General features: G+C 24.6%; 1 protein-coding gene across 2 annotated transcripts; it reads left to right on the forward strand.

Annotated features, from left to right (window-relative positions):
- The first annotated feature begins 17,693 nt into the window (after positions 1–17,693).
- Positions 17,694–24,796, forward strand: LOC145846196 (uncharacterized). Of its 2 annotated transcripts, XR_014370656.1 has the most exons (4): positions 17,694–19,080; positions 19,379–19,504; positions 20,083–21,729; positions 24,720–24,796. XR_014370656.1 is itself a non-coding variant. In XM_082953110.1 (3 exons), the coding sequence occupies exons 1-3, from the start codon at positions 17,744–17,746 to the stop codon at positions 21,614–21,616; spliced, it is 2,997 nt and encodes a 998-aa protein (XP_082809236.1). In that variant the 5' UTR covers positions 17,694–17,743; the 3' UTR covers positions 21,617–22,293. The 2 variants fall into 2 exon arrangements, 1 of the variants encoding a protein (XP_082809236.1); XM_082953110.1 differs by lacking the exon at positions 24,720–24,796 and having other exon boundaries at positions 20,083–22,293.
- The last annotated feature ends 47,293 nt before the right edge of the window (positions 24,797–72,089 follow it).

The raw sequence follows: 72,089 nt of genomic DNA on the forward strand, positions 1-72,089 counted from the left end.
CGGTCAATCGACGTAACATACTATTGCGGTTTGTTATATGATATGACTATTTCAATAGGTTATATCTAAAAATCATGCTTTTCCACAAAATATAACAAAAGTATTTAATTTACCCTAATGTTTGTTTGAATTCCATTATCTTAATAGGCCTATGCAAGTTGTAGAACAATTTATATAAGTTATTAAGATGAAACTTAAAACTAACCTACTATAAAACATTAATACATTAGTCAGCATTAATACAACATTTACGTCAGATTTACACTGTAGTTTTTAAACCGTAATATAAAGTTTTTTTTGCTTCTGAATATTAAAACTGTAAAGGTTTACTTTTTAAAATTTGCTTATAGTAAAATTACTATAGTCACGTGAATTACAACAAGATCCAACTTAAATATATTTATAACTGCTTACTTTAATATCCTGAAAAGAAGAGTTCAAAATATTTTAAAGTAAACGACTTAGTAAATTGTATATGATTAACGAAAAACGTCTGTTAAAGTAGATTAAAAAAACAAAAAGTATGGAATAATGTAAAAAACTTGAAATTATGTGTAGGAAGGAAATAAAAAATGAGGTATTAAAAATAAATTATAATTATGTTAAGTTAAGGCTAAAATTAGAATTTATTCTAAATATTTTTTACGTAACACATTCAAACCATTATGTTTAAAAGTAACTAAAATTTTTATTTATTTTTTATTTTAATAACTTTATTAAGACTAGTTTGTTTTTGCATGAAATCCAGGTTAAAAACTAAAAATAAAATAAACAAATAAAATGGTTCAGAAACGATCTAGCTAGAAGTGATCGGCTTAGAAGTGATCGAGTTAGAAATGATCGGGTTAGAAATGATCGTAAATTTAAAATTGCAAAAATGATGTTAAAAAGCTTTCAATTGTTTTAAATATGTCCAAATTTAAACTTTCCGCACAACTTTGATTATTCACTAAGTGTTTAGAAACTGCCAGTCTTATTACAACATTCGAAACTTTCACAGATTTCTTTTTTTTTTCTTTCACAAATGACCTCAGACTTATCAACACAAGCAACAATATGTTCCTTGACCCTTCACTTAAGCTGTCTTATGCTTAGATCGATATAATTATTAACATAATAGTAATTAAGTTGGTATGTAACCATGCTTTTGTTACACTTGGATACCTGGTTTTTGTCTTTTGGTGTCAACAAAGGACTAAAGGTAAAAATTACTCTTTGTTTGGTAGTAGAAAATGTAGTACCTATTAGCTGCTTAATATTTTTCTCCAAACAAACAGATCTTTTATTTATATATAGTATTTAAAAGGTATTTACAAACTTTTGGTCCAATTTGCTTATCTCTTTTTTAACCATTAAAGTAAGATTTATTGGTTCTACTTACTAGCTCTAGAGGAAAACCACTTTTATACAACAATGTATTAATCTTGTCAATATCCTCTTAAAAGAATTCAGGCGAACAGATGACACAAAGTTCTGATTAGGTTGATTTTCCGTTTCAGACCACAATGCAAGTGGAAATTGAGATAAATCCCAGTAAAAGTTTGTTTTCTAAAAACAATAACAACAAACTCAGTTTTACGTCTTTTTAATAGTACATCATGAAAGGATAAGTCATGCTTCTTTACAATAGTTAAATTAATTGAATGATGCTGTAAATTTAATAACTTAAAGAAATTATCTAGCTTTCGTCACTTTATGTATAACTAAACAGTTATCCACATACATAAAGTAATGGATTTTATTTTGAACCTTAGATATGATTTTGACCATAAAAGTATTAGCTAAGGTAGGACCCAAAGGTGAACACCCATAGTGACACCATCATGTTGTGTACATAAAATTGGTGAAAAAAAAATACATTACAATATTTGTTTTTAATTTATTTCTACTTATCCACTGATAAGTACAGTTATATATACAGTAAATAATTTTAAATAATAATAAAAATAAATAACTGAAAATTAAAAATACATAATACAGTTTTATTTAAAACTCTAAATCATGAATATTTTGTATATAAATACTTTTAGTGAAATAAGCTAAAACTATGAAATACTTTTTACTTAAAATAATATAAAATAAATGCCAGACTGCTAACAAGCACAAATTTAACTACCTCGTTTTGGCCACAGTGGGGAAATAGATTTCTGCATTTTTGTGTTTATTTTTGACCCAAATTTAAGCACATCTTATCATCTGATAAAGACTAGCCATATCTTTTGAAAGAATCCAGGTCAACCTTTGCATAAACTAGCAGGGTGTATTTGTAGGGGAAGGGTCAAATATGCACGAAGATACTTTTGCACGAGAGTTGAAAAAAAATGCCGATCAAGGGTTAGGCTTAGGGGTAACAATAAACAAAAAAAAACAGTAAAAAAGAAACAGACCAAGGGTTAAGGGTCAGATTTAGTAAAAGGGAGTGTTAAAATAAAAAAAAAACTGGCAGTAGGATTCAAGTTATTATTAATTTATATCCTACTGTCAGGTATATTTTTAAACTTTTTACACTGTCTTTTACCAAGTCTGGTAGGGGTGTAACGGTAATAGTAAGGAGGCGAAAGGGGTTGACAATTTAAAAATTTTTTTGATTATAAATATTTTATTGAGTTTTAATTTTTTTAGATTTTAGCTAACTTGTTTTTACATGCTTAAAATCGGTAAAAATAATAAAGTTTAATTTTTTTGAACTGCATTACACTAATTTAATATTAAGTTTACTAAAAGTTACTAGGTCATCTTTCAAAAATAAATTTGTTTTTATCTTTACTGTAAAAAGTATAATAAAATTTATAAGACTTAGAAATATCTTTCAAAACTATTTCATATTTACAATATATTTTAAGTATTGTTTTAACTACATGATATTTATTCTTTTGATATGCTTTTTGTCTTAGCATATATGCTCTTTTAAACCACGTGTGCAAATAAGGTTTTTCAAGATATAAAAAATTATCTAATTTTAAGTTAAAATTTGAAATGATATTCAAATAGTAGGTTTGTTCATATAAGTTTACTTTTCATAAAGTTTTGTATATTACTATTAGATAAAACCTTATACTATTTTTAAAAACTTGAGTTTTATTGCATAGAATACCTTGTATCTGTAATGTCGGTATATAAATCTTAAACAAATATCACTATTAGTAACTTATAACAGTTTTCAAACAAGACATAAAACATTTAAATTATAAAAATATATTTTTTAGTGATATTTAAGTTGTTTTTAAAAGTAAAGACTTTTAAATGTTAATGTCTTTGTATAAATCTTGTAATCAAAGTTACGTTAATTAACTAAATAAAACTAAAACTAAGTCACGAAAAATAGTTTACGAATGTATGTAAGAATTAAAAATAGGTATTAACTGGTTAATGAGTTTCAAAAAATTTTGTTAATTTTTGGATGTATAAGAAACTACTTTTTAATATAAGTTAAACAAACAACGTTTAATGTTACATTGAAACTAATAACAAATGTAAAACTTTTATTTTTTTGTCTTAGAAAGTTTTTTTTTTGTGTTGACAAAGTTATTTTAAATAATCAAAAGAAATATAAGAATACTTGTTTTCAATAAAAATGTCTCTGAAAGTATGTAATATAAGTTTAAAGCTTTGAGTCCTTTTTAAATAATATCTCCTACTTTTTTTAAGAACCAGGTAAAATTTATTATTTTAAAAGTCAGTTCTAAGTGTTTTTGATTGTGACATTTTCGCTTGCCTTAAATTGCTTTGAAAATAATTTTTTATCTTAGCTAAAAGTCGTGTTAAAATTATATTGTTATCCTTTAAATACCGTCACGTTTTGAAAAAAAAAAATTAATGATAAAATTAATTGATAATTATTAAAAACTTATGTTTGTTTTGATTGTGCAAAACAGTAAATAATTTTTTTAGATCGTTCCGTTTTTTTCAGACTTGAAAGTGAATAGATAAACAAAAACTTAAGTATAAGCAGACTAAGTTAACTAAAAATTATAAATAACAAATATTTTACAGCTAGTCTGCTAAGCTTTTGATTTTACGAAATACTATGTCTAAACTAATTTGAAAACCTGTTTGTTATTAAAGGTTCTTATTATAAATAAACTTTATTTGATGACAATTATTAATTTTAAATAAATAAAAAATATAATTGCTTTTTATAACTGAGAATTTAAAATCTTGTTTAAGTTAATTATTTTTTTTGTATCTTTTAACAATCATAAGTAAATATAAATTTTAAAATGATGTTAACTGAGTATTATAAGTTAGCCATTATATGTTTTTTATATTATTTACTAATTACAGTCTACGTAAGTTCTTTGGGAAATTATATAGGTTTCACTTCCTGATTTTCTACTAGCTTGCTTTTACTTATAAACTTGTTTTAGTTAAAAACAACGTTAGGTAATATTTTAAATAAACTGCAATAAAATTAAATGCGTCAGATATATGTTTAAACTTTTTGTATTAATAGTCGGTATTAGTACTTATGAAACCATTTTAAAGTGATATTTTTATTTAAAAAATGACAACAAAAAAAAATTCTTAAAGTTATAACAGATAGTTAAAAAAATCGAATGGTAATTATATTTATTATTAGTTTGCTAAAATCTTGATAACTTTTGGTTCTTTGGCATGTTTTGAACCACTGCATATATTAAAACTTATTAATTAAATAAAAAATATAACATCTTTTTATCTTTTATTGAGAAAATGATCTTATTTGTTTAAAAAAAATCAAGAATTTATAGTCAACATTGTTTTGTATAAGTACTAAATTATTGAAGTAACTAGCTTTAAAAGATTTTATATAATAACAAAAAAGAAAATTATTATAAATTATAAGCTAAATAGTGCCACTTACACGTGTAGGTGGGGTCAAATAAAAAACAATGTACAAAATGACACAAGACATTTTAAGTGGATCCTTAAACAAAAGTTTAAACTCAAAACAAAAAAAAAGGAAATAATTCAAAACTTTACAAGTTTATATACCTTTTAAGAATATATTTAGGGATAAATAACTTCCAATGTTACTGTGATTTTAGTACAAACTAAATAAAAATTAAACATTAAAAAATAGAAATTTAAACTACAAGTAAGGTGAACTTTTTTCACTAAGAACTAATTTTTCGACACGTTTCAAAAAAGTTTCAAGTCAAGTTTAATAAGTTTAAAGTCTCCATTTTTGCACGCTCGACTTAGGTGGTTGCGTTCTAAATCCAATAATACGGGAAGCAATAACAACTTGAAAAAAAGAAACCTGCTCTAGCTCGAAACAAAGAGAAAAAAAAGGTACTAATGTGATACATAAAAGTAATTTGCCAACGCTTTCGGATTAGCGACTTATATGCGCTGATAAAACACGCTAATTCCGTAATACTTCACCGCAGCATTAAAAAAGAAAGAAAAAAGCATATAACCATTTGAACGAAATTTAGGAGCAAATTGCTTAACGTAAAGGTATGCTAAAATGCCATAATGTATTTTCAATGGCTAACTGTATTCAGCTTAGCAACTGGCTAATGACAGATTTGACTTGCGTTTGTCTAGTTTAGAATAAACACTGCTATCATTTTCTATCACTTAAACTGCTAGTTCAGCTGAAATAAACATTTTAGTAGTGATAAAAACACAGATAAGCGTAGAAAAACATCATCCAGTAGCAATTTCCGGTTAAAATGGAAATAATCTTACATGGAAAGTTTAAAAACTTACTTACAAAATTTGTCATGGTCAAAACAAAATGCATTTTACTAAGCACACTTTTTTGGCGTTTTATGTTTTCAAGTATTTCAAAACATTTTGTAGAAAATTATTTGTATTTAATGAAAAAATGTTAAAAAAAAGTTTTATTGTTCAGAGAAAAACATGGCTCGATTAACAAATTAACATGTAGTTGGAATTACAAACGTGCTATTAAAAAAAATAAAACAGATAAAGTAAAAACGGTTTTTTTTTGTTTAATCGTACTAGTTTATATCTATAGAAAAAAAAAAATTAATATTTAAATTTTTTTAGAACTATATATTATGTTATTGATATTGTTATTAACTCTGCATGTATAAACACTTTTTGCCGAGGTTTTATTCTTTTAATTAATTAAACTATTAATTTGAAATAAATAAACAGTACAACATAAAAATAGAAATTTAACTAATCAAAGTGTATACTTCAAAAAAATAGTAAAATATATATTAGACCTTGTGCTTAAACCTCTCCTGTTTGCAATAAACGGGACTGAATTTAATATATTGCGTTTTCTGGTTTTAGTACTAGGTTTGAATCATTTTATATCATTAGTTTGTTGGTTTAATTTGTAAGTAATTCCCTTTAATAATTTAAGTGAGAACTTTTGTTATGCATGATAAATTTTGCCCATGTAAGGGCTTTACTTTATAAATGGTATTGTCTACTTTGTCAGGTGCTGGTACAAATGATTTTAAACAAACAAAAACTATATTCAATCACAAGGCTTGGATAAAACTAAATGAGGTTAAAAAAATAATGAAATGATTATACATCAATATTCCGAATTAAAAAACTCTTTACTTTTTTGAATATTAATATACAAAATTTAGCTATCGTTAGGTTAATAAAGTCTTTATTTAAAACCAAGTATTTTCAAATAACATTACATTTATACGAAACTATTCGATTAATTTATAACTTTTAAAACTAAAGTTGACCAATTTAAAATACTTTAGTCTTAAAGATGAATATAGTATAAAAATAAGTTTAAACAACTTAAAATATAGTAGCACAAATATAATTACACCTATGGTACTTATTTAACAAGTTACTTAATCTTAGTGAAAAAGTTAAAACTGTGACATAATTTTGTAAAATATTTACAAAAAAGTTGCTTTAAACTAGCCTTTTATGTAAACAATAGTTAGCAAAACTTACTACTAATCTAATGATTTTTTGAAGAACATAGATTAACTTTATTAATAATAACAATTCAAATTAAATTTTTACAATCTAAGTTTATATGCGCGTAAAAAATTAAAAGAAAAGTTAGGTAGTGTTATACAGCCTTTTTTAGTTAATTTTTTGCAATAAAAATAGCATGATAAACTTCAAATAATATATTTCTATAAATAAGCATCATAAAATTTGTATACACTTTTCTAAATAATATAATCAAATACGCTTCTTAAGGTAGTTTTATGATTGTTACTTCCTTTCAAAGAATATAAGCAGTTTACTACATTTTAATTGAAACAGTATTAATTAAAATCATGTTAACCCTAAGTTGTACCTAAATTGTGAGTTAAACTTTTTTGTCGAATCTGTACTATAAATTTAGCAAATTTATTGCTACTATACTTAAACTTTTCCACTTTGTTTAATATTTATTTTCTACTCTGATGATTTAGTACTTTCTTTTGTTTAAATGTCAAAGTATAACCAATTGCTTAACATGCTTGTATTATTTATAATTATAATGAAATTGTTTTTTGATATGTTTAATAAATGTTTATGATTATAATAAAAACACAATATGAGAAAATAAAATGTTTGGAATAACTTTAAATTATACCTGAAATAACAACACTTTTAATTTCGTGTTAAACTGTGTAAAAGTGTTGCATATACATTATAAGTCATTTAAAACGTCGTATTAAACGGTTAAATTGTACAAAACAAAAAAACGTAAGCTAGTGATAAAACAAATGCATAAAAAGTTTAAAAATAGCCTAACTAATAAGTTACGTCTTTTGATTTGACACTACTGTTTTATATTTACATAAATACATATAAAAGCAAAAAAGCATAACAAGTTCATTACAAAGTATTTCACACTTGCTTGTGATAGTGACTGTTTTTTATTCATCTTCTTAGAATTTCAAACAACACTAAATTTTCGCATCACTGCCCAGATACGTCTCATTTAATAATAATTATAATTCTATTGTAATGGTGAACGTCCTTAAAAACAAGTTTAAATTACCTAACACTTAGTGACGCTCTGACAGCAATCAATGCTTTTTATAAGTTATGCCATGAAACAATGTGGCCACATCTTAAACTTTAAACAGTTGTTTTTTTATTGTTGAAAGACTTGTAAAATGACCGATTTATATTTAATAAATGTATGGTTTTATGTTAAAAAACATCTGCTACATAAATAACAAAAACTTGTCCTAATTTAGCAAAGCTGTAATAGAAGAGTCCAAAGTCGTTGACTTCTTATTAGTTATCAGTAAAAATAAGTTTTACATTTACTTATGTTAAATCAAACTTTTTAACTTATTATTTTTAAAGAACTGCATTTTTATAATACACGATTTAATCTGACAAAAACTTAGTATATCCTTACCTATCTTTCAAATTAAACAGTATTAAAAAAAAAAAAGCTGTTAAATTAAAAAAAATTAAATTGAAAAATAACGAAAATTAAGCAGATTTATTTTTTTAAAATATTAATATTTATTGATTTTTGATACAATATTAATATTAAAAGTTTAGAACAAACTCCTCTATAAACTTTAGTTTCTATTTGAAAAGTTCTAATATTTAAAACTAAATTGAAATTATCTAACTAAGTTATTTAATTTCTAAATTATCATGTTGTATAAAAAAAAAAAAACTCGGTATTTTGTTTATGGTTAGTTTACTAGCTTTATAATTGTTTATATTAAGAATTTTTAACCTGTAGCGCTTTTAATAGTAAATAAACAGTTAGTTATTAAAGGCCACTTAAAAATATCATAAGTCAGCAATTTAAAGTTGAGCAACTATAAAAAATTATTTTCTTAGTTTTTTATAATCTCTACAATCCTAAAAATAGAAATAAACTTATTTCTGTTTTTTGTTTTCTGTTGTAGTTATAACTAGGGCTAAACAATTTGAGCGATTTTTGTCGTTCAATAAACTAATAGTATATAGTTTTTATACTGAACTAAACAAGAGAAAACTGAGTAGCCAAAGTACATATTTATGTTGCTCGGTCAACTAAAAGTTTGGACAAGTATGGTTTATTATTTATTATAAAGCAGAACATACTTTCTCGAAAACGAAATATTAATGCGAACACTATTTGTGAAACTAAAAAATAATATTTTTAGTATTCAGTAGCTAAGATTAATGTACAATGTAGAACAAAGTATTGAAATAGTTTTGAAAATAACTATTTTTTAGTTAAGGTTAACTTTTGAGCTTTTAAATAGAGATATATTTTATACTAATCTATCAAACTTTTCTGTTTTAATAAATTTACTATTTAACACTTTTAATTTTTTTTAGTTTACCCAATTTGTCTTAATATTTATTTTATGTAAAAGATAAATGATGTTTTACAATAATAAAACTATCAAATTTTAGAATAAATCAATGTAACGATAATATCAAGTTATAAATATTTCAAACACTTAAAGTACTTTTTTTACATAAATATTTTTTTTTGTTATTACTTAAGTCTCTTTTTAAACAGCTAAAGGTTTAAACAACGTCTAAAAGCTTTAAGTTCTTAAAAGCATATAAAATACATATAAAATTCAAAAAATTGTGAATGAAAATTAAGTACTCAAAAACAACATAGTTTTTTTTATAGTGTTTTAAGGATTTGAGATTGACGGTTACAGCAAATAGTTTTTTTAGTAGTGTTTTATATGCGTCTTTTAGAAGTTTTTAGCTAAAATATAGCATAGAAATATATATTTTTTAATTTAAAAAAAATTACTAAAAATAAATATTTAAAATGTGAACTTATTCTAATAAAAACTGAATACTAATATGACATAATAAAATTCGTTTAATAATTTTTTATTTATCTCAGTAAAAGTTATAGAACATTTATAAAACAAACTAAGTTTTTAGAAATGGATACAAAGTAAAAGATTCGAAGTCCTGTTTACTTTTTGTTTAAATAAGAAGTAATTAAAGACTTTAGCCATATTAAAATTTATATATATTTTAAAAATTTGTTCCAAAATTCTATTATAAAGTAGTTTAATTTTTTTGAGATAATTTACCTTTTTGTCTTAATATAAAACAACTTGAAATATTTTTTTTAGCTACTCAGCAAGCTAATATGTAATAATAAGAAATAATAAAATAAAAAAAGTTATTTTCAATAAAATAACGCAAAAAAATAGTTACTTAATTCTGATTTAATGATTCTTTTATTCTATAATATATCAAACTGACAAAGTTTACTTTTAAGTTGTGTTTTAATAAACAATTTTGCCTTGAGTAAAGTTCATGACTATAAAAAAAATTCAAGTGTTAGCATGACAAAAACATCAAACAATACTATAATAAAACAAATAGTAGTTAGAAACACCAAATATTGTATTTATAACAGACTTTAAAATAGCTTTTGGATTATTTAACTTTTTAGTAAGTGTTTTAAATTAAAAAACAATTTTGTAAAAAATTTTGTTTTTCCTAAACTGAAGTTTAGTAAGTGATTGCTTGAGTAACTAGTTAAAGAACTTTTCAACATAAAATTTTGTAATAAAAATGTGTATAGAAATAATTTTTAATGGCTAAAAAGTTTAAAGTTTTGAATGTACAATTTTATCGATTTTAGTTGTGTATTTTAGAAATATACTGCTCTATCATTTATTTTCTTTATTTTTTTTTCGGAAATGTAATGCTGGTTTATTAAAAATACTTTTGTACGCTTTCTTTTTACTTTTCTTTTAGTTTCACTTAATATTAGATAAATTACATAAAAACTATTTCGTTAATTTTTAAACCTTACTAAAAGAGTTTTTTAAGTAAAACTTGAACAATATAAGTTTGCATTATCGACACTTGAACACAGTTTTTTGAGTAAAAAGTGGGTGCTTTACGGGAAAGACGCAGGGGCGTGTTTTGAATGGTTTTCTAGAGCATTTGAACCTCCTGAAAAAAGAAGAAGCAGAAAAAAAGCCTTAATTATTCGCCAAAAAAGTTTCTTAGTCAAAAAATTTACATATTTTAATAAATTTAATTGTGATTCTTAGCAAAATTATTAAATGTTAAGTGTTGAATTTATAAGTTTTGAAGGTGAAGATAGTTTCACCATTTGCTTGTGCACAAACTTTATTTCAAAAATATTCAATGCTAACTAATAAAGTTTAACTAATGTGAAGCAGAATTAAGCTATATAGCCATTGAATAAAACTTAAGTTGTATTAATAGTTACTTTTTCGATCTTGATGTGAGTAGTTTGTTTTTATTTTGTACTATACTTAACTTTTATTGTAATCTAGATTTAATAATTATTAATAGATTGTAGCTTTGTATCACTAATAATTTATATAGTTTTAAACACCTTAAAACGCAATATATGTATATAGGATTTTGTAGTCTTTAATTAAATTTGTAATTTCATTAACAAAATTTTTTTAAAACTTATAACAGTCGGATTCTATAACATATATTGTATCTTATATTAACTATTAATCTATAGTAATTATGCTCACCTTTAGTACATACAAATACTCACGTACTTTATCTTCTTTTATTTCCTCGTAGTATTTATATTGAAGTTTATTAACTCGTTTAAAACACAGAAACATATGTCAGTTAATTAAAGAAAAAGTACTGCATAAGTTGCTTTTACTAATTATTCCAGCAAACTTGCTTCGCTAGGATTTTTATTAACAAAAAATGAGCTTTGAATTTAAACATCTGAAATAAATATTTACTTTTAAGTATTTAATCTATAAAAAAGTACTAAAATTTGTACACACTTTTGTCTTAGTACTAGTTTTAGTTTAAAAAATCGAAGAGTTTGTCAGTATTTTTGTTCAGCTCTTTATCAGGTAGATATTGCTAAAAACTAACCTCAGTAAAGTAAAAAAAAATTAAACAAAAAATAAGATATAAATATTGCACAAGTAGGTGTTAAGATTACTTATTTTGAATTTAAATTTACCTACCGATTTTAAATTCTTTTTAAATTAGAAATTATAGAATAACAAATACTATATCTAAATAAAGATTAAAAAGTAAAAAGCTTTGAAAACACTGTACTTATCTAGTTTAAAGTTAGAAACATCTCGTTGTTTGAAGATTTTTGACTCGCGATTTCTCTAATGAATAGCGGTTCTATACTGATAGGTAAATTGTATTTCTTGCTTTATATGAAATTTTAAGTCTGCTACAAATATAATACTCTGCACAACTACGATTATTCAGGAGATTTTCTTAGATGGATGATTGTTCTCCTTTAGGCTTTAATTAAAAATGATCGTTTTCAGCTTTTTTGTTACATACTGTCTTTTTCCAAAACAAAACCATTGCAATGTACGACCTACGTAGTAAATTCCGCAATGAAAACTGAAAACATAAAATACGTTGCTTAATTTCATGTGAAGGTGTAAAATTTTAAACTTTTTTATTATGTGTACTATTGGTGTTCTACACAACACGTAACAAAACGCTATGTTATAGTTCGAACTACTAGCTAGTGAAGCTTGCCTAGCTAACCATGTTGAGTTTTTACCCATGTAAGGAAAACAGATGTAAACTGGGAAATGATGCGTTTTAGTAAAGATTTTAGCTTTCAAATCGGTTTCAAAGTAATTATAACTAAAACTTTATCATTCTATATTTTGTTTATAAACTCAACCTAAAGTAAGTAGATAAAGATTCTATTTAAAATTTAATATTTTTTTCATTATGACAAAACAATTTTCAACAAAACTTTAAACTCCTTTTACTACATTAAGGTTAACTTTTAGCAATGCTTATCTGATGAAGAGCTAGACTAAAATGATAACACAAGTATTTACCTTTTTTAAATGAGTGATATGTGCATAATTTTTTAAACTCAAAAATATTTCATTATAATACCCGTCCGTTTTGAAAAAAACTGTTATGTTATAACTTACATATTGTATGTTTATGATGATTACCAGAAATAGAATTCAGAAATAAAGTTTAGACTAGGTAATTTTATTCGTTTAACAAACAAAAAAATCAAACTTTCTAAGAAAGTAGCTTATAAAGATTGCATAAAAATTTACTTTATTTTAAATGTTAAATATAAAAACGATAAACTTAAGAATTTTAGTTTTTTAACAGTACTATTATACAAGGAAATCAAAACATGTTGGGAAAACTTTTAATGACGAAAAAATGATTTTTAAGCCGTTTATATTAGAGGATAAAACAAAAAAAGTTGTAACAGTTTTACATATCAATTTTTATTTATACAAAATTTAGGATATTTTCCTAAAATGGTTTTAATCTAGCTGCTTACTGGTGAATCGTTTATTCTCGCAAAAAACTTCGTTAATCAAAAAAAAAATCTTTATATTATTTGAAAATTGTTTTTATTTTTATCTAGTTTACTTTGTCTCAAAAATTTATTTAATGTTACTTTAGAGTAATTCATTATGAAAATTTTTATAAATAGTTAAAATAAAACAGTTTATACAAAACTGTTTTGAATTAAGTTTAATAATTACCTTTAATTGACTTTCTAGTGTACGATTGACAAAGTTATTTTTTACACGCTGTACTGCATCCACATTTAATCTAATTATTAAAACCCTAACTCTCTCAGTTTTTTCATCACTTCACTGATCGCATTTTTTTTATAATGCTGTGTCTCTCTTCTCATCAGGCCTGCGATATATCCAACGTGCTTAGTAGGCATTAACCATTTTGACTTAAACACTGAGATTTTTAAATAAAAACCTTTTTTTTTTAAACTTTGTTGTGAATTTTCAATTCAGAAAACTTTTTAAAAGTCGTATAGTTTATTTGAAATTGCTTTATATTAGTAAATAAACGCTTACGAAAGTTTTACAGGTTATAAATATACTTTTTTTTAGTGTACCGGAAAAGCTTTTATTTTTTATACATATAACTTCAGTTGCTTTTTGTAGACAATTAAAATAGTTTGGTTTCTGTTTATCCATTTGAAAATAAATAGTTTTTTTGTTCATATTAAAAAATGAGAGTTTTTATTAAATTGTTTAACTAAAGCAAATATTAATGAACTTTGTTTCTATAAATTTACTTAAGTTATTTGTTATGTTTAAATGAAAATTGATATAGAAAGCATTGTTGTAAGCTTATAAGAAGGGTTTTAAAATAACTTTAAAACTGTCAACAGATTATAGTTTTAAAAAACTTAGTGTTTCTCGAAAGTATTACGTCTGCATAAGGTTTATGTTTTTTTGTTACTATTTTAACAATAAAATTATTATTATACTTAAAAAAAATGTATAAAAGTGCAGAAAAAAAACTTAAATGTATTTGAAAGTAGTAATTCGAACAAATTTTACTTGGAAAACTTTAGAATTAGTTTTCAGTAGATAAATCAAAATAATCTGTTTTAATCATTCCAGAGTTATTTCAAAAATGTCTTGTTAGCATTAGCTAGTATGAAACTAAAGTTAAAATAAAAAAAATTAAACCATATCTTTAACGTAAATTCATACTCTTATATTTTCTAAATTACACTGTATAAGCTGAAATACGAGCCTAAAATTTTTATTGTAGACTTAGATCACGCTCTTTACCGTCAAGCTGAAAACTCAAATGAAATAAAGTTAAACATGAAACACTTATATTACTTTTTTTGTTTTATTAGAATTAAAAAGTATATATTTAAAAAACTTAATTAGTTTTAAAGACAAAATTTTTTAGAATTAACTTAAATTGATTTTATTTATTAATATATCAAAAAAATCAGTACTGTAATTATTTTCTCTACATAAAATAATACTGTTTTAAAATGATTAAAAGAAAATATTGTTTCTTTTTTTTTATAAAAACCAAAACTAGGTAAGTCAATAAAACCGAATAAAAAATAATAAACATATAATTTTTTTAGTGCCGATCCACAAATACAAAGCTTTAAATCATTAAATATAAGTTATAGTTTTTAATTATTTTTCGATATAAATAGTTATATATGTGTATATATAATTTTTAAATGTAAAAGTCTTTTGAAGGTAACATTAAAAAGATGTTAATAAACATTTTTTTAAAAACAAAAAGCGATTTCCTATGGGAGATAAACATTTATACTGTTAAAATCAGCTGTTTTAGCAAAAAAAAGTTAATACTTTACTGAAAATTTATTTGTTTAAAATTTTTGTTCAGATAGTTCAACTTCAAGATATTTATGAAATAGACTAGAGAGTATTTTATAATAATAATTTGACAGTGTAACTCGAGTTTAGAATAATGATTTGCAAGATATAAATTTTGTCAATTCTATAAACTAAAATAAACTTGATTAAATAATAAGTTGTTTTGTCTTGTAGGTGTTTTTAGTTTTTCAGATAATTTTAGTGCAAAAAAACCATAGCCTTTGAAAAGACGCTTGTACAAAAGTTTCTTCAGTTCAAATTTTTGTATACGGTTAAAATTTTTAGCAAAAATACTTATATTTTTCTTTACACGATTAAACTTTTAAGTTCTGGTACTTCTAAAAAGTTGTATTACAATTTTTACAGTCTAATAATGTTTTCTTTAATAAAAAAATATATTTTCAAGTATTTAAGTATGTTTGAATTCTTTAAATCATTGCTATGCTTATTGAGTGCTTTATGTCATTACTCCTAAAAGACTGAAAAGCTTAATAGGTATAGCAATATTTTGTTTATGATTTACTTTATATACTTTTTTTACACTATTTAGTTATTAGTATTATCAGTAATCCGTGTATAAAATGTTTAAAGAGGGTAGATATATTTTTATTTAGTTAAAGTATACAAATAAACAAATTTATATGTACAAATTAAAAAATAAGAACTAGATTTAGACCTTAGACAATTTTTTGTTTTCTTTACAATAACTGTGTGTGCATTTATATATATATAACACCAAAGTTTAGTTCACGGATAAAGGCATTAACCAGATGTAACAAGTTAAAACTTTTTCTCATTAAATATTAAGAGTTTAAAGTGTTTTTTTTGTGATTTGGGTGTGTCTTATAGTGTTGTGACAAGTACTTTTCCCGATAGTTTTACATTTCCAAATGAATAATTTAGAACTTAAATGACAGACAAATAATTGAGCTTTGTGTATATTAAAAATATTGCTATATATTTAAGAAGTTTTATTTATGTGTACTTAATAACTGTTACTCATGCTTAAAGCGTAATTTTTGCGACCTTAATAAGAATTTAAGCTCTTTTGGCCCTACGACTTAATATATAATAAAAAGCTTTATACTCTTAATGTTTTTAATATCATATATTAGCAATTAAAGTTTCTTAACAGAATACTTAAAAGCTCTACAAACTGAAGTTTAACTTTAACAGAAAGTAAAAAAAAGTTAACTTTATTAATTAAAAAAACTTTTTAAACAAGTTAAAACTTTAATTTTTTTAAGAATGCATCTACTAAAATATTTTTACGCAGTTTAAACATTTTTTAAAACGTTTTTTGTCCTTATGTAAGTATTATACAAACTATTCGATGTTTATTTTTTTTTTTACTTACTGTATTTTAAGTGATGCTTGTATTTTTTTACAAATTTATTGTACGACCATAGAACTTTATGTTTTTAGAATAAACAGTTAATAAATATCCTCCAAAAGCTGATGTTAACCTCTAAAACAAAATTTTCATAGTTTATAATTCATATATTTGATTAGATATTTTTTCGCTTAGAAGATCAATAATTTTTTATACCTTTTCTTTTGCTTATTTCAGTTCTAATGTTGTGAAAACATGGCTTATCAGTAGTAACGACCTCAAACACTGAGTCGTAGTTATGTTTATTTGTCAGAAGGAAAGGCTAGACCACAAGTAGAGATTTTTACCCGTAGGCGACAAGTGTAATTTGCCATCATGGTCACTAAAGCGAAATCGATTAGACATAATCTGAGAATTGTGCGGCTCGACAAGTTGTTTGAGAGACGCTTATTACAGTTACTATTGTTTTTTTTTTGTCCCTGCCGTTATACCAATTTCTTGGAAACTACTTTATTTAAAAATAAATATTTAAGTATATTTATAGTAAGAAATAATTTTTTGATATTTCTCTTTCGTAGACGTTTAAATAACAGATTGTATAGTTTTAAAGCTGTTTATACTATTTGAGTCTTAAAAAATTTTTGATAGTATTTTATATAAGTTTTTGTATCTAAATCAAAAAAAAAAACTTGGTATAGTTTTTATAGTATGAACCTGAGAAGGCCAAAAGCACAAATAAATTGATTAAATAAAACTTTATTTTTGTTTACATGTTTGTATTTTATTATTAATGATGTTTAAATAAAACTTATGTATAAATTTATAATAAAAACTTTGACTCTGAACTAAAAATTAGCTTTTAAGAATAGATTGTTAAAGAAGTTATAACCATAAAGTAAGTAAAACAAAAAGGATCAAATTTTAAATTTAAGAACCACTAGAGACTTTAAAACAGTACTATTTATAACAACAATAGCTAAATTGGACTAAATCTTAACACAAAGTTTAAATTGTTTTCCGACGGAAAGCGAATTACAAATAACCGCCATTTTACATTAAACGGCGGTATGGAGTTTTTTGTTTAATAAAACGGTACGTCTATATATTTGTTATAAAAATTACTAAAGTACCACTTTATAAAAAAGCTAATTAAAAATTGAACTTAATTTTAAAATGTTTAACAGAAAAATATTTTTAAGTTAGAGTTGCATAAAGTCTACTTACATTTGTATATTTATTAGTAGTTGATTTAACTTTAATAATTAAAATTAGTTTATTAAAAGTACTTATGAAATTAGTTTAAATAATCTTAATTTCTTAGAAATATTTATTATAAGTTTTTATATTACTTAAAACAAACTACTGTCAATTGTTCAATAGAATGAGTGAAGGATTTACTTCAAACGTTTCATGGCAATCGCAGTTTCAAAGTAAATACATGTCTATTGAACAAAAAAGAGCCGAAGAGGATTCGTCAGCGGGCTACTGCTCTTCAGCTACATCACCATCTACATCAGGTCATTGCTCAGATGTCAACCACAGTGATAAAGTAGATTTTGAACTAAATCAAAACCTGAATCAAAACTCTTGTAATTTATCAACTTATTTTGATACTAAAACACTCGACTCTAAAGAAAATGCAACTGAAAAATCAAAAACTTGTATTTCACCTAAAAATATGAACTTTATCAATGCCTCTACAACGTTTAATTCCAACAATGAACATTTATCTAAAACCGAAAATTCTAAAAGTTTTGATGAAGAAAAAGCTTGCGTTAAAAAACCAGCGAATAACGTAAATACACTTAGATCAGATACAGCCGAAGAAACTGTAACAAACTCTGTAGTGCATAAACTCTTCAACAATAAAGTACAAAAAACATTAGAGGATCAAGAAGTAGCAAAAAAAATGTTATCAAGTCTACTTTTAAAAATATCGAACACAAAAAAAAACTCAAGCTATTTTGAAGTGATATCGGAAATTTTTAAAAATAAAAATTTAAATAAAACTTTTGAAGATTTAAAATCGTTGGTTTCAAAAAAAGAAAAAGTAAATCACGATGAAAACATAAGTATTGATAATAAAAAATCAAATCTTTCAGTAAGTATTGAAGAAAAAAATTACGAAAAAAAACTTCTGGCTGAATCATCAAGTCTTCAATTAAAACAAGAAAACTTAAAAAAAAACTTAGAAGAAAACAATGGTAGTTCAGTTAGTTCTTCTTTAAGTTCTAGCAATTTACAAAACTGTATACAACATCACCAGAATAACGTAAATTTAAAAACAAAGTTTGATCGTGAAATAAGTTCTATTTTCAATACAAACTTGTATCAAAAAACAATTGAACCCATGGAAACTATGGATAGCTACTCTGATTTTTCTCAAAGCTCTGTATGTTACGACAAAACTTTTAACAGCTTTAAATCAAAACTACCTTCTAGTATTGTAACAACCTATCATCAAGAAAGTAAAAACAGCAAAAATGTCTCACAAAACTTATATACTTCTAATGAAAGTTCTCAACAAACAAACTTAAAAACTTTTCAAACAACTAGAGATTCAACAAATATTCTAGGACAAAGAAACAGTCCGCAGAACAAACGTCCGAGACTAAGAGCTTCTGCAAACGGAGCAGGTGAATTTATAAATGGGTTTTGGATTCCAACTCGCTCAAGGTCTTGTTATGTTTGTGGAAAATCATTTAAGAATATTTACAGGTAGAATTGTAGTAAACCGAAGTGTTTAAGCTTACGACTTAAGATTTGTTAATTCAAAAATAATAATTAACCTTATATATTATTAACATAAAAAATTAAAAAAGCAAATAAAATTTTTGACTCTAAGGTATTAACTTTTTACATATCTATGTTTTTATTTATAATACAAAATAACAACTAATTTTCGTATCGTTTACTAAGTTTCATCGTTAACACGTATCTTCAGAACAAAATAAAGTACATAGAAGAATTTTGAACCTATGTTTTTATATAATTTTTTATATGTAAATCTTTACAGCGTGAAACTTCACATAAAAAATGTTCATATGAAGATAAGCTGGGACTGCACAGTAGAAGGATGTAATTCAAAGTTTCCATCGAAAAGAAGTAGAGATAGACATTCAGCAAATGCAAAGCTTCACGTGTGAGTTTTTGCTGATATGATTTTAAGCAATAAAAATTTTTATTATTAATTTTTTTTTTTTTATAATTTCACAAAAAACTTGAGTACTTAACAACCACCAAATTTATTTCCAACAAAACAGTTTTAATACAACCTATATTTTAAAATGTTTTAAAGTATTCTCTAAAACTAGTAGATTAACATTTAAAATATTAATACAGAGTAAACTTAAAAAACAGCATTGTTTTCAACCAAGACACTTAAGTTGTGGCTTTAAATAAAAGAGAAACAAAACATACTTTTTTAAATTTTTCTGCACTATCTTATCATAAAAATTCTAGAAACCTTGTTACTGTGTGAAAATATTCGCAATTTCATTTATCTAACTACCTACTCTACATTTTTTTCTAATTAATTTGTTTTAATTCTAAATGAACTTTGATAATTTCAATATTACATTAATAACTTACAAGAAAAAAATGGTGTGTTTATTTTTCCATTTTATTAAAAAAGTTTATTACTGAAAACAAAGTGTAATTATACTTAAATTTTCATTTTTATGAATGAACTTTTTGTAATTAAAAACAAATATTTAACAGTAAGCAACGACTACGCGGACTTTATGGTGATCAAACAGTTAGTCGAAAGACTTCTGAGTTAGCTGGACAGATCGGGGTACCTTTCGGACAATTGACAGGTTTATACAACCCTTCAGTAACAGTTTCTACAAATAAGTTGTCAGATGACTCATCGTTTGCAATACAACCTAAAACAAAACCTATTCAGCTTAAAACTCCAATGCTTTCTAAAATCAACTTATCTATAAGCAACGACCAGGATCAGGAAAACTCTCTCTTCTTAGATAAAGAAGCAAGCAAAAACAAAAACATGAAAGAAGAAAGTGAAGATAGAAACATGGAAAACCTAAAAAAAATTCAAAATAAAGCCATGACAAAAATAAATAAGAAATTTTTTGAGAACGAAAAGTTATCAGTTACTAATGATATTTTAAAAAATGATTCGGTGACATCACAAACGCCAAACTTATTTACTTTTAGCAACGAAAAAAATAATAAAAATCTTTTTGAAGATAAAAATGATTTATTTACTAGAATACCTGAAAAAAGCAATTTTGATGTAACAGATAATATTCAAGACATGCATTCAAGTAATGTATTGACTAAAAATATGAATGTTCAGAAACCCAGAGATTCTCAAATATCAGATAAAGATACTTCCAAAAATAATTTAAAACCTTCGGAATTCAATAGTAAGTTTCTTACCCATCAAAATGTATCTTTTATGCAACAAGCAATGTTCTTGATTCAAAAGAAAATAATGATGAGCAATGCCATTGACCAAAACTTTGCTAAAAACGATAACTATTTTAATCAGAATAAATTTCTACCAAAGCTTTTTCCATCAGTGATAAATCGTAATGTTTCTAGCCTAGTTGATCAAAGAGGAATAGAAGCATATAGTCAAAATAAAAACAAAACTGAAGTTTCTTTTAATAACCCTTTTATAAACCATTTAGTGAATGGTAATGAAAAGGAGAGCAATCAAAATTATTTAAACTTTCATTTCGGAAATTTAGCAAAAAGTTCAAGCTTACAAAACCCTTATCCAGTAGAAAAGATTAACTGTTTAAGCACAAATTCTAACTTTCGTCTACCTTCTTCGTTTTTTAATAATTTTCAAAATTTAGCTGGTGTACCTTTTGGACCATGTTTAACAAATCAGATGTCTTCAGTTACAGATTCAGCTAATGTTTCTCTTATCGGTGGAAAAAGTCATGTAGGTAGAAAAATTTCGTCTAGAACTATTTTCTCTCATTCAACTCAACGTGAAAATAAAGCTTTTACTTGGAGAAATAATCCAGTAAGGTGCAATTATTGTGGACAGTATTATAGTAATAAAGGAACCTTAAGAGTTCATATTAAGTCGGTGCACTTGCGAGAGTCGCATATGTGCACGGTTCCTGGATGCAATCAGGTATTTACATCTGTAAGAAGTAGAAATAGACACTCACAAAACCCAAACCTTCATCGAGGACTAGCTGTAACACAGATTTCTAGCCCTGGAAAAGTCGTTGCTGTAGGTTTAAGTAAAGAGAAAAATGATAGTAGTTAGTTTTAACACAAAGTACGGGTATTGAAACTGTTTTTATCTTTCTTAGAAAAAGTTGGGAAAATTGGAGAAAAAATTGTCAAAAACATTCAAGAGCAGTTGTTTTATTTCAAATGGTGATTTATCTATATTCTTACTTCTTTTTATTAAGTATCTATGATGTATATATGTTTAAAAATAATTGTAGATGCCAGTATGAATACATTTATTTATAAATGTGTATATATTATATACCTAGTTATACACAGAAAGACGTTATGCCAACAAAAACTATTCCTACAAGAAACTGCAATCACGTTTTAAAGTATTTTATTATGTGTGTGTCTTTACATATTTAAACATTCGTTTTAAGTATATAAATAAAATATATTTTACAAGTGTTTAAAATAGATAAACAAAACAAAAAATAAGTTTACAGTCATTGTATTTTATTTAACAAAAAAATTACTATCATTTAATCTTTTTTTAGCTAAAATTTATTTTACAAGTGTAAAACTTTATTTCCGTTTTTTTTGTATTATCATTTGTAACAAAATGTATAATCCAATACTTTTTAGTACAAGCAGGAAAACTCAGTTCCAGTGTTTACAGTTTTTGTTATTATTTCATATCTCCTTTTTCTTCACGAATCACTTATACATTCTCAAATAGATTTTTTTACTAGTAAATGCTATATACAAACTTTAAAGACAGCTGTTTTTTTAACTAAACGCATGCTTATTAGTTGTTACGTTTTATATAATAAAACAATAATTGTGCTTAGTACTAATAAAATACTTTGTTAAATTATTTTTCTAAAAAAAAGTTGAATAAAACTAAAATATTTCAAAGTTAATAGACTACATTTTTAAATTAATTTTTGCTATAGTTTGTTTAGTTAGGTTATTGAATCTGAAGACGTTTTAGAATTAAATAAAATGGATTTGTTGGTTATAAATTTATTTATAAATCTATTTATCAACTTTAATTTATTTAAGCTCTAGTTTCTAAAAGTTTTCTTAAAATACTTTGAATTGATAAAACTGCTTTTATCTAAATTATACTTAAATCTATAGTTAAAAAAAATTATAACAAAGTTTATTTCTCGCTTAAATTTAATCATTAAAAAAAAACAAAGATTAAGTTCAGAAAGTTTACTTAAAACGCGTGTAAAGAATTAACTATACCTACAGTCCTTTGATAAAGAATACAAGTTGTCAAACGTATAGATTATACAGTTGTGCCAAAAATTTATATAATTAAACAACACAGCGTGATGAAGGTGCATAGCTTTTAATCGTGCACATTCAAAGTAAAAGTGAATTTGACCGGATAAGCCACGTTAATCCGAGCATGTCCGATAAGCTATGCAATTTCTTTGTGTAAAGAACAATAGCCAGCATGCCTTGCGTTGCTGGTTAGTTTAAGAAAATCATATCTCCGTCAACAGCAGCACATGAACTGTGACACGTTCGAGTATGATTGATCTTACTATAAAATTATTTGTTTGTCGTCAAAATGGCTTCCCTCTCTTATTTGTGTGTTTTAAAGCACATGCGACCACAGTTTGCTAAATATCCGGTGCTCACGAAACATTTAACTATTTCTTTTTTGGTTTTTCAATAAATCACGTTTAAACTTGGTTAAAAATGACACAAATACTTAAGTGTCTTACTTGCCTTAAAGATTAATAACTATATAGTACACGATGATTAATTAAATATTTTTTACGCTAAATTTACAAAAACGACTACTAAAGTAACAAAAATTAACATATAATTGCATACTTAGAATAAAACTTTATCTAGTAAAACTGTTTCAAAGATTAAATACAATCGTATCTTAATTTTGTATTAAAACTTAATAGTTTATTTTTTTTAACGTTACTTTATTTCAAGTATTTATTAAATACAAACTGATACATTTGTTGATTTAAAAAAATGATCGCAATAAAAAATTCCATTCCAACAAGAAGCTGTATAAAAGTTTAAAAAAAATATTTTGTATTATCATTAAAGTTTATTAAAAAAACATTATTTTTAAAATTATCTTTTATTTAAACCTTATAGAAACAAAGTTAAAGAAAAATTCTATATTATTAAAAAATAGTGTTTTATTCATAAAAAACTAAAGAAAAGTTAAAGTTTTGTTTCTAGACATATAAAGTAAATATGTAATCTAATAAAAATTAAAAAAATGTGTGTACCTAATTACTTTAATTAATTACTATCAGTTTAAAAAATTATTTATAGATATAAAATTTATTTTTTTTACAAAAAAAAATTTAGCCATTTTACCTAAGGATATTTTATTTGTTGAATTGTTTTTATCTAATAGGATATAAAGTTGCTTTGTGTAATAACTATATTATTAAAATAAAGTAATAATTAGTTCTGCTAAACTTAAAATAAAGAAGTAATTATAAAAAATAATTTAACTACACATATGAAATAAAATAAAACTTTTAAACGATATTTTTTTTATTGATAGTATTACGATAAATATAAAGTTTACGAAGTTGTCGTTTAACTAGCGTATAATTAATAAACTAATAAATACTAAACTGATATTCTTTATATTGTTGCAATTTTTGAAAACTTGAAAAAAAATGCTTGTTATGTGTTACTAAAATTAAGAACCCTATAGTTATTTTAGTTAAAGCTAAAAGATTAATCGTTTTAAAATAAAAGTTGCATACACTTATTTTAGAAAATTATGAGTTGTAGTAAAACATATAAAAACATTAAAAATTAATTAAAAATTTTAAGTTTCAATAAATACTTGATTCTGTGAAAACTTTAAACACGTTTAACTCACTAAAATAAAACTATTTGTATTAAACAATGAGCGATTTAGTGTTGAAAAGTATTGTGTCATTACCTTAAAGAAATAAGCTAAGATAAAAAACTTAAAAAATAAAATATTTTTTTGTTCATTAAAACTATTACGACAATTATTCATCAATTCAAAAGAAATATGTTAGGAATTTTTTGAAAGTATGTAATCTACATAAAAAAAAAGTAACATTTTTAAAAGGTGATTAAATAAGAAGTTATAAAAATAATTATTTTTAGCATCTGTTTATTACAATTTGTAAAAACTGTTAAACTGAGTTTGTTATCTGCAGTGAGGCGTTACGTTGCAATATAAAATGCACACCAAGCTTGCCACGTAATATGCAAGCTTTGAAGTGTTGTTGTTTCGTTGCAAGCTCCTTCAACAATGATCAGTTAACGTTTCTGATATTGATGCTAGGAGTGTGTGCCAAAAAAAAAGGTAAATGTCAACAAAGCGTGTAACTTGAGTCCTCAAGCCAGGTGGAGGGTAATCAATCGCATGTTAAACAATCAAACTCGTTGTGGTGTAGCAATAGGTTAGCCCGTTTAAAAACAAAACATAGAACAAAAAAAGTAAATCCTTCCAAAAACGACAAAAGGGTAAACATCAATCTATTAGGGGTTCAAGCATGCAAAAAGTTACAGCTCACTAATCATGGGAGTGTTGTGAGATAAGAAGCTAAATTAAAGCCGGTCACCGAGAAGTCAAAAACAGGGCCAATAGACGGCAATCTATCAAAGCTAATCAAGCAGCTTTTCTGAAGTCGGAGGAATGTAAAAAATAAAAGTTTTATATTCATTCTTTACTGTGAAAAACTACTTGGCAAAGCTGTAATGAGCCATTTTACATTTAAGTTTTTTTTTAAGTATTGAAGATAAAAAATAAACATTTAAATCTGAAAATATTCAACAATTTAAAAACTTTAGAACACCTTTTTTTTACTTAAAGTAGTAAAAATCAGTAAAAATTTTAAAAATTTGAGTTAGGATGTTTTATAAAGTTACTTACTATGTTTTTTAGAAATTAAACTATATGTTTTAGGTAAAGCTAGTAAAAACTAAACCGATTAAATTAAAGAAGATGCTATTAGGTTTTTTGATGCACAAAAGTTTATTATAAAAAATACAATTAACTTATCAAAATGAAAAGTAATTAAACTACTTTATTTTATTTTAACTTTGTCCTCAGCATTAATAAAGTTTAAATATGTGGTTTTAGAATGTACACAAAAAGTACGAGAACACTAATAATATTTAAATCAAAGTGGTAATTAATTAAATGATTTAATCCATGTCTATTGCGGTCGTTGCAGTGGCGTGTGCACTTCTAAGTAAAATTAATTAGTTATAAGAGACTGTGAATGTATATAATAACTACATGATTTGGCATCAATAGTTGTCACTTTTCAATTAACAAAAGTAAATATCTAACTTTTTAATAACAAGCATTTATCTATCTCAATAGACAAAAAAGTTGTAAGTTAAAAAGCACTACAGTTTAGTTCTGCTACTTAAAATAATTGGAATTTTTGATTATTTGAGTGTTTAGTAATTGAGATATATTTAATGGAAAGTATAATTAAAAAAAAAACTATCAATGTAGTTAAATAATAACTTTATAAAATGCCTCGTTAAAAAACAAATTTAAACGCAAAATATTTTCTCTTCTAATTTTTGTTAGCTATTTTGCTGTTTACCGTTTTCAATTATAATTAAACTGAAATGTTTCAAATTGTCTTCTATACATCCTTAAATTCTTTTTCAGTCTGTTATTTCCAATTTTTTTTCTAATCTTATAGATTATTTTTACTTATATTTTACTTTTATATAAATTTAAAAATAGTAGCAGGCTTAAAATAAAGAGTTTATTAATACTTAAAATATAAATAAGTTGTCATACCTAGATTGAATAGCAAATTAGAAAAATAAAACAAGTAGGTTGTAGGAATCGAATAATTTGACGAAAAGGTTGTAGGAATCTATTAAATTTTCTTTGCTTACAGATGATAAAAAAAAAACACAAAAAAAATCTAAGCAATTTATAAGATACAAGCTAACAAGTTTTTACAACGTGAAAAACATAGAAACATACAAAACTAGACTGTAAACATAAGTTTTTAAGCTAATTAAAACCTAAAACTGCTTTAAAAATTATTCAATAAACTCAACAACTTCAGTTTAAAGTAAAAAAGTTTAAGTTGACTAAACATATTTACTTACGGTTACTAATATTACCAATATTTATAGTTTAATATGTGAACAATGATAAGAATTTTCTAAAAACTTCAATTAAAAAACACGGCATTAAGTAAAATGTTCTGTAAATTTAAGTTTATCAGACGTTGCTCTTCAAGTTCAGTGTTAATCTACAAATAGTCAAAGTATAAACAATGAAAAGATTTGTCGCTGTCACGCTGTTTGTGACCAAAATACACGGTTGTCAAAACTGACGTGGGTTAGGCACACGACTAGCTTATTAATAAAACAAAATAACTGTTGTATGTATTTAATTCTTGCTTTAAAAAGAATATATTAATAATTTTAATAAAGTAAAAAATAGTATTAAAACTTTTTCATTTAGATTATATTTTAAATTTAAAATTAATTTTACTCTTTTTTAAATTCAAAATACTACCTTCTGTAAAGTCTTAATATAACTTCAAATAGAATAAAAGTAGATAATTACTACTTGAAGTTTATTTTAGAATGCCTGTTATTAATTTTTCTGATATCTTTTATAGTATGTTTTTATAATAATTGATTGCTATTGATAAAAAATTACTAGTAGTTGTATTTAGAAGTAAGGTTACAAAAGTAATTTTTGTTGATAGTTTGTACTTTCTAATTAGAAACTTATCGTATAACTTAATTTACAACTTAACCAAGAATTATGTTTTATAAATTTGTTTTTCTATTAACTCTGAAAATGTATAAAGAAGTAAAAATTAGATAGAATGATAATAATACTAAATAAAAAAATGTTACCAAAACTACTATTAATAGTATGAAAAAGTGTTTCTCAAAGTGTGTACCTATACAGTTGCTGAATAAAAATTGTTTTACTGTGCTTATGATGTATTTTATCATTTAATAGTATGAACTTTCTAGCATTAAGTAACAGAAATGTTGCATAATGTTTATCAAACAGCTTTGATCGTATAATACTGTATTTTCTCGTATACCAAATTCTGATTAAATAAACTAATAATCTTTGTTAAAGAATTAGACTACTAGTTTATAAATTATTTTTATAATCTTAGAGTTGTATGTTATAAATGAACTAAATTTACCATCAATAATAAAAAGTTTTCAGTTCTATACTAATTGTTTTTTCTAAACAAAGTAATTAATTTTGTAAAGGACATTGTTAATTTTTCATTCGATGCATTATTTTAATATAAAAACACTTTTGATATTAAGCTTAAAACGATTATTTATCTATTTTTTTACACTTTGAAACAAGTACTGTTTCAAAAAAATCCGCAACGGCTTTTCTAAGACAAAAACTACGAAATTCTATGAGTTCAAAAAAACATAAAAACTTAAAAATTTTTTTTTATACAAGTTTGACAATAATATAAGCATTGGAAACCGACAATTTTTTTAAACTATGGATAAATTACATAACTTAAAGAAATAAAAAAATTGTTGAGTAAGTCAAATAAAAAACATTGATTTAATCGGTAATTTAAACATATTTGAATACATTCGGTAATATTTTAGTCTAACGTCACTATTTACAAACTTGATAACTTTGTATTCCCCTTACGAGTAAAATAAGAATTTGGGTTAAATGCTTGCTAATGATTTAGCAAATCAGGTTTAAGTTATTTAGAAAAAAACGGTATTAACTGAAAAAATATTAAGTGTGCAAGATTTAACTACTATTAACAAACTTGAACGTAATAACGCTTTTCGAAAAGTTATAATTTTCTTTTCAACAGCTTGCTAGTGTTCAGCAAGGTTTTTACCTGCAAAATATTACTTATCCTATAACCATGTTTTGACTTTAAATATTATTTAATTTTTTTTTTAGAATTTGATTTAATATATATATCACCTAGAATTTTCCATGTATATTGTCGTAAAAATTTTAACACAAATAAATGAATAGCGATAATTTAAACTTGATTTGCTCAATCATTAGCAACTAAACTTAACTTTTTTTTTTTCACTCGTCAAAGGAGTACAAGATTATCAAGTTTGTAAATAGTGGCGTAAATTTAAAGTTTTACTTTAACTACACTAAAAACGACATATTAAATAGATGTTGTTTATATAACATACTTAAAAAAACTTTCGAATTATAGTTGGATATTTTATCATTTTTAAGTTTAAAATAGTTGTCCGTTACCAATTCTTCAGTTCTTATCAAACTTGTATAAGACAATTATTTTAAGCTTTTATACTTTAATACTTATAATTTGTACAAAAACTAACTAGCTGTTGAAAAAAGAAATATAACTTTTCGAAATGGGTATTAATGTTCTAGTTTTTTTATAGAAACTTGATCTTACACACATAATTTAAGTTTTTTTTAAATAGTTTGTTGTTCATCAAATACAGGTCGTTTAAAATGATATCTTAGCTTTTTGTCTTTTAAAGTGACTGAGTCTTTATATATTTAGATGGAAACGCATAAAGTTTTTACAGATGATAATCTAGTTTTATTTAGATATTACTAAAAATGCAACAAAAACTAAATTTAAAATCTTATTTAACATTAAAATTTTATAGAAATTGCTTAAATAAACAAAATAAACCGTAAAATGTTTAATCAGTTGTAGACGTTTTCTAAACGCTTTATGTTCAACTTTTACCAAACTGAATATTTTAATACAAAATAATCTTACTTTTAAGACCTTTAACTTTGTAAAACTTCAAAAGTAGTATAACTAGAAAAAAGCAAACAAAGACTACAGTGTAGTAGTAAATACATACAAAATAGTAAAAAAATAGAGTTTATAATGATAATTAAACTAGTTAAATACAACTTTACAAATCTTTTTTTAGTTATTGTTCAATAAAACAAAAATAAGTAAGAATTTTGATACACAATAGTCAGGTCTGTTATAACTTGTTTAGTTACAAACCAAACATAACAACCTCAACCGTCACACATTATATTAATACTGGAAGAGACTTCGCAAACGCAGTATTTATTGTGTTACAAGCTTTCGTTTTTAAAATATTTTTAATATTTGTTTGTGATTTAGTTTAACAAATTTTAAATATTTTGGTTAAATTACACTAAACAGTTATTAGTTATTACTTTTTAGACCACCCTGTAAAAGCATGTGATTTGAAAAAAAAATTTAAAATGCTATTATGAAAATAGTTTCTGCCTTTTAAATCCCTTGTTAATTAAAACACGTTGAAACTAACTCAATTGACCATAAAATTTTAATAAATTAGTTTAAAAATTAATTTTTTCTATAAAAAAAGTACTACTGGTATGTTATAATTTATATTTGTTGTAATAAAGGCAAAAAATTAAAATCATAAGGTCCTTTTAGTTTCAAATAGCTTCTTAGCTTTTATCAAAATGTTATATAGTCAGTTTTGTTTTATATGACTAGTTCAAAAACAAATATTCTTGCTCTACTTTTATACCAGAAATGCTTAAAATATTACAGATGGAAAATACAATTCATTTAAAAAAGCTGTTGAATCTACAACTATTAAAACAATATGTTACTTAAAATAAAGTTGCGCCGAAAGAAAAAAAAGTTCTTGTATTGTTAAGTTATTACTAATTTTAAATGTATGTTAAAAAAAACAGTTTAAAGTATTTAAAATAACTAAATGACGTTTACATCGCCAGGTCTTTTGACTATAGCTTTGCGCGTCGATTACTAAAATGTGTTTAAAAAGTTGTTTAACTATTAATGCTGCAGTATGAATATATACTAAAATGTTAAAGAATTTAAAGAAAAGCTAAACTCAGTTTGTAAATTTGTATTTTGAAATACAAAAAGTTAAACATTATATACAAGTGTATGTTTATTTAGTTGTCTTTTAACTCACTAGTTTTTTACAACTTAACTTTCAATTTAGTATTTTAAATTCAATCATTATTTTGTTTAAATTGAGCCGGGTAGTAAAGCACAACCATAAAGTCACAATTAAAGTTATTGAACTTAAAGCTTAAACAATTAATTCGCATATAAGTATAGGTTCTAACGGCAGTCGACAGTGTGTCGGGCCAAAATTATTTAGTCTTCATAAAAATTTCAAGTAGACCAGCCATATAGCCGTTATCAACTTTTAAAACGGTTGAAATATTTAAATAAGCTTTAGAATTAACTTTATACAAAGCTCAACGCCACCGGTGCTGACAAAAAATTTCGTTGTTTTATGTTGAGCAATATTTTCTTTTAAGCAATATGAAATTTTCAAAAAAAACTATCTTAAGTTTACACTTTAAAATTTTATTATAAATTGCTGCTGTGTTGATTAGGAAAGTTAGTTTTCTTATTGTTTTTTTTTGTATGTAATTCAGTTGTAACTTTGCTTAAAATTTAAAAACTAGTTAATAAAAAGAAATTATTATTAGATTATCTTAAATGTTTTTTAATTAAACCACGTTTAAGTTTAATACTACATAACCATAACAGTTTATTACCATATAATTTTGTTTATTTTTAACTGAAAAATTACAATTTTATTACGCAAAAGCTTAGATAAAGTTTTACATACTAACTGGTGTGATTTTATCCGAGAACATAAAAAAAAGTTTGTAAAGTTTATAACTAATAGAAGTATATTATATTAAACCTATTTATTTAATGTAAAACAATTAAAAAAGCTACTGAGTACTTACATATACATAAATATTTTTGTTAAGAAGATTGTTTTTTAGGCTTTTGCTACTTTCCAGACAAGTATAATTTTGTCTGAAGTAGTGATTTTGATTTAATTTTAATAGAGTAACATTTTGATTTTTTGATTTTCTGTGACGGCAAACGCATATTTAAAGATTTTTCCCAAAAAAAAATCTTTAAGAAGCTGATTTTATTTTTAGCAAACTAAAATTTAATAATAAATTCTCATAATTGTAACCTATATAGTTATGAGAGTGAATTTGTATAGTTTATTTAACATTCCCGCAGATTAAACTTTAACAAATTCTAGGTAAACTAAAAAAGCAATGATAAGATCATTCAAAATATCTACCTGAAACTCAAACTAAAAGCAAATATACAACTGCATGTAAGCTTAAAAGACAAACAATTATAAGTGAAAAGATCTAAATCTAATACGGAGAATTAAATTTTATTAAAACTAAACATATATACAAAAAACAGTAAAAATTCTAGGGAATATTGTTTAAGTAATTTAGTTGGAAATTAAATCTAAAACCAGTTTTGAAATTTTATAATAAAATATAAACTAAAAACTATAACTTCTCCAGTCAAAAAACAATTAAGACTTAATAATTTAGTAAAAATAAAATAAAGCTAGGATTTTAAAGAATAACTTAATTTTGTTCGGTGTCAAATTTATTCTAAACTTTGATAGTAATAAAAAATCTGATTTTCTTGTTTCTATTTATTTTTTTATATCGGAGTATAAACTAATATATTTTTAATAAAGCATTAAGTTCTTTCATGAGATTTCAGACACACATTTTCTTTAATAAATATATTTTTAATTTCTTCTAAAAATGCAAAAAGTGTTTTAATAAGTTTAGTTATGACTTTATAATTTACTTGAATACCAAATTTGCCAAAAAAATTTATAAATAAAGCTTTATAGTTGTTAAAAAACTCATAAAATGTATTTAAACTATTACGCACTTTTTGTAACACAATATAGTTTTTAAAACACTTAACATTCAAAACCCTGTATGTTTCTACACACTTTTAAATATTTTAGAATAGTAATGAAACACTTTTTAGTTAAAATGCAGAGTATTTCGGTCAGGGTTTCCAAAGGTAAGCAATATCGCTCCCTGGGGCTACTTGGGCCATCAGTGGGGAATAACTGATAAAAGGGAAAACAATTGGGTAAATAGTTAGTAAAGGGGCGATATCCATTAAAAGGAGTTTACTTATTTTTGAATTTTTTTTGCAAAAGGACAATTATAAAAAAATTTAAGAAGGGAAGTTTGGGATTCAGATATTGTAATGCAATTTATTTCTGATTCGTAAAATTTTTGATAAAAATACTACCCGGTTTATGTAGTTTGTATGTAAGCAAACTATCTTAAATTGCAAAAATTATTTATTTAAGTTTGTAGGAGTTTTAACTTTATATTTAAGCTGTAACTATAGTAAAAAATATGTTGTAGATAATTAATTGTTATAATAAAAAACTAAATTCAAATGAGTAGTTTAACTATTTTTAAATATGTGTTCTTAAAAAACTAAGAAAATTTAAAGTTCTAAAGGTAAATATATAATTTTTTTGCTAGCTATCTAAAATATTTGGTTATCTTATGAAGAAATAAATAAAAAATAATTAAGTTAACATCTTTGTATTGCAAAATTATATACAAAAACAGAAGCGTAATATTAAGGTTTAATGAAAACATTTTTTTAGTACTTTTTCAAAAACACTACACACTTTACATTTTTCATAAGTTTGTGAACAATTACGAAGATACATTAAAAAGATTTAATAAGATCAAAAGTAACCGATATTGTGAAATCAAACACAGATAACTAATGAATAAAAAAACTGAACCTCTGTATACATCACTCTTTTTATGTTTAATTGCAATTATACACAAACTGTATTAGTTTAAAAAATATAATCTGAATAGTATTAAAATAATGTATTTAAAGTCAATCAAAAAAGTTCGACATAAACTATTTGAATTTTAGTTCTAAATAATGTATAATGTGCAAAAAACTTTGTACTATAAATAATGAAAACTTTGATTGTACACTTTGAAAATTATTAAATGTAAAAGATTTACAATAAGTCTGAAATAATATATTTATAAAAAATTTAAAAGAAACTTTAGTAATAAAAATACATTTAGATGCATTTTACATATTTGAATTTTAATTATTAAATGTACAAACGTCCTGGACAAGACTTTAAACTTTATGCAAGATGTATGACTCGATAACTGAAAGGTGTTTTTGTACCCCATGTCCTTAGACCAAATTTTTTGAGCGCTTTTTGTTTTTCGTTCAATAAACTTACATGAATTGCTACAAACTGAAATTAATTAAAACATTTTAAAAAAGCTAAGCGTTTAAAACTTATATTCTTACTAGGCTCTTTCTAGCTTATATAATAATTATTTTTTAAAGTTATAAGTATGGTATAACAACGTATATACTTATAGTCTTTGTTATTATTTATTAGTTTAAGTGTTTAAATATTAAATAAACTTTACTTTTATATAAGAAAATTAATATTCTTATTAAATTTCTTATCAGCATAAAAGTGTTGTTTATTCAGCTTAATGACCTTATAAGTTATAAATTTTAAAATGATTTCTTCACTTAACGACTTAAACCTTTAAAATTCTTCAAATTTTGTGTTGTTGACATCATGAAACCAAATATACGCATTGTCGTCATAAAAAAAAACAAATTATTTTCCCTCTAATCTCAAAAAAAAAGAATTATAAAATGTGTTTGCGAAACGCTTTTAATCTTTTAATTCAAAATTTTTTTGACTAGTAGATATTTTGAAAGCAAATGACATACAAACACCTTTTACTTATTTCAATAAACTAACTTAAAGATGATATCTAATAAAACATACCCAGTATAAATATATATAGTACTGTTTACCATCTTTAAAGCAAGTAGTTGAAAACATTTATTATTTAACTAAATTAATTTGTAAAGCACTATTTTTTTAGTTTAATTTTAGTTCGATTAAATGAAAAACTTTATCTTTAAATTATCACATACAATGCTTCAACAAAAAAAGGTATCTTTATAAGTATCTTAGTTTATTAATATATAACACTTATATAATTAATCGCACAATCAATTTTATACTAAACTTAATTTTATATATGTTATTATAGTTGTGTATTTTTTTGATTTGGTTTGTTATTTTAAACTTTTTATTAAAGTGAATTATTTAATTACGTAAAGTAGTTGCTTAAGTTTATTAAATAACATTTTGTAAATATAAAAAGGGCTTTGAGTCAAAATCATTTTTACACCATAAACTGTGTATAAAACTTCTTTAAATTTATTTTGTACAGAATTGTTATTTGCACACGCTGAAACTATCTGAAGTTAAACAATTTTGCCATCGTCGACGTATTAGCGACTTATACGCGTTGATAAAACATGATAGTTTGGTAACACTTTACCGCAAAGCCTTAAAAAAAGAGTAAATGAGTTTTATTTGTATAAAAAATAGATTATTTTAATAAAGATATTGCGTTGTTTATTTAATAAGTAAAACTAGTTTTGAGTTAACTTTATTAGTGTAACACTCTTCACATAGAGTTTAAGTTTTAAAGTTTCATTACAAAAGTTACGCAAAAGTAAATGATCTTAGGTTAAACTTTAATATAGAAATTTTTATATAAAGTAGAAATTAAGCTTTAATATTTTTTTAAGTTTGTACAGGATTATGAAAATAAAATTTTGTTACAATTTCTTTTTTTTTTATTAATAACCATGAGTATCAAAAACTTTTATTGAAACTTTAAGAAATGTTTCACAATCTTCAGAGTATAAGTAATAATTTAAAAAATATTTAGCTGATAAAACTTTAGTACGTATACAAAATTAAAATATATGTTAAAATAATAAATATATATACATATCATGTTTTCTTTAATGTCTTTTAACTATTTAAAATTAATGATTTTAACATTTTTTCAAGTCTTAAATAAAATATGGTTATATATTAGATTAGTTTATTTAATATTATTTAGTTTTACAGGTTATATAAATCGTTGGGATTTTCTAGTAAACATTCTACTGTTTGAATGAACATACTGATTAATGCAATACAACAGCAAATTTAATTTTTAAAAATTAAAGTTTAAATACCTACCCTAAATGCTTATTAAAATATTTACAAAAATATGTTTTGAAAAGTTATAACTTTAAACAAATATAAGTTTAAGTTTAGTCGCGTGGCCGAAATAAATAAATATAATAGTAAAAAACTAGTATTTGTGAAATAAAGCAGTAGGATATATGCTAAAAACATTGCTTATAATATATAAAATTATTTAAGAGTATTACAAAAGACTTCTCAGCACAAAAAATTTCTTATCATAAGTTAACTTTAACAAGATTCTGCTTAAACTTTTAATAATGCCTCAGCTCACTTTGACAGCATTTTACCGGCATGCACCTGTTTGCAAATGCTTTTGTCAAGTTCTGATTTTAGCTTTAACGGTCCAGCAAATATTTTTTTAGTTAAGCTAGGATAATATAACTGAGGGTATAACTACATTAACTGAATAAATTACTTTTTTGATAAAGTATCTTTTAATAAATATATTTAACAAGGTAGTGTTTTTACTATAGCTTAAATATATAAAGGAGGCTAAATCAGACTAAGTATTTATTTTTAAAAATAACACATTTTTTTATAACATTGTAATTAAAGTATACGTTTTTGCTACTAAATCTCAGTTATTCAATATTTTACGCGTCTATTTTGTTATAAGACTTGAACGACATATGACGTTACTCTTACGCCTTATTTATCGACAAATACCTTTATACTATTAAAAAATAAGATGGGACATGCCACATGTGAATAAATCTGCAGTGCTTTGATAAAAACTAGTGATATTACTACACTGAAATTCTGCTTATTTATTATGTTAAATCTTTTGCGTAAGTAATTTCTATAAAAATAGGTATAAAAGTTAATTTTTTTATAAGACAGTAACATGATATAATCATTACTTATCAATTTATTTAGCATCGTCTTTTTTTTTTATTAAAGTAGATTTTTTAAATATTTTAATAACTATTTTATATAAATATTATAGCTTTTGTAAAACATCTTCGAGTTGCATAGTTAAAGTATTAAAGGTTAAGAACGGATACTTTAAATTTAATTTAGATGTACACGTTTTACACTGCGGTTTGTTGAGCTACAGCTATTTGTGTTAAGTATAATGAAGTAATCCCATAATCCAGTCTAAGGATTAAGCAACAATAAAAAGATTACATTGTATGTCACTTACTGTTAATAATTTTAATGTTTTCATAGCTAGTTGTTCTTTTGTTAAATTTATTAGCTCTACTTTCAAAGGTTTGTTTGAATCGAGTCTTTTCAAATGCTTATTAAGACACATAAGCTAATTTATTTTAACGACTATTGTACTTTTTTTACATTCACAATATTTAGGTACTAATATTTTGCTAGAATGTACGAACTAAAATAAATATCTTTAATTAAGTTTTTTATGACTAGTTGTTAGTTCTACTTGTGGTTTTAAATCAAATTTTAAGCAGTATAACTTTTGTTATTTCAAATATTCATGAAAACATTGTCCATCATAACACTTTAAATAAAATTAAATAATCTTAAACCTAAAAGTATAGCGAGAATAGTTATTAGTTATATATATTCTAATAAAGAACGTATTTCAACTTATAATATAACTAAATAAGTTTAAAGTCACGCTTCAAATATATAAAAGAGATCAAACACTCAAACCTTAGCTTAAAAATTTTTTTTTTGATAAAAACAATTAAACGCAATTAATTTACCAAAATTCCTATAACTATTTAAGGTTAAGCTATCTTTGTAGCAACGTTATATAATTATTTTTTGTTTTAGTTACAAACAACATTAGTATTTTTATTTTCAGCATTTAATGTGAAAAGTTAGTACAAATTTTTTAGTAGTGTTTGTTTTTAATAACTGTCATTTTTAATAAATGAAGCTAATATATTTTAAGCTTATAAACCTTTTAAAAATACTTCGGCAAATTTTGAAACAATACACTAATTGAAATTAAATGAACAGTATTTATATTTTCTGACGAATACTCATAATCGTTTGTTTACAAGCATGTACACGTTGATATATATTTACTTTTTGCCTTTGTGAAAGATACAAAGGTAATCTTTAATGAATTAATTTTCTATTCACTGTCATTTAAAGAATTTTTGCTTGTGTGAAATTTACTTTTTTCAACAAAAACAATCAATCTTAAACGTGCCTAAATCGTGTTGTCATCAAGCGTGAAAAAATTGTAAAAAAGGATACTAAGATAAAATGACATGGGAGAATGCGTCAAGGAGCCTTTTGATGTTGCTTTAAACTAAACTGATGGTAAAACTCTGTCGCTATAACTTTTATCGATTTCTTTTATTTGTGCAATTGTTTATTTTTGTTCTCTGTTTTTTGGTCAAAAATTAATATTACATCTTTTGTTATCTGTAGTTTATTCGAAACTTGTGTGTTACTTTTTAACATTTAAAATCTAAATTTTAAAATTCTTAGCTTTGTTAAAATTTACTAGTTTAATAAATAAATAACAATTTTCTTAGTTTCATCGTGATATTTTTGTCAGATAATAATACCTACCATAGATTTGTCACGTTTTTTATTTCTTTATTTTGGTATGTACACAAAGTTGCCATTAAAAAACTTTTTATTCAAACTTATTAGTAACCTTTATGATAAAAAGTTTTGAGTTTTTAACTAGAAAATATTTAAGAGTTGTAACTTTATATTAAATAGCTAAGTTCATAAATATTTAAGTAAAATAACTTTATTTGAATACCAGTTTAAAAATGTTATTAATATACAGACTGCCGATCGAAAATTTACAATTTTTTATTAAAAATAGTTATAATTTACAGAAAATTTTGTTAAAACATGCTACTTGAACAGTTTTTCACTCTAGTAGAAACGATGTTTGCAAAAAATAAAGCTTTCAATAATGCTTTACATTACGTTCAACTTTGTTAAAAATATGTTGTGATTGCTTAATGTGTGATGAACAAAAGTATATATAAATTAAATATTTTAATTTTTTTTAAAAGTCAACGTTCAGTTTTACTTATACTACCAAATACCGGTAGCTGTCAAGTTTACACCAACGTACAAAATTGCACGAAGATACTTTTGCACGAAGACTTTTTTGCACGAGGGGATAAAGTTCTACGAAGACACTTTTGCACAAAAGGTCACTTTTGCACGAAGACACTTTTGCACGAGCAGACAATTTTGCACGGATAAATTTTTGCACGGGTTGAATTTCTTATTCATTTTATATTTATATTTTTTTTTACTATCACTGTTATTACTAATCTATAACCTCGGTCGGTAACTTTTTTTTTAAATTGTAACTATTTTTTTTTATTTGTACTATCACTGTTACTCCTAACCCTTACCCTCGGTCGGTAACTAATATTTTTATTTAATTTATTACTATTTATTGTTTTTATTTCAATAATTTTTGTTAGTTATTTTTACTTTTATATTTTTAAATTACTGTTACCCCTAACCCTTACCCTCAGTCAGTAACTTTTTTTTTTCTTTTTGTTTTTTTATTAATTTCTCTTTTAAATTTGTTTCTGTTTTTTTCTGTTTTTTTATTATTGTTGTGCAAAAATGACCCTCCGTGCAAAATTGTAACTCGTGCAAAATTGACCCTTTGTGCAAAATTGTCTTCGTGAAATTTTGCTTCCTCGTGCAAATTTGTCTTCGTGCAATTTTGTGCCTTCGTGCAATTTTGTCTTTGTGCAATTTTGAACCGTTCCCATCAAATACATGTTATGTAGTTATATTGATTTAATTTATTACTTCGACTTTAAAGGTAAGTTAACTAGTTACAAACGTTATGAAATTCACAGTTGCCGACTTTTTTTTATTTATACAATTGTTTCACATTATAAATATTGTACAGTGTTTTTCAACAAGCTAATTATGTAAAAAGAAATTTTACTTTTTTTAAGGTTTAAAAACAAAATTTAGAGTTGACTTAGTAATTTATTTGCTTGAAATAGTGGAAAAAACTTTTGAAAGTTTTTAAGCATTGTAACATATACTAATAATAAACGTATAACTGTCCTGAACAAGACGTTAAAAGTTATCCGTGGTGAGCGACTCGATAACCGAAAGGTTCTTTTGTGCACTAGGTCCTAGGAACAAATATTTAGAGCATATAATATATGTTTAATATATGTTATCATGCAACATATAATATATGTTTAATCAGGTAGTAGCCTATTAAACAACCTCAGAAAATTAATTGATAATTTTGAACTATTTTATAAAAAAAAGTAGATTTAGAATTGTACGTTAACTTAAGTTATCTTGTACATCAGTTAAATTAAATGTTCAAAAATATTACTTGTTAATCGGGTATGCTAATAAGAAAATTAAACGAATTAGGCTCGTTCGAATATAGCAACACAAGTTTAAAAAGTACGAGCTTTGTTTAAAAATAAGAAAGTTTTTTACAACAACTCTAAAACATTATATTTTTCAGATCTAAAGTACCTAATAATATGACTGTAATATCGCTTATAAGGTTAGAAATTATCATTATAAGTTATTAGTTTATGTTATATAAACTTTATTAACACTATAGTATAACATATTCTGTTAATGTTTTAATAATTAAATACTCTACATGAGTTATTAACATTTAGTGTAGGTATTATTTATCATTTATTTGTTACTCTTTTATATAGTTACATAACAATCTAAATTTTCTCAAATTATTTTAAGGTGCTACATCTACAAAACAAGTAAAATTTCAAAAAAAAAAGTTTATCTAGGTCTAATTTATAAGAAAATAAAATAAAATAATTGAATTAAATGTTTTTAAAAATACAAAATAATAATAACTAAAATAACCATGTTTAATTAAGTCTTTAAAACATTAGCCACAACTCGAAAAAATATATCAAAATTGAAAAAAATATAAAATGGTTAACTAAGTCTAATTAATTTGGTTATGGTTGTAAAAAACCCGTAAAGAGAATTTTTCTTAAAGTGAAAATTGAAAATGATTAAGAATTATCTAAATATGAATTGTCGTATTTTGAATGACAGTATTTTAACAGTCGTGCACTCCTATTTTTAGGGGTTATCATTTTAGTATAAATGTTTATAGCAAACACACATTTAGCTTGTATTCTTTGAAATACTTATATTGTTTCATAAACCCTGTAGAACTGAGCTAGTTGTAGCAGAGAGAAATGTCGTTATTTTTATAAGTTTAGTTCTTTTTTTAACGTTGTTGTACAATAAAAATATTGAAAAAACTTAAAAAAAATATTTATTTAGCTTTAATTACTTGTAAAAGTATTATTAAAAACTACTCCCGTAACATTTTAAAATATTCATCTATGCAGCTAAGATCAGTTTGAGATAACAGAGAATACACAAAGAAACTTTACTAAACAAAAGTAAAGAGAGACAACAGTACCGTCTACACAACCAAAATATTTGTTTCAAAATGGCTCATAACATAATTGAAAATATAAAGAAATGAAGTTAAAAAAATTTACAATAGTAAATAAATAACAAGCCAGTTAGAATCCATAGTTTTTTTATCAACGTCATATTATTAAAATTTTAACTTGTTTATTTTCTTTGATAATTAAAACTTAATCAGATAAAGCTTTGATAAAGCTGAAAAAGGCAGCAAATCATTGTTAGCAAGAACAAAAACTGTCATTTTACAAAAAAATATTTGTACATATAAATAAGTAAATGCTAAAATAGAGAAGCTATTAACAGAAGAGTGAAACATTACTTTATAAATAAATTATATATATTGGGTTCACAAACTGAAAATTTCACATATAATATGTATCTGCTTACAATGCTTTATTAAGCTTAAACATACTTTTTTAAAACATTAAAATATTGTATTATTTTCACTTACAATTAGACTCGTAATTTGTTAATCAGTAATTACTAGTGCTATATCATTCCGTACTTTACCACGTTTTTAATTATAAAATTTAAAATATCATTATAAAAAGTTAATAATCAACTACGTCCCGTTACTTATAAAAGGCTGAAGACCTCTGATATATGCACCGGATATCAAAAGTATAAACTTAATTTTTTACTAAGACTTATGCATACTAATGTTTTTGTTAAAATGTTCAGCAATTTTTAGTGTAAGTAATTTTCCTATAACCATTTCATCTATTAAAGTAATAAAATACAAAATTTTTGCGGGTTTCATAATTAAGTATATTTTAACATAATATTTTAGATGATAAGTTTACTAATCAGTAAAAGTATATTTATTTATGTTGTTAGAGTTTTTTAATAACTGTAAATTGGTTAGTTTGTTTGAATTTTTCTTAAACATTTTATGTTTCAAAATTTAGGCACTTAAGTTATAATCATAATCAAAAATTGTAATGCCGAAATGTATGTCAAAGTTAGTTCCTTTATAAACATATCTAATAACAAAAGCGTTTTATAATAAAAAATGTTTTTTTTTAAATAAGCGATATCGCATCTTGGAAGCAATAACTAGTTATAGAAAGAAAAACTAAATTGGCAATGAACTAGTATTCAGAAGATATTAAATACAGCAGCAATTACTTTTAAAATTTCTGCAATTAGAAATTGATTTAGGGAAACCTTGGTTTAAATTGCATAGCACTTATTAGATATATTGTACATGCAGTAATCGTCGCAAAGTGTCACATTGTTACTTTAAGATATGCAAACAAGTAATTTAAATATTTTGAAGAAATAAAAAGTATTTTTCGGCAAAACTGCTTGTAGTTGAAATTATGTTGTTTGATAATCACGTTTAAAACATACTTATAATTTTTATTTTTTATCCTCTAGAAAAAAGTGTTTTATACTTTTAAGATTTGTTAGTTCGTTAGGTACTTAAACACAGCTTAAAATATTAAGTGTAATGTCATTTGAGAATTTTCGAGTTAAATTTAATTAAAAGTAATGAAAATTTTTGAAAATAGTTTTTATTAGTTAACTTTATTTTATCACTCATAAAAAGAAGAAAAAGTTTTTTAGAGAGAAGCCTATAAAACTAATTAGTAAAATATTCAAAGACTAAACTGTATTTATATTTTCATAAACCAAACTTTAGAAGTTAAAGTTTTTGCATTCTATTGTAGTTCATATAAGTCAAAAACTTTAAGCACTTTTTTTATTGATTAAATTCTTTAACAGTTTTTTTTAAGTTGTAAAGTAGAATAATTAAAAATAATATTTTTTTCAAAGTGTATAAACTTTACTTCTTATTTTTCAAAGTTGTATTTACGAGCATGATTGCATATTAGAACAAGTTTTTAAATACTTTGATTTCCATTACTTGAAGCAAAATTTTAAACAACACTGTTTTTCAGGAAAGTGTTCAACCTTTTTTAAATTCAAAGAAAGTACAAACTAAATGATTTGAAATAAAAAATACTTAAAAGTTGGTTCTTTAAAAATAAGTAATATGATAGCTGTTATGCTAGAATGACTTTTTAGTTTGAAAGAGTAACAAATAAATCTAACTTGTTTGAAACCGTCGCATCCACTTGTCATTTTGAATGCAAAATGGTTGCTGCTTTTGACTAATAAAGCCAACCCTTAATTACTCAACCATTTAGTTTTATCAAATTTCACAAGTTTTTAGACGTTTTAAATTAACTTCAACTAAAATTACTTTTTGATTAGATTAAAACACTTAAGTTGTATATGTTTAAAACTTAAATAATTGTTCACAGTACTATAATACATAATTTAGTTAACAGCGTATCACTGTCCAATTAAAATGAAGAGCTACGGGGTCATAAAAGCTAGTTTAAACTATAATTGATGATGCTGCTTATATTATTTATAACTATTTTAACTGTTCTAATGTAAAGATATAGAAAAAGGTTTTATTTTTTCAACATATTATTTACTACAACCATACTGTATTTGTTACATAAAAAAATTAATCAGCCGTAGACTATATAAAACTTGTAAAAGGGACTAATAGACTTCAAAATCAAATTTTAGCAAGGTAGAATATTATTAAAAAATATTATTAAAGACATTTATGGTAAGCGATTAAATGATAAGATTGTCGCTAATGTTATTAATTAAATAACTGTTAAATTAAATAAGGATTTTGGTTTTACTATATAATTATAACTAAAGTTTAAAACAATTAAGTTTGATATTACCATTTAATCAAGCCAAAAAATTAGCAACAATCCATTACTTTACATTTTGTAGTATTCTTGTTAGCTACGGATATAGTACTAATTTTACTAACGAAGTAAAATTACCTTCAACAGTTTTCTACAATTAAGTGTTCTAATTTAAAAATTAAAAGTTAGTTTTAAGCGAATTTTTATCGCTGCTTTTTAATTTAAATTTTTTAAAACTTCTTATAACTTTTTTATTAAGAACTTTTTTTTTTCGAATTTAAATATTTTAATTTTTTTTATCTGTGTTTGATGCTTTTTAAAGTTAAATGCAAAAGGTATACTCCCAAATATTTAAACGGATTTCTATTAGAGAAAAGTTATTAAAATATTTCACCAACTTCTTTTGTAAGTATGTAATTTACACACTTGTAAGAACTAACTACTACGCGTATTTGTATTTCTTTTTCCTATTCTATTTATATGTTTTTTTTTTTCGACCAGTTAACGCTTTCTAAATAGTACAAAAACTTTTAACACACTCTAATATTTATAAAAAATATTATAATGCAAAAATTGTTTTATGATATCTTGAACATAACAAAAATTATCTAACTAACTATTTTTTATACCTTACCATATGTTTCTTTTCAAAACAATGCACTTCCGGATAGTTTTACTAAGGTGACCTTTTTGATGCTAGAACACAAACAGTCGTCTGTCATACACTACTTATAAATAATATACAACATGATATGACATAGCTACAGTGTCATGTGTTAATGTTATAATTTTTTGAGTAAAAAGTGACAGTATAGAAAATTAGACACGCCCAACGAGAAACACAACATAATTTGTGAATATCTTATGTTGTTTTTACCATTTGATTTATCATTAGTTTTTAACTATAAAACTGTTTATTTTTAATAATAAAGCACTAAAGTTTTTAGCTAAACTTTAATAAATTATGACATTTGTAGAACTTAGATACCTTTGAATAAAATAGCTAGTTACGGAAAAATAACGGTTTCAATATTTATTATTATTAGAGCTCGGCTTAAAGTTGTAAATTTATAAAAGTTAATGTTTTTGACATAATTGTTACATAAAACTATAAAAGTTTTACAAAATGAGACCTTATATAGTAAATAACAACAGTTATTATAATTATCCCTTGTACATTAAATTTTAAAAGATATTTAACTGTGTATATTGCGTTTGATACCGATAATAAAAAAATACAAAAAAAATTTTAAATATAAACTTCGAAGTTTTTATACAAACTTGAAAGTTTTAAGTCTTCTTCAAAAAAAAAGCAACACAGGGGAAGATAATTTAGATATTATATACCATTTTATACAGATATAAACTAAATTTCGTTTTCTAAGTATTTTTTGACCATGGTTTCAACACTTAACATTATTCATTATCACAACAATAACTATAGTAAATAGACATTAGTGTAAAGAACTAAAATAAGTTATTAAGAATATAAATTATACACTTATTTTTTATACAAACTAGTAAAACTCTCCTAAAGAAGTAGATATACAAATAAGTGAGCAGTAGCAAACACAAAATGAAACGAAACAACTAATCAAAGAATCTTAATGTGTAGGTAAGGGTAGCTGTCAAATTTGCACGAGCGTACAAAATTGCACGAGGGCACAAAATTGCACGAAGAAGCTTTTGCACGAAGACACTTTAGCATGAGGGGATAAAATTGCAAAAAGACACTTTTGCGCGAAGGGTCACTTTTGCACAAGCAGACAATTTTGCACGGGTTGAACTTTTCTTATTTTCTATAATTTTTTAATTTAATTTCATTTCATTTTATCATTTTTTTGGTTTAATTTTTTTTTCTACTATTACTGTTACCCCTAACCCTCCCTCGGTTGGTAGCTTTTCTTTTTTTAATTAGTATTTTTTTATAATAATTTGTTTTATTTTATTTTGTTTTTTTATTAATTTATGTTTTAGTTTTTTTTTTTTTTAATTTTTTTCTTTTTTTTTTTTTTTACTCTCGTGCAAAAATGACCTTCCGTGCAAAATTGACCCTTGGTGCAAAATTGTCTTCGTGCAATTTTGTTCCCTCGTGCATATTTGTCTTCGTGCAAAAGTATCTTTGTGCAATTTTGTCTACGTGTAATTTTGACCCGTTCCCATCAAATACATGTTATGTAATTATTAGTGATCTACCAAATCCAAGATTCGGACTCGGATTCGGACGAATCCTAATTTTTAAAATAAGACTCGGATTCGGCCGAATCCTAAATTTAAAAATAAGATTCGGATTCGTCTAAATCCGAAACTTTGGATTCGGTAGACCATTTTAAACTTTTTGTATTTTACTTAATTGTTTGTCAAAATTTAATGAAATGTAAAACTAGCTAATGATTTCACGCTTTTGTGGATAAAAAAACGGTTTTTCACACTTATAAAAGCCTTATCAATTTTGATTTAGAGTTTTGAACATAATATAAAAACTATGACGTATTATTTTTGTGAGACTCTCAATAAAATTAAATACACAGTTAAAACGTTTAATCTCAGCTTTTTGGATAACCGCTCTTATTTATTCATCATATGTTTAGTTTTTTATGTTTGCTCGTTGTAATGAACTGTTGCATTATTAATACAAAAAAAAAAATTAAATATGTAACATTAAAGCAGATGCTTGCATACTTTTAGCTATATACTTTTTGTTAATATTTTATTATTTAGTTAATTGATAATTTTAATTTGTAACATATATGCTATAACTTCAAACATTTTAATATTTTATTTTAGAAACAATGTCCTAAATAAAATAAAATCTGTTAACAATAAAACTTTAATTAAGTTGTAATAAACTGCTGTAACTACTTGCATTGTTCATTGTTGAACTCAGAATATTAAGAAAATGTTTAGAGCTTGATGCAATTATGAGAATTAAGGCTTAAAATCAATGATGCAACATTACATCTAAAAATTTTTGCCTAGTGATTAATAAAAGTTTTAAAAGCAGCATATATTTTTTGAGAAAATATTTTTGTAATATTGTTGTGTTGTTATTTTGTATAATAGATACTTCACCAAAACTATTTTTCCTATCTCATATAAAGTAGTCTAGAATATTCTTTAGTATTGATATATAAAATTCAGTGATATATTATAATAAGTTAGTATAAAAGCATTTTATGTTTATTGTGTATATATAAGATATAAGAAATACAAATATCAAGCTGCCCACAGAAGGTACTAAGCACAAACGTGCTAGAAAGTCACCCCGTCTGCAGGAAAAGTATGGGCAAAAAGGTCAGGTTGACAATATACCCACAGTCAGTCAACAGACCCAACTGAGACTTTGGATGTTGGCCCAATAGCATCCATCGATCAAAAATGTTTATTAAATTTTTATTTATTTGATGTTCAATTTTTTTGAGTGAAAGATTGTTATGAAACCAAAATATTAAAATAATTGAATCTATATCCTTCTCTTTACAGGGTTGGTCAAAAACCTGGAACCCTGGAATTTAAAAATTTAGACAAAACACCTGGTAAAATTTGGAGTTTATGAAATTTTGAAAAAAAAAACCTAGAAAAACCTGGAATTTGAACAAAAATCACTAAAAAACCTAAAATTTTAAACAATTTTTACATGTTAAGTGGTAAAACTTTGATTTGACACAAATGATCTATCATATAGATAAAAAATGTTGTCATCATCACAATTTTTTGTTATCAAAAATTTTTTTTAAATTAGCTTCACAGTATCTTTTCAATGTTTTTATACATTTTAACACAGTTTTAACCTTAAACAACACTTTAAACTAAAAATAGACCTAAAAATGTGTACTTTTGAAAACCTTGAGGAATTTGTGAAAACCTGGAAAAAATTTGCCAAAAACATTCGGCAGCCCTGTCTTTAGCAATAAGTGGAGACTGGAGACCTTTATTTGATATATATCTTTAAATACAACAGCTTTAAATAAATGATTTGGATAATTTTATACTATTTTATATTGCGGAAGTATAGTTTACGAAAACCACATTTTTTAAATAATTTGTTTGTTAGCTTTTATTAATTATAGCAATCGAGGATTTCCAAACACTCAGGGTACTCAAGAAAAACCAGGGTATTTTTAAACTTTCGAAAGATAAAACTAAATGATAAAAAGCACATCTGTTTCGAGGCTAATCAAGGTGGTGATTCTCCTATATTGCCACCAGAGAAACCAAAACCACAACAATCTGTAAATTTTGATCTAAAGAAGTTTTCAATTTACTATCCTTTGTTTAAATAGAATCAAACACAGGAGAACGAGCAACAGGATTCTTTTGATGAAGAAATTGAAGCAGAAATAAAGTGCTTTTTGCTACAGAAAATTTGAATGCAGAGACTGGAAAGGATAAAGTCTTAAACTAGTGGAACTTGAACAGAAAATACCTACACCTTGCCAGTTTTGCCAGGAAATATCTTGCTGCACCATCATCTTTTGTGTATTCTGAAAGATTATTTTCTGAAGCTGGGAATTTGTACGAGCAAAAGCGCAATCGATTGCTTCTAAAGACCGGCGAAAAACTTTTATTTCTCTAACACAACTTGAAAAATACAAAAATAGTCTTTTGTAGTACAACAGAGACATCTTTTGCGATTGTAGTTCGTTTTATATTTTTAAACAATTGCTTAAGTTAATCTATGTTTCTTTTTGTTATGGTAAAAGTGTAATCGTAAGTGGAATTTAAAAATTTATTATAACAATTGTAATTTTCTATTCTTTTTTAAGTCTTTACTACAGTTGGTATTATATTTAAATTTATTACGGTTACATGTTTTTTCAATTTCATTTTGTTTTATAAATATGAAAACTTGCCGAAGTTTATGTTCTAATTCGCGTATGGTCGCAATAAAAACTAACTCGTTAGTTAAATGTTAAAAGTTTTTATTATTTTTTTAATTTGTTTTCTGCTTTAAGCATTTATTTAAGTCTATACTTTATTTATTATGTATAACAAATGTACAACTTAGTTGTTAATGTTGCTTGCATGGACATCAAAGTATTGAAAATAAGTTTTGTGTATGTAGCTTAATTTTTTTTTCAGCAAGAAATTTAATTTTTTGTTCGCTTTTAAAATAATTTTTTTTTAAATAAAAATGTATTTATTTTATAGTACGTTATAAATATTGTTCAAACTTTTTAGCGAAATATGTGATAATATATTAATTAGTCATTATTTATAAACTTGTATTGTATTTACATAACAAGCAGATTAAATCTTTCGGATTCAAATTACTAAAATATTCGGATTCGGACTCGGATTCGGTCAAATCCAAATTTCAAAAATGAGATTTGGATCCGGATCCGGCCGAATTCTTATATGAAAATAAGACTCGGATTTGGATTCGGCCGAATTCAAAATTTTTGGATTCGGTAGATCACTAGTAGTTATATTTATTCAACTTATTAATCAGAATTAAAAGTTAAGTTAACTAGTTACAAACGTTATGAATTTCACAGTTGTCAACTATTTTTATTTATACAATTGATTTTCGTTATAAATGTTATACAGTATTTTTCCACAAACTAGTTATGTAAAAAGAAATATTACTTTTCTAAGGATTACAAACAAAATTTAGAGTTGACTTAGTATTTTATTTGTTTTAAATGGTAGAAAAACTTTTGGAAGTTTTTAACCATTATAACATAAATTAATAATCAACTGTTTGATCAGATAGTAGCTTACTAAACAACATCAGTAAATAAAACAATAATTTTAAACTATTTTATAAAAAAAAAGTAGACTTAGAATTGTACGTTAATTTAAGTTATATTGCACATCAATAAAATTAAATGTTCAAAAATATTACTTGTTAATCGGGTATGGTAGGGACGTAGCTAGCTCAAAAAAAATACGAATCTGTAAAAAAAAATCAAGAATAACGTCTGATGACGTCATAACGGTAATAGAGTAGTTTTAATTACCTTTAATTTTATATGAAAGTGTGCAGTTTTGTTAAAAGTTTTAAAATAAATTGAATGTTGAAGAATAACAGAATACAAGGCAATTTGTACTGCTCTTGACACCCTATAATTCTTTATGTGTTGAAACTTTTATGAACCTAGAAAACCTTTCATTTAAAATAAAAATATTAATTAACAATTTAACTTTAGTAGTATTACTGATAAGCCTAAAATATATGAGTTTGAAAACAGTTAACCCAATTCAGAAAACATTTGCAAAAATTGTTGCTTTTATTAGATAAAAATTATAAATTTTAGGAGTTGAATAAAAAACAAAAGAGATATAAAATAAAAAAGTTCACAACATTAAATAAAATTCAGATGTACAATTACTTTATTTTGTCAAAAATAATTACTAAAGAGAGGAAGAGTACATGTCCTTGTAAATGTTATTACTAGCTTTAGTAGCATAAAGATTTAAGCTGTAAAAAAGAATAAAGCATTTTCTTATTAAAAACAAAATTGTTAAATAAAAGCTGTAAAAAAGAATCAAACTTGTTTTACAAAGAAACTTGTTAAATAAAACAACTTAGTTAAATAACCGTAAACTTTGAATATTAAACATCAATAGTTTTCAGATACAATGTAAAACATATAAATAAATTCAAACATAAAGATTTTTAAACATATAATATATTAAAAAAAAAAATTAAACTTGTTATGAATTAATAATACAACTATACACTTGTTAAAATAAATAGTATTAACTTATTCTTTTTAATCTTAGATTGAAAAGGTTATATTAAACTTATTTTAAAACAACAGATATAATACATATTCTTGATACGTTTAAAGAAAATATAAAATACAAAAAACTTTATATTGTAGACAACAAGGCTTGTAGAAAAATAAAATTTACAGTAATATTTAAAAACAAGTTGAAACAAACTTTATATTTTACGTAGTTGTCTGAAAACATCAATCAAAGAGCTTTTTCTTGAAGTACTTATCTGGAACTCTTTTTAACAAACTGAACTTCAGATTAATTGACTTTAATAATAGCTTTGAGTGTCAATGGTACCAAGCGGGTGGTTTTACTTTCAAATGATATTTGCATAATTTTAACCTTAGAAAACTTAACCTTTTAAACTTAGTTTTAAATATCTGTAAAACAACTAAATTTGTTAAAATCCACACATAGTGTACCAAGTTTACAGTAGTAATACAAATAAAACTCAAAAACTATTTTTCAAAATGTAAAGCTAACTAGAAAGTACAAATGAACTAATTTATTTTTTTTGTAATTTTGTAAACTACTTCAAACTTGTTAATATAAAGATGAAAAAAACAGAGATAATGAAAAACCTTTGAAAGTTAGGAATAAAACCAAAAACTTTGAAAAAATCTTCATATAATAAAATACTATGCATAGAAAACAAACTCATTGTAAACAAATAATAAAAAAATACAATTAAAATAGGTATTAACAACAGTTCTACCCTATGACCAACATAAATTCCAGGATTTTTTTTCTTGAATTTTCTTAACATAAAAACTAGCACTTAGCTGAGAAGAATAAAAAATAAATTACAAGACAGTATTTTTTCCTTTGTAAAAATGTTCATATTCCTATTTTTTTGCCTAATAAAATGTTCTAAAACTTTTTCCTGAAAACTTTTCTTTCCTACTAGAACCTTTTTATTAACCAAAGACTTTTCCATAGTAAGTACTCATAAAGCATTAAACAATGTTCAATTTAAATCTTTCAACTTTTCTAAAAAATGTAATAAAAATTTTAACTAAGGTAAGCATTTATAAAATCTTTAAAACAAGTTTTAATTAAAAAATAAAGTTCTAAAATACAATAAAAAAAACTATAATTTGTTTATATTAATCTGAGAAAATAAAAACTTTAACTAACCTAAGCATTTATAAAATCTCTCAAACAAGTTTTAATTAAAAAATAAATTTCTAAAAAAAAAAAAATTATAATTTGTTTATATTCACTTGAAAAAATGGTTATATTATTGAGTTTTTCAGTTTGTCTTCTTGTTGCAAGCTATTTGTCTTATTGTGTTTTTTTTCTGATTTAATAGATTCTAATCTTCTTGATAAAACTTCAGGAAATGATATTATCAAATTGTTTCAAAATTTTTTATTTTTGTATATTTGTCAACCACAGGGATTTAATCTTAAAACATTCAACTCAGAGGGTCAATTTGATTTAAAACAAATGTTAATTCTTCATGTTAGTTCACTTTGAGCTTCATCTACTTTAAAATTCATCTTGTTATATATCTTCTATCTGTACTCTTTGGTAACACAAAAAAAATGTAAATTTCAAAAAATTTTAAGTTCTTTTTGATTCACCACAAACATTTCAATAGTGCAAGATCCTCTTTCACACTTACTTTTTTTATTATCTCACATCATTTAAACCGAATCTACAGCTTTCAAATGGATTTTTTTACAATAGTTTGCTATTTGATAACAGAAAACTACACCAACCAACAAAGATGTATTCTATTTGTTCAATATTTACGACACTAAAAATGCTAGAGAGTACCGTAGATGTGTAGAAATTATCAAATTATCTATCAGGAGTGCAAAACTAAGTATAAATAAATACTGAAAGCTAAAGAAACAAAGTCTTAAAAGCTGAATAATCGAAACAAAAGCGAGTTTTTTCGCACAAGTGTTTACGTTTCTGTAGATTTGCAGAAAGAGCTACGTGCCTGGGGTAAGTTAAAAAGAAAATTAAACGAATTAGGCTCGTTGGAATATAGCAACACAAGTTTAAAAAGTACGAGCTTTGTTTAAAAATAAGAAAGTTTTTTACAACAACTCTAAAACATTATATTTTTCAGATTTAAAGTACCTAATAATATGACTGTAATATCGCTTATAAGGTTAGAAATTATCATTATAAGTTATTAGTTTATGTTATATAAACTTTATTAACACTATAGTATAACATATTCTGTTAATGTTTTAATAATTAAATACTCTACATGAGTTATTAACATTTAGTGTAGGTATTATTTATCATTTATTTGTTACTCTTATATATGGTTACATAACAATCTAAATTTTCTCAAATTATTTTAAGGTGCTACATCTACAAAACAAGTAAAATTTCAAAAAAAAAGTTTATCTAGGTCTAATTTATAAGAAATTAAAATAAAATAATTGAATTAAATGTTTTTAAAAATACAAAATAATAATGACTAAATTAACCATGTTTAATTAAGTTTTTAAAACATTAGCCACAACTCGAAAAAATATATCAAAATTGAAAAAAATATAAAATGGTTAACTAAGTCTAATTAATAAGGTTATGGTTGTAAAAAACCCGTAAAGAGAATTTTTCTTAAAGTGAAAATTGAAAATGATTAAGAATTATCTAAATATGAATTGTCGGATTTTGAATGACAGTATTTTAACAGTCGTGCACTCCTATTTTTAGGGGTTATCATTTTAGTATAAATGTTTATAGCAAACACACATTTAGCTTGTATTCTTTGAAATACTTATATTGTTTCATAAACCCTGTAGAACTGAGCTAGTTGTAGCAGAGAGAAATGTCGTTATTTTTATAAGTTTAGTTCTTTTTTTTAACGTTGTTGTACAATAAAAATATTGAAAAAACTTAAAAAAAATATTTATTTAGCTTTAATTACTTGTAAAAGTATTATTAAAAACTACTCCCGTAACATTTTAAAATATTCATCTATGCAGCTAAGATCAGTTTGAGATAACAGAGAATACACAAAGAAACTTTACTAAACAAAAGTAAAGAGAGACAACAGTACCGTCTACACAACCAAAATATTTGTTTCAAAATGGCTCATAACATAATCGAAAATATAAAGAAATGAAGTTAAAAAAATTACAATAGTAAATAAATAACAAGCCAGTTAGAATCAATAGTTTTTTTATCAACGTCATATTATTAAAATTTTGACTTGTTCATTTTCTTTGATAATTAAAACTTAATTAGATAACGCTTTGATAAAGCTGAAAAAGGCAGCAAATCGTTGTTAGCAAGAACAAAAACTGTCATTTTACATAAAATTTGTACATATAAATAAGTAAATGCTAAAATAGAGAAGCTATTAACAGAAGAGTGAAACATTACTTTATAAATAAATTATATATATTGGGTTCACAAACTGAAAATTTCACATATAATATATATCTGCTTACAATGCTTTATTAAGCTTAAACATACTTTTTTAAAACATTAAAATATTGTATTATTTTCACTAACAATTAGACTCGTAATTTGTTAATCAGTAATTACTAGTGCTTTATCATTCCGTATTTTATCACGTTTTTAATTATAAAGTTTAAATTATAAAAAAATAATAATAATCAACTACGTACCGTTACTTATAAAAGGCTGAAGACCTCTGATATATACCAACGGATATCAAAAGTAAAAACTTAATTTTTAACCAAAATTTATGCATACTATTGTTTTGTTAAAATTTGTAGCAATTTTTAGTGTAATTAATTATCCTGAAACCATTTCATCTATTAAAGAAATAAAAAACAAAATTTTTGTTGATTTCATAATTAAATTTATTTTAATATATTATCTTATATCTTAATAAATTAGTATATTTTTTTACGATGTTTGGGTTTATTAATAACTGTAAATTTGTTATTAAAAAACATTTGAGCAACAAGTAATTTAAATAATTTTGACAAAATAAAAAATATTTTACAGCAAAACTGCTTGTAGTTGAAATTATGTTAATTGATAACCCATTTAAAACATACTCAGAATTTTTAGAAATTTTCCTCTACAAAAAAGTGTTTTATTCTTTTAAGATGCGTTAGGTAATTAAATACAGCTTAAAATATTAAATGTGATAACATTTTAAAATTTTTGAGTTAAATTTAATTAAAAGTAATTAAAATTTTCGAAAATATTTTTTATAGTTAACTTCATTTTAACAATCATTAAAAAAAAAAATCTTCGTGAAATTTTGTGCCCTCGTGCAATTTGTCTTCGTGCAATTTCGACCCGTTCCTGTAGGTAACGTCCAGTTCAAAAAAAAAATATTTATTTAGACTCGGATTGAACTTTTTAATAAATATTGCTGCATGAGTTGAGGTTTTTAATTTACTGTTACATTATTTTAAGATTTTGAAATTATCAGATGAATTTTTTAATAATTTTTAATATTGATAACTTGTTCAATTTATTATGTGACTTGAAACAGCTGTATTTCCTTTAAATTTTCTTTTGTTTTTTTTAATAGTAGTTTTGATGTAAATCTATTGTACTTGGTGTATTTATCTTTTAAGCATGCATATTCTTAGACCACTTTTGATATTAATTCATAGGCTTAAGTAGTAATTAAATTTAGTTGTTGAGTAAACTACTTAAACATAGCTTGTTTTAAATTTTTTTTAAATAATATAAAAAACTGTTATTTACATCTGATTACCTATTTATTTTTTTTACAAGTTTACTAGACATTTTTCTAAGTTTTTCTACGATTTTGTAAAAAAAAGATTTTAATTAAACTTTGTTTCTTTAGTCACAAAAAGATAGTTGAAATATTAAACTAAATTGTTGAAAGCATTACTTTGCTTGAAACTTATTAAAGTTAAAATAAATCAGAGCTTTTTTCCTACTTTGTTATCTAAATTACGAACGCAAAACGTTTACAATTAATTTTTAACTTATACAAAAATTGCTTTAACTATTATAAGTGTTTACATCACATTACAAAATAATTTTTATGAAAAATATTACAAGATAAAAATTTTTTTAATTTATTTAAAGTTTTCAAAGCAAGCAATAAAACTAATGTAGTTCAAAAATAATAGTTCATGAATAAAGTTTAAAATAATTTAAAAGTTTATAAAATATAAGCTTTTTATCAAACATTTACATTAATAATACTATAATATTTGTATTTCTGTAATCTTCCTAGTATAGTAACCGTTTTTTACTTGCTTGTTTATGTAATTTTTAAAAATATTTCAAGCAATAAATTGTCCTGGATAAGACGTTAAAAGGTATCCGTGGTGTAAGACTCAATAACCGAAAGGTTCTTCGTGCACCAGGTCAAAGGACCAAATATTTTGAGCGCTTTTTTGTCGTTTAATAAACTATAATAATAAACTAAATATTTTTTTTGTAGTACAAGTTTTTATAGTTTTAGAAACCTTTAAAAATCTAAGTTATCTGATACCTCTAGTTCTAAAGTTTTAAGCGTCTGATCTGTTACTTAATTCTGATTATTATTTTATCTGATCTAAGTTATTGAAAATATTTGAAAGATTTTGAAATTTTTGGTCTATTTTATAATGTTTGATATAAAAACATACAAATCACTTATTTAAAGTTTGAAAATTAAAAAAAAATTTTTACCTGCTTTTCAGATAAGGCTTGTTAAAAACCAGAGTTTTGTAAGCATTGTCGCGGGCCAAATTTTGAAATAGAAATCCTCGCGGCCGCAGTTTTAGTTTTGTAACATTCAACATGACCTTTGCTTTTTTACACTTCCTTACAGACTCCGATAAATCTAATGTAAATTTTATATCTTGCATAAACTATGTCTGGGATCTTATTTAACTTTATTAAAGACTCCAGAATATAAGTAAAATATTACAAAAACAGACAACAATAGAAACACGCTATTTTTATATTTTCAGATTTTACACACCTAGTTGTTTGCATATTTTCCGCTTGCGAGTTCTAATGAAGAGAGATTCTAGAACTGGGAAGTGGTACGTGTTTCTCGCTCTATATTAAATTTAGAATTTACTATCTACGAAGTTCTCTACTCAACTGGATTGTTGAAGAGGTGTTCATATATGGATAGATGAATGCTCTCCTTTGAACTTTTCCTCGGCTTTAAAATGAACTATTGTTAGCTTTATTGTTACAATTTAACAATTAGACTACGAAAAATTATTTTCACATCAGCATTATTAGTCATAGTTAAATTTAAAACTATAATTCTATATACAGAAAAAAAAGCTTCAGTCCAAATCACATTTATTGAAACATATTTTGTCTAACAAAAAAAAACACAAACTAATTTTGTGTGGCCTGATAGCGTAAATGTCCTAATGACGTCTTGCAAATTCTCTGAAATCAATTTTGCAAGATCGAAATCCTGTGGTTGACAGATATACAAAAATAAAGTTGAATATTTTCTAATGCATTACAAATATATTTATTAAGATCTAAACGATTGACTGCTTAGATAAGAAATTAGATAATATTTAGAATATGTTTTTATCATTATGTTATCTACAAAAAATATTACTCGAACAATTAAGGAAACTAAAGCCAAGTTACCTTCGCTTACATTACATGGGTGAAAACCCAATAGGAATGACTAGGAAAGCTTCACTAGCTATTAAGTCGAGCTTTAATAACGTTTTGTAAGGTGATTTGTATAACACCAATCGTCCGTTTAATAGATTAGCTGATATGTTTCAGCTCCCCATGAGTTAAGAAACGTAGTATACGTTTTAAGTTGTCTTTACTAAAATGACTTCGCCGGTTCACATCTCAACGCTTTGATGTCAGTCGAGAGCAGCATGTAACAAAAAAGCTTCCATCTTGATGGCGAGGAAAAACTCCAAAGGAGAGCAATCATTTATATACCAACACCTCTCCAACAATCCTAGTTTTGCCCAGAACTACATGGACAGCAGATTTAAACTTTTTTATAGTGCAAGAAACACGTACTAACTCTCAGTTCTAAAATCGCTATTCATTAGAACTTGCAAGCCGAAAATCTGAAAATCACTAATTGTGTACAACTTTAAACTTTATAAAAAGTTTGCTTTTATTGTAATGTGTAACCTTTTACTTCTTAACTTAGATTTAAAGTATATTCTTTATAATTTTAATTATTTATTTTCTGTAATTTCTATAATAAACTTTACTTTTAAATGGTAAGAAATAAACTAATTCCAATAAAAAAATCCTAAAACAGATTTTTTTGAATTTGAATGTTAATGACGTAATAATTTATAGCGAAGTTTTAAACTTGTTTGTTCTATACTAAAATAGGTTAGTTTTAAGCACTTTTATCTAATGAGCACACAAAACGAAAATAATAATATTTTATTTAATTGTTTAAATAATCGATTTATGTATAAGTTTTAAAATAAAACTTTTTTATGAAGAAAAAAAAAAGGATAAACATTTTTTTTCACGACTATATTTTGTAAATCAAAAGCGTAATAAATATTAAAATGAAGACTAATTTAAGGTAAAATTTTGACTAAAACCCTTAAAAATATTCTCTAGCCGAAATATTGTAATCAATATTAAGTTTAAAAACACAGTAAAAGTAAAATCATAAAAAGGAAAGTAATATTTTTGGTTAAACTTTGCTTTTCACACAAAAGCTCAGCAGCTTAAAAAGTTATTAAGTATTATAACACAGAAAGCATTTATATATGAAATTAAATATTTCGTATCAAGGCAAAATAGCTACAAATAATTTTAAATTGTAAAACTTATATTGAAAAGTTTTGTTTTTATATTTGAACAAAACCATTAGAACTGTATAAACTTAAACTATGATAAAATTTTTTGATGATTAGTTTGATTACTAAATCATAAACTTAATATTTTTTTGTTCGGAGGCACTTATTTGAACGAAAAGTTTTAGTCTTTGTATAGGTTAATACTTACTGTATTATTTTATTCATTTATACTTGTAAATAAGTGTTATAAACATAAATATCATTATAGCTATCCTAATTATTAACTATTTTAAAGAAGTATATCTAAATTTTGTGAAAAGACTTAGAAGTAGTTATCTACCGATTTTTTTGCTAAGATTCGGATTGGACAGGCTCTGGCCAGGTCTTAATTTCTACAACAGATCTAGATCTTGTTACAGCCGGATCCATTTCATTGAAAAAAACTTTTTTTTGACAAATTTAAAAATGATCACGCTAAATTAAGAACTAAAACTTTCCCTGAAAATACATAATATCAAGCACAAAAAATACGATATTAGTACATTTACAAGTTGTAGTTGATGTATATTGTAGATTTACATACTTATAAGTCTTTTCTCGTTGCTAAAAAAATTCTATAATGTTTATAAAACAAATGTAAGTTTTTTATTTGGTCTTTTTTAGAACATGTTTACCTTAACTAATAAGTAAAGCATATTAACAGATTGATTAATAGTGTTTTTCTTTTTTTTTCATAAAACAATTACTTTTTAAATGTTTTAAATAAACGGAAGCTTTATTTTTATGCAGTATTTTTAGTGATAATTTTTATTTAATTTTGCCTTATTTAGTTTTTGTACACATTTTAAATTATTAATGGGGGTTAGGCAACCGTTTTAGTCGGTGGAATAGATTTTCAGCATTTTGTGAACAATAGGCCAGAATTTTACGACATAAATTTTTGCAGAACGCTTCATTTTTCTCAAACTAAATAACTTTATAAGACACACAGTGTTTCATACATTATTTTTAAAAGTAGTATAACTCTACAAATCACAACGGATAAAACTATTAAAATAATAAGATGTTTAATCATAACGAATTGTGAGTATGATTTCAGATAAAAGTTAACAAGATGAATTTAATTTAGAGAGCAACTACCTATAAGTCTGATTACTTTTGTTTTAATAGGAATTTCTTTATTTTGTTTAAAAAATTCTATAGATATAAGTTTGAACTATACAAAATGTAATACTTGAAAACATTTAAAAGTATTGATTTTCTACGAAATTTTATTTCCTACTTCCAGCTAATAGCAATTTGGACCTAGTCCACCATCAAAAATCTCTGAAGTACGATGCATTTTTAGCTTAAAAACAACTACTAAGCAATTAACTTTTTTTATAACAAATATACTATTGAATTGGTTTACCTTATAACTTAGCATTTAAGTATTCAAAAAGTGTTCATTGCACACTTTTTTAAAGTTCCGCCGTCTACCGAGTTTTATTTTCTAACTTTTCTGGCCCTCAAAACGCTTTTTTAGTAAATCTAACAAATTGAATCCCATCCTTAATACAGTTAATTAAAGAATAAAAAAATATCATCAAAGTGTAGTTTAATATTTAAAACTTTTGAAATTCTTAAACTAAATGGATCCAATAGATTACTACTTATTGGATGACCAACATATGAAACTTGTGGTTTTGAAAGTTAACTTTCACTTCTAAGTTATTTTTTCACTTAAAGGCAGTAAACATACACTATTAAAAAAACAATTAACTATAGCTTGTACACTTAAAGGGTATAAAAAGTGTCTTTATTAAAACCACTATTTTTTCTAAGTAGGCGATTTTGGCTATTTGTGGGTGGCAACTATTAAGGGGCAAAATAAAAATTGGTTAATTAACTTGTAACGAGCGATTAATTTTTACGATTTTACCAAGTAGGCGAATATGAGTTTAGGAAATCCTGATTTAAAACTTTTTAAATACTGGAGGACTATCAAAAATACCTTTTTTTTTAATATACTTACCTTAATTTAAACGTAATTTATGCTATCTTATAGAAAAGTATTAATTGTGAACATTTTTTTTTGATTACAGAAAAAAAAATGTATACATTGCATTAAACTTCCCTTGTCGAGAAATTTAGGTACTTCATTTAGTTAGTTCAGGGGTCGGCAGGCAGCTGGTGCTCGCGGGCCAAAAACTCAAGTTTCAAAATCTTCGCGAGTCACAGTTTTAGTTTTAGTGACAGTTGAATAATCTTTTGGTTTTATTTTTACTTGCACTAAAATATACTTTTTTATAATTGATTTTATTACTTTAAATGGGTTTTAGCTACACACCTATTTAAATTAAACATATTTTTTGGGATAAAATTTATATTGACTAACCTACTTAAGTCTAAATAAACTATGTTAAACAGCTAATAAGTTTAACTTAATATTTTTATTACTCTTATTATACTCTTTTTTTTTTAATAATAGCTTTGCTTGAAAAACTTTATGGGTCACTCTTATACATTCGTTATATTATCAACCACTTTTCATTAAAAAACAATTAACTATTGAAAATAGTTTTGTGTTTTAAATAATTTGCACTCTTTAAAAAATTCAGTAATTATTAACTAAACAATAATATTACCTGTTTTTATGATACAAAACAGAACTAGACAGAGTTATCAATCCTTGGTGGGAGATATGAATTATATAAATTTATTGTTAAACTTTTATTGCGTTACGCCGTTTCCCTGCAGAGCAGTTCATCAAACGCTAAAAAAAGCTGAAAACAAAAGTATACAGGGCGATGAATTGGAAAATAAAAATACACACATATAGAAAAATAAAATGTACATTTGAAATATGAGTTTTAATTAATATGTAGTTTACAAAAGTTAAATTTAAAGTTAAATTAATTTAAAATGAAATATAGGTAAGTTTAGTTCAAATAATTTATTAACTATAGATTTTATACTGTTTTGATAATTTATTTACTAAGCATTTAATATATTAGGCTTTGGAAAAAATGTAAATTCTAAGATTTATAGGGGATTTTTAGAAAACAGAAATTGTCTTTTTACGGGAATGTTGTAACTTTAAAACAAAATCTTTACACAATACAAACATAAACACAATGTAACAATCAAATTAAATAGAATAAAATAAATTAAGTTAATGCGATAAAAAATAAACTAAAAGTATTCCTTAGGGTGATGAGGGCATTGCGTGACTAGTTCATTTCTTTTATTAAGGATTTTTCTTTGGTTAGCATTTGCTGTAAACAGTCTTTCAAGGTTACATAGTGAGCACATGAAATTTGGTTTGAATCTGCTTTTGTCTGTTTGAGAATTTTCCATTCAATAGTTGAATTTTTCGCCTTTTTCATATAATTTCCACATGTAGTTGGCGAGTTGTGTACAGTTGGCGGGCTTCTTCTTGTTGGGTTTTGGAAATGATACTCTATGCTCGTACAATCTAATTTTGAATGTTCTTCGGGTGGTACATTCTCTCATTTTTCTCAGATGAGACGATTGCTTCGTAGATACATTTTCTAATTTGCATTTATTCATTACTGGACATTGCACTCTGTTTCTGCAGTTGCATAGCTTCGGTTCTATTGGTGGTTTTTCTAGCAGCTTCTTATTATGTCCACTAATTAATGCTTTTATGCTTGGGGAACAACAGTATGATATCTTGATGGAACTTCTATTGAAGATTTTGTGTAGTTCTGTTGATTCTGGGAAGTGCTTGTCAAGCAGTTTTAAAAAGAGGTTTCCAAATTTGGTTTTCACTGATTCGCAGAAAGGTGGGTTGTAAAATATCATTTTCTGTTTTTTGCTTTGTTGTTATTGATTGTTGGATTATATTCGAGCTTATGATGGAAGTTGCTTTTGCTTAAAGCGTTTTGGTAGATTTGTTTCGCGTTATCAAATGATACTTTGCTTTTTGTTAGTTTTGAAATTCTATTTTCGATCATTTTTGGGATATTTTTCTTAATTGTTCTAGGATGGTTAGAATCTTTGTCAATATAGATGGTCTTTGCGTTTGGCTTTACATATGGGCAATAGTCATCAGTCAGGAGGTTTAAATGTATGTCCAAGAAGTTGGTGGAGGTTTCACCCGCGCTAATTGTAATGTCGAATCTATGTCTGCTAGTTTTCTTGTAATTTTGTTTTTTATTTTGCAAATATTACTCTTATTTGTTTGATTGATAACGGCAAGTCCATCATCTCTGTAGAGTCCAATTGACTCAGTGTTTATAATCGTAGACAAATGGTGTAATAGGTATAAACCTATAAGGTCACATATTTCGGCGCGTGAAATGAGCCCATAGGTACATCGAAGTTGTCATTGGTGTTGGTTTTTTTCCACATATTATTATCGTAAAACATTACTGATTTGCATGTGTGCATAATTGTCTCTATCTCGTTTCTGTGAACCTTGAATAAGAGTTGGAAAAGTTAATTGCATCTATTAGGTGTTTTCTTTTGATAGTTGGGTAAAAGTTCTTTATGTTAAAGTTCACGAAGCATTTGTGGTTTTTGTTGTTGATTTTTTCGAACCAATCTATCACTTCGCTAGAGTTTTTCCATTGGCTAAGCATGGATTTTTTTCTTATGATTGTTATGTGTTTTTGTAGAATGGTTCTTGACAGTTTACCTAAGTGGGTTTTAGATGAAATAATTATTCTACAGTTGATATCGTGTGGAAAGTTCGCTTTATGGTCCTTGATAGAAAGGAATGCTTCATTGATTTCATATTTTGGGACTTTTTTGTTCTTTAAACTCATTCGTTTAAATTTTTCTGTGCTGCTTCGTTGTTAATGGCATTAATGGTATTTCGTTGTCAATTGAATATTCGCTAGTTATGCTATTTTTCATTAGCTTCTTGTATTTATTTGCATTCATATAGTATAAGTTTGATGTTTTATTTCAGAAACGGGGTAAGGGAAACGGGGTAAGGGAAACGGCGTAAAACAATAAAAGTTTAACAATATATTTATATATATTACCTGTTTGTATTGTTAAAATTTAAAACAAATTTTTAAAACATAATTAGTCTTTTCCATGGTTGCCACTTCAAAAAAGCAAAAATGTCTGAGTTATATCAAACCAGCCTAAGTTTACTAAAAGTTAAAAAAGCTAAAAATTTGCTCTTAATCAAGCTTAAATACCAAACTAAATGTAAGTAGCCTAGAAAAAGATTTCAATCAATAAACTATACTACATTCATAAAAACTACTCTATAACTTTTTTGTACTACACATATTTAACAAAAATTTAAGACATGATTCATTCAAAAATATTTTTATTTAAACAAACAAGTGAAATCGATTTCAGCTAACACTTATCAATTACTTTTGTTAGCAACAAGTTAAAAAAAATAATTTTGAGTAAATAAACAGTTAGAGGTTTTATCAGGAAAAATTCAATTAACACCCTCAGAAGTTGGGTGGACACCGGTTGAAAAAGCCATCTAACAGGTCATGGCGATTGCCGAACACTTATCAAACAATTCTGACTGTGCAAAGAATTATAGTGGCAGTAATTTTTCAACTATAAGTAAAGCTCGAGATGATTATCATCTAAGTGTTTTAGAATCTTTATTTATAAAAACGTTTAAACCTAATTTATGCAAGCAACAATACAAATAATCTTTATAAGTTGCTATGATTTTTTTATCCCTTATTTTAATATGTTTATTGTTGTTTTGTTTTTATATTTATACGTTTGCTTATCTTAGTTAAATTACTAATTAATTAATCTGTAATAATGTATTTATAAACTGTTAACCTATCTCTAATTAATTTTGCTTAACTATGCTAATTGGTGTTAATTGATTTTTTTCTGATGAAACCTCTAACTGTTTATTTACTCAATTTTTTTTTTTAACTTGTTGCTAACAAAAGTAATTGATAAGTGTTAGCTGAAATCTATTTCAATTGTTTGTTTAAATAAAAATATTTCTAATGAATCATGTCTTAATTTTTTGTTTAAAAATTATTCTAAGAGTTGAAGATTTCTTCAAAGTATTTAAAAAAAAAGTATCACACATTTCTGAGTTATCAAAAACTTCTTAAAAAGGTTAACCTAGTCTGAGTTTTAAATTTTTTAAACTAGCCTGTTTAAAACAAAGATTACAAAAAAGAAGTAACGAAGTTTATCAAGAGTGAACTCAATATATACAGAAAAAAAACTTTAAGTCAGCTTGAAAGGAGAGTTAACTTTCTTGAGTATTTTTAACGAAATAGTACAAGTTTATTAAGCCATAAATTAAAACAAAGTAAAAAAAACTTATTTTTTGTTGAGAATTTTAGCAACTTTATATCTGCAAGAAAAATATTTCATTTAGAAAGATTAAATACGAAATATAAGACGAACTATAAGGATTAAAAAGAACGTTAGTTAAGAGTTATTGCGAGAAACGTAAAAAAAAATTGACTGCTTAAGTCAGCTTCAACAAAGCACATGGTTATCTTCAGTAACTACTGATATCAGAAAAAATTTGTCAAATCAAGTTATAAAGTAGCAAAACTAATTACTAAAAAGGAGATACCATTTAGAATTGAAAACTTTTTTTAGAATTTGTGTTGGAGGTAGTAAAAGATTTTTGTTTATTATTTAATGACAACAAGAAGTCATGTTTAGAAAGTGTCTGAAGAGTATAAAGCCGCATCAATCAAATTAGGACTTTAATCCATCTGTTAAGATAAGATCAATGATACAACAAAAACTGCTCATCTGAGAATTTATATTAGATGTGTTTTAATTAACTTTGACATTTTAGAAGAAATTATAAGTTTGTTTCCAATTCAAATTTACAACAATCGGTAAAGACATTTTAAAAGCAATGCACCATTATAAGGGGTGTTGATCTTAAGTTTTTGTCAAAAACAATGTTGCTACTAAAATTATTGCTAAATACATGATGGTGGTATGATTTTTTTATAACCAGATCTCGGACTTATGTTTTTTATCAATTAACTTCATTTAATATTACACCAGGAACTGGTATTTCAACTAGACCCATTTTGGATATGAATAGTTCTGTACAATACAAAACTTCAAAGCTACTGACCAAAATCTTTGAACCAGTTTCTAGTAAGTTTCCACTTTTTGCATAAAATACTCTTTCTCATTCGTTGAAGTCATAAGAAAAATATATCTAATTTCAAATAATATGTGCTCTTTTGACATACAAAGCCTATCCAATGTACCAGTAGGTGAAACTATAAACATGTGTTTAAATGAACTTTATAATTCTAATTATACAGCTCCTTTTTTTCCAATAGATGTTTGTCTAAGTCTTTTTAAAAAAAACAGTAAAAAATGTTGAATTCAGTTTAATTCTTATATCTATAAACAGATATATGGAGTAGCAATGGGTAGTCCACTTAGCCCTACTTTAGCCAGCATTTTGATTAGGTTCTTTGAATCAATGCTCTTTTCCAAGTTTTAAAAACCAATAAACTATATTAGATATCTAAATGACATTTTTGATATTTTACAATGATTACAAAATTATAATTTACACCCAAATTTAAAGTTTACTATTGAAAAAGATAAAGATAATTGCTTACCTTTCTTGAATGTTCATTTATTGCTAACATCACTGAGTTAGTTACTACTGTTTATAAAAAACCAACTTTTGCTGCCAATATTTTCCTTTTCAGTCGTTTTGTCCTTCATCCTAAAAAGTTGGCTTAATTTCATGTTTGGAACTCAGAGCACACAAGATTTGTTCAAAGAAGTTGTTTAAATAAATCTAGATAAAATTAAAAGTGTTTTTGGAGCTCTTGGTTATCCGTCACATATCATCAGTAAAACAATCAACAATACAATCTTTATATCGGAAAAACCTATTAAAACAAGGACCAAGTAAGTGCCCTATGTATTTAAGACTGCCATATTTAGGTAAAGAAGCAACAACTCTTGAAAAGAATGTCAAAAACACAGTCTACTCTACTTTAAGATCTGTACAACTAAAAATTAATTGTATTAACTTTATATTGAGTTATAGTTCCAATTAAGAGCTCAACTAGAAAGGAACAAATAAACATTAATTAGACAATTTCAGATTGAGAGTTTTATTCAACACGGTGTTTCATGCAAACGCAATGATCACGATTAAAAACTCTATAAAGTAAGATAGACAAATCCATATACTACTATTAGATGCTACTAAACAACACTAATCAACACTAATTATATTCTTATTACAACTGATTAAATAAAATGAGCTTGCTGAATGAACAAAGAGATTCCAAAATGCTTAGTGGCCAATTAAGTAAAACCTATTGGATAAGTACAAAATAGATAAATAAATAAATAACTAGAAAACAAAAATGCAACAATAATACAATAAAAATAATACTAATAAAATAAATAAAGAGATTTAAAAAAATAAAATAAAATAATATGCAAGCACGAATGTAATGTACTTATAAAATTTACTGATAAAATTAGTATATAAAAACAAATTGTACAGTAATCTTCCTTTATTGTACCAAGATATGTTTCTGTGTGTTAACGAATCAACACACTTCAACTGGGTTATTAATGGAAAGAAATACTGTAATGAAAGAATAGAAGCATAGAATAAAGTAGGTGTATACATGTTTTCATTAAAATAAAATATTTTATACGGATAATAGTTAATAATAGGTAAAACACTTAATATTAAATCCGACTGTTATAAAACTATATAATATTTGTCATAACATAACAAAGTCTAAAATAAGTAAAGTAAACTACAATACACAACAAAACAAAAAAGCATAATATAAACAAACAACTCACGTTAATAGAAAGAAAAACTGATTCAAATTTTACTGTTGTTAATGAACAAAATACATTCATTGCATCTAATAATTACGTAACAATATAAATGAGGTTATTTCAACTATTTAATTAGTATTGCAAAGTATGTTAATTTAGTTTTTATGTTTGTAATCTATTTTGAACAAAATAAAACATTAACCATTAGTTAGTGTATCAATAAAATTTAATAAAACTTAACAACGGTGAAGACAATAAAAGTCACAGAAACTCGATGTAGCATTTATATTATATATTAAATGTTTGTAATGATTAAATCAAAGTTATATACAATTAGGAAGCAGATTTAGTTCAAATGTAAAAATAAAAAATTAAAAATTTAAGAAAACAAAACACAAAATAAACAGACTTGTTATTGAGTTTACAAAGTACTGACCGATAATTAAGTTACAGCGACATACATAAAATCACAATGACTTAAATTACATATATATTGTATTTAATAATTATTAAAGTAATTGATTGATAAAATAGCAGTCGGGTGTTTAAATTAAATATCCCATACATATATTTTAAATATTTAATAAGTAAACTGTGTTATATATGAAGGTTAAAATGTAAAACAACAAGGTGGTCATATGCTAAGTATAAACCTGCAGTAAAACTTGTAAATATGGACATGACAATGTTATGATTTTAAATAAAATTTAGCGAAGTGTCTGCATTTGCCAATTAACTCAGTTCTGGAGTTTAGTGATGGTTTTTTTGTCAGCAAATGCTATATCATGTCTTTCTACATTGCACAGGGAGCAAATTTTGCTCGGTTTGCGTTGATTAATTTTATGTATTATCTTCCACTTAACGTTTTTCTTGTTCATTTCTTTGTTAAATTTGGCGGTCTGAATGAAAGAGCTCAGTTTCGTCGATTCTCTCAGAATTTTGTTTCTGAAACTGTGCATATCTCGTTGTATCTTATTTTAAAGTTTCTTGCTGTAGATCCAATATAATTAGTCATTTTATAATAGTAAATTGATAAGTGTTAGCTGAAATCGATCTTATTTTTTGTCAAATAAAAATGTTTTTCAATGAATTAAGGTTCAAATTTCTGTTTAAAACAGTGTTGTCAAACAAACTCTACCACCGACAGTTTCGGTGACATTACTGTTTATGAAAATAAAAACTCGATATTATTTTCAGCATTTCTGGTATGTCCTATACCTGAACAATCTAAACTTCATATTACATGGAAAAAAACAAGTTTTCTATCAGAAAAGGTACCATATTATGACTTTTGAAACAAAGCTAAGACTATTGTGGTTCCAGATAAAAGAAAACAACTATACAAACTTCTATAATCTTAAAAAACATCAAACTAATAACAGATTTTGATTTTTTGTATGCAAATAAAAACTTATCAGACAAATTTCTCACTCGATTTTCAGACCTTTAATTGTAAGAAATTAAATTCAGATCCTATAAGACTTCCAAAAAAAGTCAATTAAAGTGTAACGCGCATTTACAACCAAAGTTTAATGCGTGCCATAGCTTGATTGAAATAGTTTTTTTTTTCTAAATTTAGGAGTTTTATAATTTGACAAACAACATCAAATACAATTTTTTGTGCTATTTTTAACCCTTGGAAAAAATGTAAACAGTTCCAGGGTTGCCAAAGGTTTCTAAGAAGTTATTTTAGGTTTTCTGAATTTCTACCCAGGTCATTGAATGTACAAGTTTTTGGGTCTATTTTTAGTATAGAGTTAGACTAAGATAAAAAACTGTCTTAAATTATATAGCAATATTCAAAAGATACTGTTAAGCTACTTTAAATATGTTTTTTAATAAATAAAAAAATTGGTGATAAGAAAAAAAATATTTGTATGATAATAATAACAAATTATACAGTACACTAACCTCTCGCATATTTACACACCCGTGACGTTACGCATTTTAGAATTCTAAAAAAATCAAATAATATTTTTTTTAGTTTTTTTTAAATTGCACAAATTAAGTTTATTGTATTTTTTTAATTTAAATTTGTTTTTAAATACTAACTAACCTCTCTATATTTTTAGACTTTGTAAACTTATGTTTCTTGACTAATTGATAAACATTTAGTTATACCTCAGTATATAAGAAATTTTGTTAACAATAAGAGATTAAATGAAATTCTGAAAAAAATATGACTGTGTTAAATAATGAAAGTATAATGAATAAATGAGAGTTTAAAACACAAATAAATAATACAGCACTCTTGCCCTATATATGAATAAACATCTAAAAAAGAAATCTAGTGAAACTTCCTAGCAAAAAGTAGCAGTGATACGTAATAAAATATAGAACTTAAACAATATAGAGCTTACAAGTTTATTACAGCACCAAATGCTTATTTTTGTAAAAGACTATAGAAACATATTTTAATATAGACACCACACCATTTCTTAATTGTAAACAAATGCTTAGTTATAAATTGTATTTGCTAAGTAGAAAAGAGTATAAATGTAAATTATCATTTAAGTCATATACAAATAAAAATAAAATATACAAAGATTTTCTACAAGTATTATTATTTTATATAAACTTAAATCCTTTTTTTAACATATGTATAATTTTATCTTTTGTTTTTTTTATTTATAGATAAAGTAAACAAATTGTTAAAAGTTGGAAAGTCCCTAGTCTGCTTTTAATTAAAAGCAATATCAAAAAACAGCCATTGTAGTAAGTATATTAAATACTTTTCGTATCTTTACACACTTTTTCTGTGGACACAATGTGCGTAAATAGGCGAGAGGTTACTGTGTACTTCTTTTATTACACTGACATATGTTTCTGTGTTTAATTTTATTTATTTACTTGTAAAAGTTGTTTAAAATTCTATACTTTGTTTAAAACTGTCAAATTCCGAGTTTTTTAGATTTTTTAGCTTAAATTGTCAAATTCCAAGCTTTTTCAGATTTCAACGTATTTTGGCAGCACTGGTTGTTCACACTTATATGTATAAGAAAAAATAGTTTAGAACCATCAAAAAAATCAGTCTCAGTTTATACAAACGCTTTGAAGAGATCTTTCGTTTACTAAAAAACAAACATTTTCAATTCTGTAGAAAACAAAAAAATATACTAGCAACTACAAAAAATTAAAAATAAACAAAAAAAATAAAAATTACCATTTTACCAAAATACTGAATATTATACTTTATCACAAAATTAATAGAACACATATATTTGAGATTAGTCAGTAAAGTTTGATATAACTTTTTCAATTTTAGAAATTGAGAAAACGACACTTTAGAAACTAAGTAACTAAGAGAGTTTACTGTAACTAAGAAAAACTATTTCTATAAACAACAAAAATTAAAAGAAATTCCCCTAATATTGTACTTAATAAAGATTCAATCCTGTCCGGTCTTTAAAACTAAAGGAGGAAGACTACCTTCATCCCATTTTAATTTTAATTTAACTTATATGTATACAATTAATTTTTATTTTAGATAATTTTCAAATTATAGCAGCTGCTAGAGGGTCTGATTTTAAAGCAAAGGTGTTTCCCCTAATATTTGCTGAATCATCAACAAAATTAAAAAAAAAAATATTTTAATATTTATACCCAACCTTACCCAAAATAATTTTGTTTTTTTTATTTATACCCTTAACCCTAACCCACCATACCCAAACATATTAAAAATTGGTTAAAACTTAAATTTTTTATAATTTTTTATGCTGACGCAGCAAATATTGGGGGATTTCCGTCACATCATTAAAAGGACTCGCTGCAAGATTTAAAATGTATTATAATTAAAACTAAAACTGTGTTGAATAAAACATATATCAGTCTTCAAACTACCCTGTGGGATGTGTGGCAATTTATTCTCTGAATGTGTGGCAATTTAAAGTTGTTTATTTGCTTGAATTTGAACTAATTTGATTAACAATATAGAGACCTAATAAATTTACCATCCCTAAATCTAGTTTGTATTAAATAGGTAGTTCCAAAAAATAGCATCTGTGTATATTAGTATTCAAAGAAAACAAAATATGTACAAATTACTTATAAATGTTATAGTACAACCAGTAAAACTAAAATAGCCATGTATGTAACGTACTGTTGTACTATTAAAAAATTAACATATTTACTTTGTTATTTTTCTTTAAGTTTAAATTTCTTTATAATGCAAAAAACAGTAGCACCTAACATTAAACGGGAAATTGTAAGTTATTTTAATATGGAATTTTAGACAGAAATATAGTCTACTCCAGGGTTTCCCAAAGTGGGCGATATCGCCCCCCTGGGGGCGATTTTAGTAAGTTGGGGGGCGATAATTAGTAAGGGGGCGAAAGGGTGGGCGATAACTAGTAAGGGGGCGAAAAGGGGGCGATTTTAAAATTTTGGGCTGTCATAAGATTTTTACTTTTTATATTGCTATTTTACTAATTTTAGTTTGCTTTTAAATATTTGACCCTGAGATAAAACTTAAACAAAAAAAAATTTTTTGTTTATGTAAAATATAGAGAAAAAAATCAAGTACTTATGACTCCTACTTTTAAGTAAATTACATATTTTCATTAATATATTTTATTATTTAACAATTACATAGATCATAGACGATCGGAATTCTCTAACCATTTTATAACCTGACATATATGTTATTTGGGATCATAAATGGTTTGTAAAAATCTATGTTATATGTTATTAATTTCTAGGTAAACTGGCAACCCTGTATACTTTTATTTTTATTGGAAATATCATGAGCTGATAGCTATATCACCTCATGACATTTCCAATTGTTTTTTGAAAAGTCACTAAGTTAGACTAAGAAATAAAACTATACAGGGTTGCCAATTTACCTAGAAACCTGAAAAAATCTGGAATTTGACACTTAGACAAAAAAAAATCTAAAAATCTGGAATTTTTAACAATTTCAACATATTAAGTAGTAAAATTTCGATTTTCCACAAAAAAGCTATCATATAGATAAAAATATGGATCCCTTCGAGGCAGATCTTTTTGAAGTAAACGACTTACAGGAAACCTTTTCAGACTTACAAACTGACCTTGAACTTAGAGTAAATTTTTCCAAAGAACGATATGAAAGCTTTTGGACTCAACAAAAACTAAGGCAAAAGTATCCGATCATATGAGAGGAATTTAGATTGTTGTTTATAGTTTTTTCTTCTAGTTATGTTGTTGAGAAAGTTTTCAGTTCAGTTATCAACATCTTGAGCAAAAGATCTAATCTAGTTATTTGTAAAGGAGACTTTATTTTACTGATTAAGAATCAGATTAGAAAAACTTGCAAGCAGTCATGAACCTCATCCTTCACATTATATTAGACTTCAGTAGCAGACATTATTTTATGAAAGTTTTTTTATTTATTTGATCTTTTAAAATACTTCTTATTTAACCTGGTTTGTATTGTATTTAAGTAGTATTTTTATAATAAAAACTTTAT

Source organism: Thalia democratica, unplaced genomic scaffold (genome assembly GCF_965202585.1).
Source record: "Thalia democratica unplaced genomic scaffold, ktThaDemo2.hap1.1 HAP1_SCAFFOLD_323, whole genome shotgun sequence".
NCBI lineage: Eukaryota > Metazoa > Chordata > Thaliacea > Salpida > Salpidae > Thalia > Thalia democratica.

Coding starts and splice junctions, on each gene's coding strand:
- LOC145846196 (XM_082953110.1), top strand. CDS start 17,744: ATGAGTGAAGGATTTACTTCAAACGTTTCATGGCAATCGCAGTTTCAA. Junction 19,081..19,378: donor TCATTTAAGAATATTTACAG/GTAGAATTGTAG, acceptor AAATCTTTACAG/CGTGAAACTTCACATAAAAA. Junction 19,505..20,082: donor GCAAATGCAAAGCTTCACGT/GTGAGTTTTTGC, acceptor AATATTTAACAG/TAAGCAACGACTACGCGGAC.